The sequence below is a fragment of the Oreochromis niloticus genome, linkage group LG6, assembly GCF_001858045.2.
Source record: "Oreochromis niloticus isolate F11D_XX linkage group LG6, O_niloticus_UMD_NMBU, whole genome shotgun sequence".
Lineage (NCBI taxonomy): Eukaryota > Metazoa > Chordata > Actinopteri > Cichliformes > Cichlidae > Oreochromis > Oreochromis niloticus.
In genome coordinates this window covers 23,114,387-23,186,136 of record NC_031971.2, presented here as the reverse complement: position 1 = coordinate 23,186,136, position 71,750 = coordinate 23,114,387, and the positions used below count along the sequence as shown (strand labels likewise).

Genomic DNA, 71,750 nt, shown 5'->3' with positions numbered 1-71,750 from the left:
GAACACAACAAAGGTCAGAGGAAAACACAGGGCTTAAATACACAAGGGAGTAATGAGGGAATGGAAAACAGGAGGGAAACACAGCTGGGACTAATCTGACATAATGAAACAAGGGGGAAGCAAAACTCAAAACACTGAACACAGGACATGAGACTATCAAAGTAAAACTGGAAACACGAGACAGGCATTGAGGCGCAGATTTGACAAGGAAACCATGAGAAGCACAAACATGAAAACATGACTGAACGTGACACATGGAGCACAAGGGAGGCACAATGACAAAACCTAAGATCTAAAAATCATTAAAGAACACCAGAAACTAACTAAAGAATATTAATAATCAAAAAACACAAACATGGAGTCACCAGACTCTGGACCATGACAATAAGACTGGCAAGTTACAACTATTGTAATACCCTGGGATTTTATTTGTCTTTGAAAATGTGAAAAATTCCCAATGTTTTCTTCATTTTCTCTATTGATGTTTATATCCATCCTGAGCCCCGAACAAGACTTCTGTTAAACACAAGTCTTCATCCTGAGAAACAATATGACATTTGTTGTTTAGAATAATCACTGCTATTAATGGTAAATGGTAAATGGCCTGTATTTATACAGCGCTTTTCTGGTCCCTAAGGACCCCAAAGCGCTTTACATATCCAGTCATTCACCCATTCACACACACATTCACACACTGGTGATGGCAAGCTACGTTGTAGCCACAGCCACCCTGGGGCGCACTGACAGAGGTGAGGCTGCCGGACACTGGCGCCACCGGGCCCTCTGACCACCACCAGTATTAAGATAAGATAAGATAAGAAGAACTTTATTTATCCTGAGGGAAATTCTTTTGTCATACACATGCTCAATGCAGCAAGAGAGACAGAGGAGCAGAGGAGTAGGATATACAATATGTACAATAGAATACAAGTATACAGAAATATACAGTAGGATAGTGCAAAATATAATATCAAATAACTGTAACAAGTAACAATATAACTAATTGCTGAAAAATAAATAACTTAGCTTAGCTATCAGTGCAGGTCATTCTAAAAGTTACATAGTATTGTGCAAATGAATAAAAGCAGCATATGATAGGGAGATGAAACAAACATTCAATGAAAAACTGTTGGGTGATATTGCACGGTCTGAATGGAAACAGAATAGCTTTGTTATTAATCCTCAGGAAAATCACCTACAGGGTGAGGAAGAGTTGTACAGTCTTATTGCCACTGGCACAAAGGAATTCCTGTGGGGGTTAGTTCTGCATTTCGGGACAATGAGTCTTTTGCTGCGTGTGCTCCGATGGTCCATCATGGAGGCGTGCATGGGGTGAGAGGGGTTATCCATGATACAAAGAAGCTTTTTTAGCATTCTCCTTACAAGCATGTAGTTCATGGAATTTCAAAATAGTTTTTAATTTAATTATGAAAACTTAATCAATACTATTTAAAAATGATTTTAAAAGTGTTTTAAAATAGACATGTTCTTCTTGAGTAGCACATATCATTAAAAGAATGGGGATAGACATGATTCATCCATATGCGCTCATGTAAATCTAATGCTAATTAACAGACGAAGAAGAAAAAGTTCTTAATCTTACCTCATACTGTCTTGTTATTTTCTGATGAATTTTAAGTCCTTTTTCTGCATAGACAGATACATATCATCACACTGGAGCATCACATGACAACAGTAACTTTATACAAAGTTGTTAATTTAATGTTAGTTTACCTACATCTCTAAATGGCTGTATATGGTTTACTTAAAACAATATTTTATATAGCGTATATGAGGTTTAAAATACATTTACAATAATAATAATATATTGTACCTGTTTTTTCACACAGTTGATAAACAAATACAAAGGAGATAAAGGAAAGGAAAATAGAACATGCTGGAGTAAGCACCATCATCCTGGACACAACACTGGAAACACAGGAGTCAGAGCAAGGACTGGAGTCAGTGGAGTCTGTACAAAAAAGAAGAGTAAACTGTATCTTTAAAATTTTAAACTTATCAAAGTGTAAATCTGTAAAGAATAGTTCTTTAAACCATTTTTTCTGATCTTATATTAAACACTAAAATAAATTTGAGTTGCTATTTACTAAAGACTTGACTTTCTCGAGATAAAATTCTAAATATTCTTCTTGGGCATTCATTTATGTTATGTCTTTATTGCTACAGCCTGTGTCTTATGAAACCAGGCTCTATCATATGTTTAATTTTCTGTATTATAATCATTACACTGCTTCAGTCAATTAAAAAAGAAGTAAACACTGTAAAATGAATGAATCCAGAATTAAATTTTTGTTTAATTGCTCTACTGCCAGCATTGAACATCACTATATATGACAGATGATATATGACACAGGCTATATAATAGTTTCAATAGCAAAAAAAATTGTCTATGAAATATCATAACAAAGTAGAAAGTAAAGTACCCTGGGTTTTTGTACATTCTATAATAATTCACTGAAGAAAACTTCAAACTGTGAATTTTGGGTAAACTTTTCATATAACCTTGCAGGATAAGTGGTTTTTCAAAAGAAGTTGTACAGTATGAAGGTTCTCATTTTCACCTACATTCTGATACCAGGCTCATCTTTTAGCCATAAAGATGAGGGCTTTTTATAGATGTGGTTGATATTATAGAGACCCAGAATGTGCTGTAACAGCATCTAACTTGTTTTAAAAAAGTAAAATGAATAAATAAATAAATTTAATATTTAGTAACGGCCACATCATTGACTTGATTTCAGTTTAGAATGCAGTTTGCTTACAGACAAAAGCTTAAGACAGCTGCATTTAAGGCCTAGCAAAGCATTCTGAGGGACGAAAAGCTTTATAACACCATAAAGAAAACATTCGAAATTAGCATTTTATTTATGACTACATTTGTCCAAAAATAACAGTATAAAAACAGAATCTTTCTTGTTTCATTTCAAATCTATTCTTGTGGCATGCAAGTTATGCATCATAATCATTTATCTACTATCCATTAAACCATCAAACTGTCCATTATAAAATACATAATAATGTAGGATCATCTTTTTTTTTTTTTTTTACTGTGGTTAGTTTTTCAGAGGGCTAAAAAACCGTGCACAGATAACACAAGACTCACCAGAATCCTTATGAAGCACGATTTTCGTTGTGATATTACTATATGTGTGCACATGTTCTTGGATAATTTTTTCTTCTTCCTTAACCTTGAGCTGTTCAGTTCCACAGTAGTAAAGGCCCTCATCAGTCTCAGTGATGTTTGTGATCAGCAGGTCATAAGATTGAGAGAAATTGTTCTTTACCAGATGAAAATCAGGAAATGGATTCAGGAGATGGAAGTAAGCAGACTGATAATCTGAGTGTGGGACACGATATTTCAGATGAAGCCAGGTTTTTAATACCAGGGAAGGCTGCTTCTCATGAGAACAATTCCTGTACCACACTATGTAGACTCCAACTGATGATTTACAATCACAGTAGAGAGTGATGTTTTCTCCTGGTCTGACTCTCATCTCTATCACCGACAGTGTTGGGTAAGTTACTTTAAATTAGTAACTTAGTTACATTACTAGTTACTTCTCTAAAAAAGTAACTCAGTTACTTCAAGTTACTCGTTACTTTCAAAGTAACTAGTTACTAGGGAAAGTAACTTTGGTTTTACTCAGAATTCTCTTGTTAATGTGTTGCTTCCGTAACTGGATACCCAGCAAGATTGCCAGTCTTCTAGCTTGCTTACTTGCCACAAGTGCACTGTGCCACCTACCAACAGAAAGGAAAAAATAATGTGCACATTTCCACGAGAGAAATCCCACGCCTGGACCGTCGTTGACTGCCGCCATGATTCTAGCCTGCTTTTTACATCCAACACAAACACTGCAGTCGTGGTGCTTTTGATTGTACTCAGAACTTGGAAATTCTGCCTTCTGAATAGGAAGATGTAGGTAACACCAGACTGCAGATGAGCTGCATACAGAGCTGGACTGGGACAAAAAAATCGTCACGGGCATTTTGACTAGAGACCGGCCCACCATTATAGGAAAAATCATAAAGCCTTTGAATGAAAATAAACACTGTTGTGACAGTGATGTGCACTGTTCTGATGGTATATATGTATCAATCTATCAATTTTTAGTTGTAAGACTCAGATAATTATTTTTTTAAAAGCGAGACATTTTAAATGAGAATAATAAAGAAAAGTATTTCTTTGTGCCCCCCTTTCCCTGTTAATGCCCTACCTGGCCCCCTGGCAACACTTTGCTAGACCCGCCCCTGCACAGCTACCAGCTGTCAGCTACTTAGAAAAGGATCCTGGTGTTATTTGTCTCTCAGAAACAGTTCATAACTTCCCTTCAACTCATTCATGTCACCTAAAAGGTAAACCTGTTTCTCCATCACCTGTTCAGCTCTGATGATTCAGTAAGGACATCTCCTGGTTTCATCTTCATGTTTCCCTCTCACCAGATAACCAAACCGATATCATGACCAGCAGCTTTACAGCTGTGGCTCCAGCAAACATCAGCTGATACTAGAAATTAATATTAAATAAATTCTAACAACAGCTGATCAACCTTAAACGTGCTGCTGTTGTTTAGCGCGACATCTGCTGGTTTCCTCTTTCTGGCGCAAAGTGGGCGATAAATAAACAAGAGAGAAAAGCCGATCAGCTGATCATTGATCAGTTTCGTGATTGAAGTAGAAACGGGAGAGGAGAGAATGAGAGGAGAAGAGGCAGCTGTGCAGCTTCAGCTTTGTGTCTTTTTCATTGTAGCTGAAGTCCGGGACAAACTGTGTTCCTTTTCACCTCAGTACGAAACGCGTAATATTTTCTCTGAATACCAGACGATTCTGTTTTTTAGGGGACGGTTGGCAACTCTAATAATTAACCGTATGAACAAAATAAAGTTCAACATCAGTAACATAGCACCCACCCAGCTGTATAGAAACTCCGTCATGCTAGCTAGCACGCAGTACGAAAATGTCAGCATACCGAAAATAAACTCCACCTAAACTTGGTTTATATCTGACTCCGATAGACTGCAGGTCATAACTTCTTACCTGAAGTTCAGTTCACCTGACACTCGGACCGGCGGCCGCTTCGGGTCTCTCCTCTTGCCTCCCTTTTCCTTCATCCACCTGCTGGCCTCCACCACTTGCTAATGTTATTGAATCTGTGGAAGCTCCGCGATATCCACCACACGAAGTAACGAGTAACGAGCCTATCTAAATCCCAGTAACGAGTAACGCGTTCCTGGTTTTGGCATAATAACTAGTTACCGTGCTCGTTACCACAATAATAACATAGTTACTGTAACGCGTTACTTAATAACGCGTTAGTCCCAACACTGATCACCGATGCATTTCTCAGATCTTGACTGGAAGATAAAGCTCCTGGAAGACACAAACAAAAATTAAAGTATGTTCACATATGCACAATTTTCAAACATTCAGAATGGAAAAATGTTCATTATTAAAATGGGATCTTCAAAATATGTAGATGATTTACCTAAAAGAACAACCAGAAATGCATGCACCCCGTCCATGTCTAATGACGATAACCTGGAGTTAGAAGACAACAACACTTCCTATTAACAGATGTCATGACCTATGAACATTTTCCATTAAAGGAAATGTAAGTTGTGATTGGCCTGCTGAATGGAACATTTCTTCGTGGTTGTTTTCTATAGGTGCAACACCAAGTGATGTTATGATGGTAACAGTGAAAGATAATTTTCCAAAAATAAACAAAAAAACAAAGAAAGAAAGAAAGAAAGAAAAAGAACAAAACACACATGCTTCAAAATGAAATTAATAAGCCTTACACTTCATTAAAAGCTTTTATTAAAATCAATTTATACATGCATTTTAGATATTTATACATACCTATATTTTCTGGTCATGTACAAATATTATTTAACCATGTTATATAACAATGGAATCTGAAGAAGTTGCCCTCTATTGGGTTATAAATAAGGGAAATTGGTTCCATTTAGTTGTGATCTCAGTGTTAAAATTTGGCAGCAATAATGCCCCGTGCATAAACCTATAATTGATAATATCCATACGAGACAGGAATATCAGGGGACTATGGGCAGTGTAAATAACTTGGGTGAAGCCCAAACCAAAATACCCTTCAAAACACTGCAGTAATGCTGAGGTTTCTTGATGATGCTGAAAATCACGTGGTGTAGATTACATTGCTTTGAATAATACTACATGGATGATCAATCCTCTGTCATTCACGAGCACGAGACAGAGCCTGTATGATGATCAACCTTTAAAGACACAAGGAAAATGATTACAGTTTGTTTCAAATCTCATTTCTTGGAAAAATAAAAAAGGCAATCTTGAAAGTGCTGTCAAAAAAATTCTTCCTAATATTATTGGTGTCTGAATTGTACAGACTGTCAAAAAAAAAGAAAAAAAAAAAAAGAAGAAGTACAAACTCATGTACACATTATATGTTCATCACCAAATCCCTATTTTGCCATTTTCTATTACATTTGCTTATTCAAGTATAACTTCAGGTAAAACCAGTGGCTGCAGATCTGCTAACTTCTGGCTTGTGTATGCTTTAGTTTGATGTGTTTTCTGAGAATATATAAATGAAATATGAAATGAATATAAAAAATGAGAAAATGAAAATAAAAGAAATCACTCTTCACTTATTTACTGGTTTAACAGTCTGCAGTTAACTGAGGGGCTGTTTATCATTGTGGGTTTCCTGTGACTTTCACAGAACAGGGGTTGTTGTTAACGTTGGGTTTACTGTCAATTTTATATTGTTGTAACTTCTTATAGACTGTGTGGCTAGGTTGTCCCCAAAAGTGAAAGTGCTTTCACAAAAATACACTCTAATCCTATTAGTTTCTGAATTTCCTTGAACAAAAATGAATAAAACCACTGTTATTCATATTAACATGAGTAACAATTTTACTAAATTTGTTTATCTTTTAAATAAAGTTTGTAATTAAATGAGCTAATCAAATTAACCTGCGGATAAAACACATCTGTACATAGCAATAGGAAGAGGAAGTCATCGAATATCAAAGTCATCCAATAGCAAGTCATCTACTAATTTCTTCACAACTGGTGGTTGCCAGATCAGAATGGACTGGTCTCTAATCCTGTGTGACTGGGACCTTATTCACTTGATCCTACATTGTCACCATGATTGTCACACATCCAAAGTGGCAGACAAGTTAATGTCACATGGTTAGCCTTCAGATGTCTGCAAAATCTCAATGTAATTAAAAAGAAAAGTAACTCTCCTACTCACTGCCTTCAGGTGGGTGGTATGTGTGTGTTCCTCAACGTTGGGACCTGTATCAACTTTGAGGGTTCTGCACAGTATTTTAAGAAAAGTCACTGGTTACAGTAGTTTTGAATAAACACTTGGGATAATCCATGATTTGGGCAAATTATGGCAACAGTAGTGTTTTAATGATCTAGGGAAAAATTGCACAACACAAACTTGTGTCTGTACTGCTGGCTGCCTTATTACTATTATAACCTACAGTTGTTTACAAATGTGAAGCTCATATTAACTCACATTTTGTTTGTTTTCTATGCAATAGTGCAGGCTCCAGGCAGAGCTAGGAGTTAAACAGACTTAACATGGAAATTATGATTTCATTTTCTAACACAGGTTTACAGGTCCAGAGTGAAGCTACTCTGGAGGAGAAGCCCTGATATTGCCTGAGAAATTATCTAACTAACCTTTTCTGTTGTTATTCTCCTAGTTCAGATGAGTTGACTCATGGGAGAGACCATGTGTCAAAAGGAGGGATTCCAGGTTTAACATGAAACAATGTTTTCTATGTTTTCCATGATGATTTTTCCGTGGCCTTTTTACTGTGATTTGTGGGATTAACAGTTCATTTAGAGGTATTAAACCTCTACATGGGGAACAGACATGTTCAGGTAAGGTTTTGATGACCTATAAGTAACGTTCACTGAACTGAAAGGAAAATGTGGAAGTTGGTTGATATGTTTTCCAAATGGTTAAAAGTTTTTCCTTCTAGTAAGGAGATACAGGTGCAGTAGCCAGAGTATTGCTGGAAGAAATCATCCCAAGGGTGGAATCTCCTGAGAAATCTTAAGAGACTCAGTGAGAAGCAGGGACCATCCCCGGCATAGCTGACAGCCCAGGCAGCGGTTGAGGTCAAGGGTCATGCTGTTTGGGGCCCTGCTAGTCATCATGAGAAGATTCCAGAACCTCAGCAATAACCATAAAGCTGCACTGGAACGAGAGAGTGAGGGGTGAAAAGAGCGCCCTCCTCCAATAAGGGCGTGCCAAGCTCCAACTCAGCGACGTGCAGAGCAGACTGTGTGTCACCCAAGAGGGATCAGCAAATTAATGCAGATCACAACTCATCACAAACTCTTTTAGAGGCCTGAGCCTGAGTAAAAGTGACTGTAGTAATTATAGCATGCAAGTTTTACAGCAACTTGAGCACATTTTGTAGGAGAAGAGAGAGCAAATAAATCTGATTAATATCTGATCTTTGGTTGTTGTTTTTTTTGTTCAATAATCAGTGTGACCTGTGTATACATGCATAATCTTTATTAAAAGAGATAACATTGGTGTTTCTGTCATGTACTTACTGTTAGTGTCATGATCCTGGGTCCTTCTGACCCAGCGTTTTGTGTTTTCTTTTATTGTGATTTTGGTGCTGTTCTTCCTCTGTTTAGTGTTTATTCTGTTCTGCCATGTTTTCCTTTATTAAGTCCGCGTTTCTTAGTCTGTGTCCTTGCATGTGTAAGGTAAGGTCTGCGTCTTATGTGAGTGTGTTCTGTTTACGTTTCCCCTGCTTCGTCAGCTGTGATGTCTTCCAGGTGTGTTCCCCTCCTGTTTCCCATCCCCTGATTCCTGGTGTGTGTATTTATAGTGTGTGTTACCTCGTCCTCGTTGCTGGTTCGTCTTTGTTTACCTCGGTCTTCCTGCGTCTCTCCGTCTGTCTCTCTGTGTATTTCCCCGTACCTCCCTGCATCTTCGTTCAGGTTTGTTTTGTTAGCTCTGCCCAGTTTAGGTTTTCCAGTTTCATGTTCACCCGCCATTGCTGTTTGCATCCACTCCTGTTAATAAATACTCACCTGCACCAAAGCTGCCGCATTTTGGGTCCTTTCTACAAACTCCACACGTCTGCCACACTGGACGTGACAGTTAGATTTAATTGTACAAGGCTTGTTAGATGCTGCCTGAGAGCCCTGTATACCAAGGAACGAGTTCAGCATATCCAGGATATCTTTCTGTTATCTTAAATCACTGACCCTAACACTGGGACCAGGATAAATGGTCACACTCGTTATCAGCTCTCTAAGTTAACCCACTGTTAGGTTGAAATTGTTTAATGTTGCCATTATTGTACTTAAATTTGTAAGCCTTGCCTTAAACTGCATGATCAAAGACATTCTTTGTTTCTATTGTTCTCCACAGCCTGTTGAATGGTGAGGGGGGGGGGGGGTATAGTGTAACTGTAGGCACATCCTATGTGAGGGTTCTGCTTTCTTATTTAGTGAGGATGTTTTACTTCCTACTCTTTATCTCCTCACCTGTGTTTGTATATGGTAAACTGTTAGAGGAAGCTAAGCCATATACAGGGGTGAGGGGAGATGACACCTTTGTGATCACCAGGGAGTCATGCACACGGAGACGCACTCACGTGCACATACAAAAACACACACACACACACACACCCCCCCTTAGTTTTATGATGCACCATAGGGGGGTTTTACAATGGGTGTTTGTGAAACTGTGTCACAGAATAAAAGGCTGCAGGGGAGGCTGGTTCTTTGGAGTGGTCTGAGACCGAGGGCAGAGGGGCTGCTCTGAGATCCTCCCCTTGCTATAGCATGTGAAAACCGGTTGAGCTGTTCTGACTTGCTTTCTTCATGGGTGATAAGTCTGAACTAGCGGGCCTGCTGAAGTGCAGACCCAACACCCATGGTTTCCCAGCACAAGCACAAAGTGTTGGCAGTATCAAACTAATCTATGAGTTATCCGCGAATCTAATTCTTCATATCCATGTTCTTCCACAGAAAATGATGCTTAGTAGTAGAGACTCAGCAGCAGATTAGAATGAAGTATACATTTGGTAAATCACCAAATGAATACACAGATTCCCATGACAATGCAATACACTGTTTGTCTCAAAGTTGAATCTGTTCATCTGGACGTAGCGTTTTGTGGGAGAAACGTTTCATCACTCATCCAAGTGACTTCAGTCTCAGCTGACTGCTGAGACTGAAGCAGTCAGCTTCACTTGGATGAAGAAGTCACTTGGATGAGTGACGAAATGTTTCTCCCACAAAACGCTACGTCCAGATGAACAGATTCAACTTCTGGAGATTTACTTTCCTGGATGATTGAGAATGCATCAAGACGAAATACACCGTTTGCTCTTCATTCAGTGATTTAAGTACAGCAGGCTTCACACGTTGCTCATATAAAACATATTCCCCCATCATATCACCACTGAAAACATGCTGTAAATAAAAGACTGCGTGAAAACCTGGAGCTTCCTGCTGATTTATTATTGAAATGATCAAACCTGCTCCAACAGTTTGAGTTTTTATTCTCTCAGCTGCAAACTCTGCTTTTTAAAGGTTTGATGTTAAAATATGTTAAAATAATTCTTACATGCTTATACCAGAATAGCCATGAAGCAGGATCTTTGTTATGATGTTACTATATGTGCATGCATGCACAGGAGTCATTTTTGCCTCATCTTTAACCTCGGACCGTTCAGTTCCACAGAAGTAGAGGCCCTGATCAGAATCAGTGATCTTTGTGATTAGCAGGTCCTAAGACTGAGAGACATTGTTATTCGCCAAATGAAAATTAGGAATTGGATTCAGAAGGTGAGTGAAAACACAGTCATCATTTAAATGTTGGACATGAGTCCAATCAAGCCAGGTTTTCAGTAAAAGGGAAAGCTGCTCATGAGAATAATTTCTGTGCCACACTATATAGACTCCAGTCTTACTCAATCACTGCTTGTTTAGTCAAATCTTGACTTGAAGATAAAGCTCCTAGAACAAACACAAAAATGGATGTTTATATGTGGTCAGCTGTATAATTCAACCGGTGTATATTAATGTATTAGTTAATTGTGAAAATGCAAGCATATATCAATAAATATATAAAATATCAGAGAAATGAACAACTAGAAAAACCTGGAGCCCATCCATGTATAACAATGATATGGAGAAAATCAGTCTTACTGTGGTGTCGCGATTGAGGAATAACCAGGGACGGTAACTAAGATATTGACAATGCCACCTGGGGGAGGGCGTTACACCCCAGGAAAGATTTCTCTAGCCAATGTACGTGTTGCACTGGCTACCAAAGCCCACAGACTCGTTATTAACGGCAGAGGTGAGACAGATGAATTTTACAAATCAAAGTTTATTAAGAACTACTACTAAAAACATAAAATTATAAAATCAAAAAGACACCTAAGGTAGCAGGGTTGAGACGGCAAAATAGATAATTAAAACACTTTATTAACAAAACGATGATTAAAACGACCAGACTCCCTACCACGATGCTACCCTAAAAACCAATCACAGTATGATAAAAGAGCAACTAAACAAAATGGTGGAGACCGGCCACTTGAGGAGGCAACCTACAGGGAGGACTGCCCAAGGGTGCCACCAATTACTCACCCGTGTGATTTCACTGCAGACCTCACTCACACTAAACTCTAAATGGTGTAATCTACCTATGCACGGTGTGTACGCTCGCATGCATCGGGGAGGGGATTCCACCTCACGTGCCTAGCCCCTCAACAAGCGGCCGCACCTCCACCAAAGCAATAAAAGAAAGCATAAAACGTTAAACAAATTAGTAAAAGATCTACATAAAACAAATACACCCCAAATCACTGTTCGTTATAAAAGTATTGCGTAACAAACAAAACAGCATATGACAAGACAGCAGCAGTATAATGCAAACCTGCAACAAAAGAGGGAAACAGTTGTCAAAGTCCACCCTACTATGCCATGTTATGATGAACACAAAGGTCCCACTTACCACTCTCTAAAGGGCAATACTGAGTAGCTTTCCTTGAGAGATCTGCAGCGCTTAACTGCCTAATGCTCGCAGCCACCTTGGATGGACAAGACTGCCAAATGCCTCCTTCTGGTAGTGAAGCACAGCTGTTTCTTATAAGCCTGCTAATTGTCGGCTGGGAAGGTGTGGATGTTAGTGGTGCATTTGTGGACATCATGTAAAATCCTACCCCAGAATCTACTTCACTACATTACAAATGGCAGTTTGACTCATGCCCCACCCAGTTTTCCTTTAAAGGGAATGTGCATTGTGACTGGCCAGGTGAAAGGAACATTTTCTCTGTGGTTGTTTTGATTAGGTGCAGTGCTAAGCAATGTTTCAGAACTGACGATAAAGATAACTAGGACTAACCACAGTGCAAATTCAAATTCTGGCACCTCAGACTGCATCAAATACATTTTCAAGTGCATTTTTCTGCTTCGTTAAAAACCATTACAGACAGACAATATGTATTCTGCTCCATATACATCACAAGACAGTGAGACCTTCAACTTGTTTGATGTTTGCTCTGTTTTTCCCTCTTTTTATTTTAGTTCGCAGATATTGTGGTGGACCACTGGAGGGCTCCACTCACACCCAGTTCTCAGAAAATGTTATTGCTGTGTTTTGGAGGGAAAAGTATTCACTTGTGTGGTGATGAGTAAGAAACAAGGAGTGTTAATTGAGAGCTCTCGTGTCGTCTGTGTTTACCTCCACATTGGTGACCCCTGACTCGAACATGCTGCAGCCCGATGGATGCACCGGCTCCGCTCTGGATGCATCAGTGGCCGCCAGCGCTCTGCCTCCTGCTGTAGCTGCGTTTCCTGTGGTGCTTGAGCTGCCAGACTTTTGGCTCCGCGATCCCCCGTCGTGGTTCGTGCACGTGGAGGCTCAGTTCGCCCTTCGCAGCATCTCGGCTGACGACACAAAATATCACCATGTGGTGACCTCTCTCGACCTGCTAGCCACCCGTCGTGCGTTGACTCTCCTTCGGGACCCACCCGCCCAAGGGAAATATGCCGCCCTTAAGGAGCTGCTTCTTTGGCGCTATGCCCTCTCCGACGCAGAGCGAGCCGAAAAGCTCCTCTCCCTCTCAGGCCTGGGTGGCGGTATGGCTCTTGAACTGATGGAGAACATGCTATCCTTCCTCGGACCGGATGACGGGGGATTCCTCTTCACCCACATCTTCCTCCAACAGCTGCCGGCGGCCGTGAGAGCCGGCCTCGCCAACTCTCCGCTTCTGGGCGCAAAGGATTATTGCTCCCTGGCTGAGGAAGCGGATCGTATTCTCTTGGCTACCCGCACTTTCCACGATCACGACCTAGTTCCAGCCTCGCCGGCAGCACCTTCCACTGCCCTGAAGTATCCCATCCTCCGCTGACGGCAAAGATCGTGACACAGCGGCACCGTGGCACTGCGGACAGGACTGTTTCTACTATCAGTGTTTTGGCGCTGGAGCGCACCGCTGCTTGCTGCCTTGTGCTTTTTCGGCCCCGGGACATTGGCCCCGCCAGCGTGCAGTAGCGGCCGCGACTGCTAGCAACAAAGAAAAACTGCTCTTCATAGAAAACCTGCGCTCCGGGAGACGTTTCCTGGTCGACTCCAGCTCCCAGAAGAGCCTCCTTCCCCCGACCGGCGCCAACAGTTTAGCAGCGGGCTGCGGACCGCAGCTTACTGCAGCTAATGGCTCTCCCATTGCGACGTTTGGGGAAAGGTTAGTGACTGTTTGTTTTCATGGTCGGGATTTCCAGTGGAACTTTGTTGTTGCCGCTAGCTCTGTGCCTATTTTGGGCACCGATTTTCTTTGTGCCCACGGACTGCTGGTAGATGTTGCTAACAGACGCTTAATCGATGCCCTGTTCTTTTCTTCAATACCCTGTTTCACATGGGCCATCGAGCCCCTGAATTGGGCTAGTTTAGTGACTTCAGGGAATGTTTTTCAGCGTTTGACCTTAGAGTTCCCTTCACTGACTGTTCCTATTTTCTCGAACACGACAACGAAGCACGGGGCTGAACATTATATCCTGACAGTCGGTCCCCCGGTGTTCGTGCGCGCCGCCTCAACCCCGGGAAACTCTCCGGGAAGAGTTTGCTGCTATGGAGCGCCTCGGCATTGTACAGGGCTCGAATAGTGCTTGGGCCTCTCTGCTACACATGGTGCCCAAATCAGATGGTCGGTAGTGACTGTGTGGGGATTTTCGCAGTTAGAATAATGTCACGGAGAACGACCGTTACCCCATGTCAATAGAAAATTGACATGGGGTAACATGGGGACATGGGGTGACACCCATTTCTCCCCAGAGCTGCGCACCTGCTGCAGCCACTCTGTGCTGCTTTGAAGGGTAAAACAGCTAAGGACCCAGTTGATTGGCTCCCTCCCATCCAGGCTAACGCTGCCCTGCTGGCCCACCCGTTTCCGTCGGCGGAGATTGCGTTGACCACCGACGCGTCAGACATGGCGGTGGGCGCAGTGTTAGAACAGCGGGTCTCCAGTGTCTGGCAACCGCTCGCCTTTTTCAGTTGCACACTCAGGGACAGTGAGCGCAAATATAGTGTTTTTGACAGGGAGTTGCTGGCCCTGCACCTTGCGACGCAGCATTTTCGTTTTTTTCTCGAGGGGCGTAGCTTTACTGCGTATGTCGATCATAAACCCTTGACGTTTGCGATGTCAAAGGTCTCTGACCTGTGGAGCACGCGCCAGCAGTGCCAGTTGGGAGCCATTTCCGATTTTAGAACAAACGGGCCTTGTACTGGAGGACAGACCCGTGTGGAACGGCGGGCCTAGCCTGCTTTGCGATGTTTCCACCAGCCATCCACGTCCTGTAGTTCCCCTTTTGTGGCGTTGTCGCGTTTTCGACTCAGTACACTCCCTCTCTCATCCAGGCATCCGGGCCTCGGTCAAGCTGGTCAGCTCTAGGTTCGTTTGGCCGGGCCTTCGTAAATCGGTGAAAGACTGGGCAGTGGCTTGCATCCCATGCCAACACGCTAAGATCCATAGGGACACGCAGGCCCCTCAAACAGCAGTTTGCAGTTCCTCTTTTACATATAGAACAAGGAAAGGTCACTTTTCATGGGTACAGTTTCTGAATCACATAATATACCCATCGGATAATGTGTCACAGTTACAATTCAAAGTGATGTTGTCTCCTGATCCTAATGCCATGTCCACCACTGATCCCAAAAAATCAAATCAGGTCCTCAAAAACAAAGACAATAACATATGCACCAAGGTTTTCACATTATACCAAATTCTTGTAATTGCTGAGTTCGGGTAGACTATAAAATCGAATGAGTACAATCATTTAATGTTTAATAAATGTACCTGTTAAGTCCCCAAGCTAGTCTAGGGGTTAGAAGGGACTAACATAAAGGTAAATAGTGAAGGAGGAGCCAAGACAGTAAGTTAAAAGGTTTATTTCTTGCTAGACATTATAATTCAGTTCTAGTTCAGACTGAGGGTTAACTTCAGGGAGTGCAAAGGCCAACATAACAAAAAAAACATTGCTAATATGAAAATAAAAGGCACTTACAGGTCTACAGGCATTAAGTAGTGCTCTGCTGATTGGCAATTAGCTGGATTGTGTGAGCAGCATCCAATCAGGAGAGGGGAGGTGGAGCCTAAACAGAACACAGGGCATTAGTTCAAAGGAAAACCAACATCTTCCTGGGGGATGTAACAGTACCCAAAAAATATTACCTAAAAGAAGGACAAGAACAATGTGAAGTCTGTCCATGTTTGACGATGACCTGCAGTTAAGACAGTAAAAGTGGTCAGTCTCAGATGTCATGACTTGCGTTGACATTTCCATGAAAGGAAATGTGATTGTCTTGCTAAATGCAACATTTATTCTGTGTGCTTTTTATATTTGTGTAATTGTATAAGATGGTCTAGCTGTAAAGATACAAGGTTTTTTTTCAAGATGACCATTTTGTGATTATTATAATAAAAAAGTCTGCTTTTTATTTTACAGTAACCAAGCTTTTACCCTCATTTGTCTCAGTTTCAGTCTTGAATGTTATAGACTTGAAAATGTCATGTGTTTCATGCAATTTTTGAAAAATGCTTAATATTTCAATGACAGTTTCAATGAATTACAGAAGAATGGCTTAGCTTGGTTTTGTCTGGTAAGACGATTAGCTTGGAAACTACATTTGAATTTAGACAATTGTGACATATATATCTATATGTATGTTTCCACTAGAGGTCAGAAAAGTTTTACCTTTGTCCCCATTTTCCTCTCTCAATCACAAATAGTAAGATGTCAAATTTTTATGGAGGTTTTCTTGTGTGATATGAAGTACAGTATTTAGTCCTATATTTACTTTGACAAGCTATAAAAAGGTCTTGTAAATTTGAAAATTCCCTCCTTTTTTCCAGTTTACAGAATGGAGGGATGTGTTTATTAATTATACCAGGTAGTCCAACATCTCTGATTTGCTGGTATCTTTTTCAGAGAAGCTACAATATCCAGTGCTATGTGCAGTGTGGCTGTGACACTACTGGCAACATAACTGACCTATAAACTATACTGTAACTATTTTTAAACAGTGTGTAATTTGGGGGTATTTTAGCAGAAAAACCTGCGCCCTTGTATCATTCTTCGGCCTTGCAATTTTTAGTGTGAAGGTGAATGGTTGTTTCTGGTTTGCACCGCAAATTTATTCTTATGCCTTTGAAGAAAGGGCAGAAATAATCTTGAGTATTGCAAAATGGTGAATTCCTATTCAAAAGACACTATTCAAAAATATACAGAATATTCAAATGACCCTATAAAATGCGAGTATGTATACATCTCTGAATTATATTTTTGTCACCTAAGTTAACCCTTGTATAGTGTTCGTATTTTTGTTACTCAGCCAGTGTTCATGGGTCTGGTGGACCCGCTAGAGTTTTGGCTTTCCAATTAACACTATCAAACAATTTTATGTTAAATTACTCAACAGATGTTTACTTTATCCCAATTACGAGCCATGTGAACAGCAAACATGGTTAATTTTTTCCTTTTACCTTTGTTTGATCATATTTATGAATTAATGTGCTTCTCGTTTTTTGTCAATAAAATGTTATAAAAAATAAAATCAGTTCTAATCAAGTGTACATATCCTTATACCATATTTTGCAGGTTTTGATGGTATATACTGCCTAAAGAGGCAACGGCCTCTAAATGGCATGGGTCTCACAGACCCGAACACCATACAAGGGTTAAGATAATGAATGAAGTGTTGAGTCTGTAAAAAAAAAGAGAATCCATTTTATCGGACTCGAGTGCTAAATTAGATGAAAAGTTTGAGAAATCATAGATAAAATCTGGTAAACAGGTTAAGAGGAAACAAAAAAACCCATCAAACACTGAGATGATAAGGACCATTCTAGGAAAAGAAGGCCACATGTCAACTTTGCTTTAGATAAGATATATTCATTAGCAGTAAAAGTCCAAGAAATTTAATCACTTTCAGAATTAAACTATCTCCTATTACAACCTACATAAATGCTTCCAAAGCAGTGGGACCCCATCATGGCAAGCAAGGCAAGCAGTACTTGTCTAGTGAAATCTAAAAATAGACATCAATTAAAATGTACAAAAGTGAAAGCAATCTCTTTCCTTTTAGCTCAAACAGTGTTCTGTCAGAAAAAACCTCTCACCTATTTGCACCATGCTCTAAATTAGTGCTTCTGCTTGACAGCAAACCACTGAAATCTATTTGCGGTTAGCATTTTTGATGGGCGGTTCCATGTATTGTTAACAGTGGCTTGAGCTTTTCAAGCTGAGAGTGCAGCAGCTTTATCTGGTTTTGAATAAACCTTCTGGTCTTTGATGGGAAACTGATGGAAGACTAGAATGCTAGACAAGCTTCCATTAGCTCTGATTTCACTTCTCTGAGATTAGTAGTATTTGTGTGTTTATGGAAACAGAGGTAGTATTAGCAAGCCCCTCTGCATTTATCATAAACTGAAAAGTTTCTTTGTACTGTATGCTGTTCACTTGAAATAGAGACGTGAAGTAATCTGTGTTGTTGGGGGTGTGGATGGGTAGATGTCTTTTCTGATAATGCTGAGGAAAATTTATGTAGGCACCATTTACCAGCATGTCTACCACAATGATTTGCAGTGACATTCAGTTGTGGTATGCAGCTAGTGTGATACTAAACAACATGTCAAGGCATAATCTAAGTGGGGCATCAGAGTGCTACAACCTGTTAGCCAATAAATGTTTTTATTTAAATTTTTGACATTTTTATTAACAATTTCTAAACCTGAACGTAAGCTTCTATAAAATAGGTTTGGATTTAGGCGTTTTGGGTCCCTTATTGACAATATTCAAGAAAACAGAAACAATTTTTTTTTGAGCTTCAGTTTGTCAGCATTTTGCGCTTGGTAGTGCACGAAGGAATGTTTGTCGCTCTGGATTTCCTGTAAGCTTTACAGGTTATTAAAGGGTACACATCTCAGGATCAAGACTCATTTTAAACGCAAGTCTTCATCCTGAGAAGCATACCCTGCTGTATCGCCCATTTTAGACAGACAGTCCTGTATTAGTACATTTTGAATATTGCACCGGCAAATAGGTAGCAGCATAGAAGCATAAAAAGTCATGACTAAAAAAAACAGTAAAAAATAATTACAAGAAAACTCGCAGTATTAAGGGTAGACAAAACGTCATATAGAATAGAATAGTATAGAATAGAATAGAATAGAATAGAATAATATAATAGAATAATCCTTTAATTGTCCCACAAGGGGAAATTTGGTTGTAACAGCAGCCAAAAAGACACATATACAAACAAACAGTACACAGGACACAGAACAGAAACATACACAATTTTTCTAAAATATTTACATTAAGGACAATGGTTACTATATACAGTACAGTACAGTTATTAAATTAAATTAAAATAACTACAAGTAAGAGGCAAACCAGGTTGTAGTGTGAATCGATTGATTAACTTATTGCAGTTACAGTGCTGATGTAAACATCTATGATTGTTGGGAGCAGTTCCGATTGTACAGTCTGACAGCTGCAGGGAGGAAGGACCTGCGGAAACACTCCTTCATGCATCTAGGATGCAGCAATCTCTCACTGAAGGAGCTCTGCAGTTCAGCAACATTTACATGCATGGGGTGGGAGACTCTGTCCATCAGAGATGTTATTTTGGCCAGAGTCCTTCTGTCTCCCACCACCTGCACTGGGTCCAGGGTGCATCCCAGAACAGAGCTGGCCTTCCTGATGAGTTTATCCAACCTCTTCCTCTCAGCTGCCGATAAACCGCTGCTCCAACATACCACACTGTAAAAAATGACAGATGCCACCACAGAGTGTAATGGTTTACATTGTTTAGGACGAGAGACTGGTCACAAAGACTCTAGCAACCAAAAAAGGTAAAAAATATGTATTCTGTCACGAGTTGGCGAGTGGTTTCTGGCAACTGCTAGCATGAAGTTGTGCCGATATGGTGCTGTAATAAAAAAAAACCTTGTGATTGCTCTAGTAGTTTGACACTGCAGTTTGCACCGCAAATTTGTGACAGTTTTTGAAGCTGGGATTGGGGATATGGGCCAAAAAATATTGTGCCAAAAATTAGCTTAACTTTTTGATCATCTTCAAAAAGTGAAGTGTCTACTTCAGAAAAGATGTCCACTCAGCTTCCTCCAGTATCTTGCCAAAGAAAGATCAATCAGTTCATCCAGATATTCAAGTATTTGCTGGCATTATGTGGAGTAAAAACTGACCTGTAATGGAGTCTAAAACAAAACTCCAAGTCGTGCAAAAATCACAGGAAAAAAATGCAGATTTGACACATTGGAGACAGGATAATGAAAACAAGGAAAATAAACTAAATGAACAGAAACAGATTGCAAAACTAATTGAATTCCAACTGCAAGATTGGAAATCCACAAGTCAAAAACACTGGGTTAAAAACCGCTGGACCAGAAGATAACTAAAGATTCAAATAAATCAAGAAAAAAGCTTAAACATAAAGTGATTCCTTTTCAAAAGGAAATTAAGGAAATGTTTGATACTGTGACATTTGGATTTTCAATGTCCCATCATATTTTTGTAACCTTGTTACAATGAGAAACACTTCTCTTGCTCTAACACTGACCTTTGATGCATGGTGGCAAATCCTACAAATCCTACACATCTGAGACTGAAGGGCTTCAAAAATAAAAAAAACGTCTTCAAAAGCCTCGCCTCCTTGAATGCCACAGAACTGACCATTTGGACTTTGCAAGAGAGCACCAAATATGGGACATTGAAAGGTGGAAGAAAGTTTTACTCTCTGATAAGAAAACATTTAACCTTGATGGCCATGATGGTTTCTAACTTTATTGGCATGACAAGCAGATCCCACCTGAGATGTTTTCTACGTGCCACAGTGGAGGCGGGGCCATAATGGTCTGGGGTGCTTTTTCCTTCAGTGGAACACTGGAGCTTCAGGAGGTGCAGGGGTGTCAAGCGGCCGCTGGCTATGTCCAGATGTTGCAGAGACAATTCCTCATGACTGAGGGCCTTCGTCTGTGTGGTAACGACTGGGTTTTTCAACAGGACAACGCTACATTACTCAATGCCTGCAGAACAAAGCAGTTCTTCCAAGAGAATAACATCAGTCTCTTGGAGCATCCTGCATGTTACCCTGATCTAAATCCAATTGAAAACCTTTGGGGATGGATGGCAAGGGAAGTTTACAAAAATGGGCAACAGTTCCAGACATAGATGCCCTTCGTGTGGCCGTCTTTACCACTTGGAGAAATGTTCCCACTCAACTCGGGAAAATGCAGGGGGTTGGGAAGCGCATCTGTAACTGGAAGGTCGCAGGTTCGATCCCCAGGCTCTCTGTCCTGGTCGTTGTGTCCTCGGGCAAGACACTTTACCCTACCGCCTACTGGTGTTGGCGCGATATGACAGCCTCGCTTGCAGTCTCCCCCAGGGCAGCTGTGGCTACAACTGTAGCTTGCCTCCACCAGTGTGTGAATGTGAGAGTGAATGAATAGTGGAATTGTAAATAAATTATAGGTTTATGTATCAAATGGAAAGATATTTAATAATGCCATGAGCCATACATTAGTACTTAGGTACCGAAGACGTAAACCCTAGAGATGGGAAAATCCTAATGAAGTAAGTGAGTGTCTACTTCCATTGTGTTATATACAGTTATAGGGGCTGCATGAAGTGGTTTAAACAGTCATGTAACAACCAAGATCCCTGGTTTGAGACCTAAAGGAGAAAGCAGGCAACTTCAGTATCACTGGCGCCAGTATTTACTTTCTCTTTATCCCAGTGTTGGTCATGTTGTCTCTTTTCTTTGTGTATTTGCTTCTTTGATGAAGGGGACCCCTTCTCAAATGAAAAAACACAGACGTGATGAAGCAAGCAGAAATTGAAATTTGTCTCCACACAAATGCCTATGAGTGGTCCTGTCTTCTGTTTTTGGCATACAACACATGAGACCAGTCTCTAGCCACATACATAAAATGTGATTAGGCAGAAAGGTGATTTTCATCACAGGCACTATTCACGATGGCAGGGCAACATAGGAGCTTTTACAAGCACTCATGTATTTTCATATGTATTTTTAATGGATTAATGATGATACATCAGTCTGTCGGAATTTACAAGAACAATATTTTTTGCATTAAATAACTTCAAAAAATGTCTGGCTATATACCTTTAAATATCATCGAAAACAAGCATCTCACTGAAGAAGAAATGGACAATTTTAATTATTACTAATCTTGGTAGGTAGAGGAAAAATGGAAAAACAAAAAACTTAATCACTTCTGATTCATAATGCACTTTTGAATGTAAAATCTAGACCCCAGAGGTCTTGACAGTAGAATAGGTGCAGAAGTCAGAACTATAGGTTATCTTCTTCTTTGATCTCTGTGTTGCTTGACGTGTTTGCACTGTAGCATAAAGCACATCTTCATCCTGTGAATGAATTTGTTGTTTGTAATTATGAATATGATTGGTTTTCTATAAATGATTCATTTTGTTAGAATTAATTATGACAAGTGCTGAAAAAATATGGATTGAATATTAATGTAATTTACCTGAGTTCTTCTTGTTTGCCCACTGATTTCTGGTCTTTGTTGATCGACTTCTGGCCACAGAAATTAATACATAATTAAAAAATAAAATCCACCATTATACTGACTTAGATGTAGTAACCTCATTGTCTGGAATTTTCTTATGTTAGTAAAAATGTTTTTAAATTTTGCACAAATTGTTAAGTTTAGAAATTGAGCTGATGACAAAACTTTGTAATATACTAATTTGATGATAAGAGGATTGATTGAAAAAAGTACCATATTTAGCAATTACCTGTTTTCTGGCAGAGGTAATGAACAAGAAGAGATACAAGAAGAGAGGAGAGAGCTGCAAAAGTTGGACACAGGATGAAGAGCAGTTTCCAACACATGCCGCAATCTTGTGGAGATGTTTGATCAGTTAAAGTTGAAGAATGTGGATCACTGGAGTCTAAATTGTTCACAAACATGTTTCAGTTAGGTCTGTGTATATATTTTTTATCATTCTGATGTTTGAGATATTGACTCTCAGTCATCAGAAAACTAGAAAAAACTCATTTGAAAAGAAGACATGCATGGCAATCAAAATATTTGTTTGGTTTAAAAATAGTTAATCTTGCTTTTCATTAATAATGGTTTGACACTTCATATTAAATATGTGAGCAATGCACAGCAATGCATAATGTTATTGATAGAATATTTAAACTGCAATTCATATAAAATGCATTTTGACAATTTTGACCTAAAAAGTGTCAAATAATTGTGTAATCATGTAATGGTTTAGGAATATTTCCTTTCTAAAATTGTTTTTGACAATGAACCTGAGTCTAAGTTACAGTTACATTTTTTAAATATTGATACTAATGTTTAATGTTGAAAAAATCACATGAGCACTTACTGATTTTAATCCTTGTCGCCACACTGCCATAACTCTGAACAAATTCAAGGTTAATATCCTTTTTATCCTTTAGCTGTTTCTGCTCAGTTCCACAGTAATAGAGGCCCTCATCAGAATCAGAAATATTCACAATCAGCAGGTCATACGATCCAGAGGACTGGTTGTTTACAAAGTGGAAGCGAGGTAGAGAATTCACTAAAGTTGCTCGGTTACAGATGGGTTTCCATGAATCCTTTGTTTGTTTTAAGACAAGAGGAGGCTGATTTTCATGGGTACAATTTCTGTACCACACAATATATTCCTCAGATGGTGTGGTACGGTCACAATACAGAGTTATGTTTTCTCCAGATCTCACTGTCAGATCCACCACTGATCCAGAAATCCAATCACCTCCTGAAATACAAACACAATGTTAAATTTTGCCAATCTTTCACATTGTACTACATAATTGTAATTATCGAGTACAGAAGTTAATGTAGGTGATGTCAAATAAAATCAGTAGAATAGGTAAATGTTACATAAAATAAATGTTTCATAAAAGGCTCCTTCCAAAATATTACCTAAAAAAAGGACAAAAATGATGTGAAGTCTGTCCATGTTTGACGACGACTTGCAGTTAAACGATATCAAAAATGGTCTCACTCTCAAGTGTCGCCTTCAGAGACTTTTCCATTTAAGGAAATGTAAGTTCTGATTGGCTTGTTGAGTGGAACCTTTTATTCTGTGGCTGTTTTCTGTTTGTGTGATGTTATGTCAATGAAAACAACACAGGAACACATATGCACTGCATGCATAGATCCATAGTAAAATCAGGAAGCATGAATGAAATTATGTAATAGACTTGAAGTGTGCAAAATATGTTTTAGTTAGTGTTTGGAACAGATTAGAAACGAGATTTGGATTTAGAAAACATGTAATGCTAATGTCACATTCAAAGCAGTCACAAAAGTTTTACCCAGATCCATCCCTCCATTTTTACCTCCATAGAGGTCATTTGAGCAGCAGTCCAGTAGCACATGTCCATATAAGTGAGGTAAGGAATGTTTATTCACCAGCATTCAATCAAGAAAAAAAGTAAGCAAAACGTGTGCCATTTTTCACTGATGCTAGTCACAATGATCTTTATAAAGGCCATGCATAACACAAAATTGGAATTTAAACAACACAACTTTAAAGCAGAAAATCAGGACAAAATTTGAAGAATTTAAAGAATTAATTTAGTCTCTGCATTAAAACAGACCCATGCAGCCTTTATATTGTTGCAGATGGTTCACTGATCAGCATGTCAGTATCTTGCTCAATTCTTCCTACACTTGTGAACAAGACCCTGAACTATGGGTAAAATGGACTGAACCAAACAGGCTTTAGCTGGAATACATAAAAGATGTGAATTCTCATATTGCGTGACAGAGACAAAGAGAGCCAGGGTTAAATAGAGACTTGATTTCAACATAACCAATTTAGTTTGGAGAGAGATTTTCTTAGATTCAAACTGCAAAGTGAGATTTTTAGTGGATATTCAGAATTTCTGACTTGGAAGGTAGCTCAGTCAAGGTTTTTGGTGGAAGTCGAATGGATGCTTGTTCTTTCCCTTGATTCTAAGAAGAGCAGCTTGTGTGGATCCCCAAAGCTGTCAACACTGCGGGAAAAGATTTCTCACCTTCAACATCAAGGAAAAGCAGAGGTTGGTAGCCCAGTGAAGACTTGAATGGGAAGAAGTCATTAGTAGTGGAATTCAGGAATTTGATTCGACAGCTGAGAGCTCCAGGTTGACTGGTTAATGCATCCACTCCCTGGTTAGCTCTCTCCACTTGCCGGTTGATCTGGGTATGGAAGCCAAAAGAGAGACTAGTCTGAGCTCCCAGTGCTCCACACAGCTCCTTCCACGCAAGTGAGGTTAACTGAGGTTCACGGGAAGAAACAATGTCCAGTGGGCAACCACATAGTCAGAAGAAAGGTTTTTTTTAATGTTTATTTATAAGATTTTAAGTTCAAAGTTACATAACGTCACACCAGTCAAAGGACATAAGATTCAAAAACAATAACATTTAAGCACAGAAAAAAGAAAAAGAAAAACCAGAAACCAAACACACAACAACAACAACAAAAAAACCCAAACAGAAAAACAGGAAAGAAAAGGAAAAAAAAAATACACCAGTTAGCCAGTACAAATCAAAAGTTCAAAAGAAACACCAATGTCCAAAGAGGATAATCTTCTGTGTGAGGTTAGACAGGGCAACAGAGAGTTCACCAAGTCCAAAAGATGTGGGAAACAGGTCCAGGAAGGAATCAGGGTCCGGCAGAAGTTCAGTTTCACATAAACACAAAGTGCAGTCAAAAAGGGTTAAAGTTTATGTTGAATTCCCATTAATATGATTGAGAAAAGGGCCCCAGATTTTGACAAACTTAAAATGGGTGTCAGCCAAACGATAACGGACCTCTTCAATATACAAACAAGCAATCATCTCACGTAGCCAAACTCTGAACAATGGAGGAGATGGTGATTTCCAGGCTCTAAGAATAAGTCTTTTAGCTACAATCATGCCAAACATTAAGGCATTCTGAAGAGGACGTCTGAGTGCCAATGAGGTTAGGGAGCAGCCTAGCACTGCAAGTACACCATCCGGCTCTAATTTTAAGTCATAAATCCTGTTATATATATTAAATATCTCTAGAACAAAGAGCAGTGGAGATAAACAGCAACCCTGCCTAGTCCCCCGGTGAAGTAGAAACGGGTGTGATCTATCAAAATTTGTCAGTACCGATGATCTTGGCCGTGCATAAAGCATACGTACCAAAGTTGTGAAATTACTACCAAAGCCAAATTTCTCAAGTGTAGCAAACAGGTATTTCCACTCAATTTGATCAAAAGCTTGTTGTGCATCTAATGAAATAACAGCTGAATTTGGAGGATTTGTTCCATACAGTACATTCAATAGACGACGGGTATTAGAGAAAGCAAATCTATCTGGGATAAACCCAGTTTGATCGTGTTGAATTAAAGTGCCCAAAAATTTATTAAGGCGTGAAGACAAGACTTTTGCAATGATTTTTTGATCACAGTTTAATAAACTAAGTGGGTGATATGAAGTCACATTGGTGGGGTCTCTGTCCTTCTTAGGGAGAAGACAAACGTGGGCCTCATATATGCTATCAGGGAAAGAGCCCCGTGCAATGGAGCAGTTCACCATTCTGAGTAAAAGTGGAGCGATTATATCAATGTGGGCTTTATAAAATTCTATATTGAACCCATCCGGTCCGCAGGCTTTACCGCTAGGGAAAGAAAGGATAGCAGCTTTGACTTCTGTGATGCTGAAGTCAGCTTCAAGCGCTTGGGTGGCAGAATCTGTGAGGGTTGGAATACTCAGAGAGTTAAGAAAGCAAAAAAGCTCAGAGTCAGTGGCGTTCGATTTAGAAGAGTACACTGTGCTGAAAAACTCAACAAATCTGTCATTAATCAGCTTAGGATCAGTAATTAATTCACCGGTAGAGGAGGCAATTTTGTGTATGGTGCGATGGGCTTGCACATCTTTTAATTGTCTGGCAAGTAATTTATGGGGTTTATCTCCCAACTCAAAGTGTCTTTGTTTCAATTTAATAATATCGCTTCCGACTTGGAAGCGATATTGGAAATATGATTGTATTCAAGTTTTAGTTTTAGAATAGCATTAGATATGTCCTCAGTATCAGATTGGCGAAGTGCCTCCTCTAATGTTGATAATTCAGACTCAATTTGGGACAGACGATTTAATCTAGTTCTTTTCGAAAATGTTTGAAAGGAGATGATCTTGCCACGCAATACTGCCTTAAATGATTCCCAAAGAGTAGAATCAGAGACCTCACCGTTGTCGTTGTGTTTTAAGAAATCTGAAATCTCAGTGGAAACATAAGTGGAGAAAGTTTTGTCTGACAGAAGGGTAGAATTGAATTTCCAATTGAAAATTCGAGGCTGTAAATTAAAATTTATTTTCATGGTAAGTGGAGCATGTTCAGAAATCAAGATTTGATGATAAGCAGAGCTAATAATACTGGGTAATAGCCTAGAATCTGTAACAAAGTAATCTATTCTGGTAAAGCTACGATGTACAGGTGAAAAAAAGGAATATTGCCTGTCATCTGGATGCTGAAGCCTCCAAACGTCTACCATGTTGTGTGATTCTACCAGATTGTTCAAAACTGCCATGGATCTAGTAGTGGGGGCTATTTTTGTAGATGATCTATCCAAAACAGGATCAAAATAGCAGTTAAAATCGCCACCAATTATTATATTAGACATATTATATTCAGAAATTAGGTCAAATATTTTGGAAAAGAAGTCAGGACAGTCAAAATTAGGGGCATAGATATTTAGCAAAACCAGTGGAAAAGAGTTAATCGACCCAGAGACCAACACAAATCTCCCACCCGGATCAGTAACGACGGATCCAAATATAAATGGAGTGGTTTTCCGTATGAGTATAGCAACACCTCTGGCCTTAGATGTGAAAGTGGACTGGTAGACCTGCGACACCCAGTTTGCTCTTAAACGTCTCTGTTCATTGGAGTGAATATGAGTTTCCTGAAGAAAAATGATATCAGATGATAAATGCTTGCAGACGATAAAGGACATGTTCCTAAACCAGTAACATTGTTACCCCGCATCTAAACGAGAGGTGGTATGACATATGGACTGGTGAAAAAGAATACACACGACTGGCATAAAAAACGGTTAAAACAAAAAGAAACCCCCCAAAAAGAAAAAGGCCGCAAAAAAGAACAAGAACCACTGCAGCCCATCCCAGCGTGCATTAAGGGGACTGCCGGGAAGAGGAGCACAAAAAAACAAAGAAGAAAAAGAGAAAAAAACATCCTGCGGATACGGCAGCTCCGCACCAGACTCCATTAATCAAAACAATAATTACACCCATAAATCGACTGATTGGATAAAAAAAAGACGCCAACATATAACATGACTTGTGTATAACCAAAGTTAAATATAAACGTTCTCAGTACTTCACGATAGAGAAAAGTTATAAGACATCGTAGCAAAAGAAAAAAAAAATGATAGAAAACTATCACCACCGAAGCATTCAAAAAATGATTGAACAAATCGCGACTCTCACTATAGGAAGAGAAGAGTGAGAATGTTCAACAATACAGCCACATCAACAGCATGAACAAATATATTACCAGGTCATGATTACAGTGAGTCCACAAACCGTTCAATGATTGTCGAGATGACTGTGTTACCTGAGGAGCATCAAAGACCAGTGACAAAATCTGGAAAACTGGAGCTGAGACAACGTGTTTCTTGAGAGAGTCAAATGTTTCCTGAGCAGTGGAGTTCCACTGAACATCTATTGTGGGTGGCTGAAATTCCAGATGAAACAGAAATAAAAAATTTTCAAAACCAAGTGTGGACACTGACCATACATACAACTCAGACCACACAGTGTTCTTGTTATGGGTTTCTTTTTCTTTTATTCCGTTTGCACACTGTTTTCGTTTTGGCACCAATGTTCTGTTGGACTCTCGTATCCCATCACAGCTCCCAGCGTCACTAAAAAGGGAAAAACCTAATTACTACAAATGAGCTGCAGCTGCTCCATCAGCATCCCTGGCATTGCCCCTTGAGCCTGTTGCACCACCTCTCCCCCTCCTAAAGATCACACACCACCACAGACACCAATCAATACTGGGGTTAAAAGTACTAAGACAGGGATGACCAAAGACCAAGGTAGTGTGAGATGCTTCAAACACAAATAAACTGATCTGCTTGATATGCTTGCCAGATGGTGACAGTGATAAAAGTTGTGTTTTCTCCAGCGCTTGGAGAGAATTTGTGAAGTTCTTGAGAGAGAACTTAGCTGGAACCATAAGTCTGTGTAGGGAACAATCACGGTTTCTTTTGAACACGATTTGCTGTTAGGCTCCACCTTTTGGATTAACCAGGTGTCATGGATTGCTGTATGCAGGAGACGAGGACCCAAACGCAGGTCTCTTAGACTACGTTCACACTGCAGGTCTTAAGATAAGATAAGATAAGATAAGATAACCTTTATTAGTCCCATGCGTGTGAAATTTGTTAATACTTAATGCCCAATTCCAATTTTTTGATCAAATCCGATTTTTTTCTCTGTTTGTTCACACTACAGATAAAATGTGACAGCAAACACGATAGTGTGAACCCTCAAAGCGGCCTGCATGTGCAAAAGAAGACATCAAACACAACGCGTTCTGTTTAGACCCAGACCAAACAATATTGTTTGACTGATGGCCCTTAATATAAAGACTTGTTTCGGACTTTAAGTTCCCAATTTTGCTTTAAGTTATAAAGTTATTTTGTTATTTATATATGGCCTAATAATTATCCTTATTGCTGTTTTAGAGAGGAGCGGTGCTTCAAAGGATAGTTGCAGATTTCTGTCAGAATCTGCAGATTATACAGTACAAATAAAATGTTCACGTTTCTCCAACGTTGTCTTCCCAACAGTTTCACTAACATCTACACGGGATGGCCAGGAAGCGTTTACGATGTCTTCTCGGGTGCTTCTCCAGTGCTGATAATTGGCGTCTGTCTTGTGTCAGTGACGTAAAAGACGGATTTAATGTGACATGACCGTTCAAACAGCAGTCGCTTTCTATAACATCAGATATGTATCGGATTCAGTACCACATACGAAAGTGACCCAGGTCGGATTTGAAAATATCGGATTTGTGCTGTTCAAACTGTCATACCATGATCGGATATGGGTCGCATAGGGTCAAAAAAATCAGATTTGATGCGCTTTCGCCTGCAGTGTGAACGTAGCCAAAGAGGCAAACATGAAGTCAAAACACCTTTAATGCTGAACTCTTAAGTAACAAAGCCAAAGATACAAAAATAAACTTTCGCAGGCAGGCAGAAAGAACACACAGCAGGAGCGGGTGAACCAACGCTAACGACGGGACACTGACACAGAGAAACACAGGCCTTAAATACACACTGGGATAACGAGGGCACGAGACACAGAAGGAGAGCACAGCTGGGACTAATCAAAGCTGACGAGACAAGGGGAAGCAAAACCAGACACACTACACACAGGACAGAGACTATCAAAGTAAAACAGGAAAAACAAAAACAGGTATGCACAGACACGAGCTTGACACAAGACCTAAAACATAGCAAAAGGGAGGGAACACACAGGCAGACAGAGGAAGCAAAGAACCAAAACCCTAAGAACTCAAAGTCTAAACCCAAATACATAATCAGAATAAACCAGAACATGATATCATAATAATGATAAACACAAAACGCTGGGTCAAATGACCCAGGACCCTGACAACAGGCAAGAATCAATAAAATGTTCTTTCTTTCCACAATATAATGAGAGATGGGTTCGGCCGAGCTGCATAGACTGGATATCACGTTCCTCAAGCTCATTTCTACCAAGTTCTTCTGGGGCATTTTGTCAAAAAGAAAACAAAAAACCACTATGCAAAAGTTAGTTATGTTTCCTCCTGTGCTCCCAAATGTGGTCATTCATCCCAATACACATTAATTGATCCATCTTGTGAGCCCAGGAGATTCTTTGCAGCAAGTTTACTTTTTAATTCATTACATAAGCCATGTAGAAAAGCTCCACAGAGGGCCTTCTGTTCCCACCAAATGTTCCTCAGCCAACATCCAAAAATCAACACAAACCCTCCCCTTCTTATCTAACTCACTTGAGAAGGCTTCAGGTGTGGGCAAGGCCCTTTCTGGCATTTCTTCGTCCTGTGGTGATCACCAGGGAATCTGTGCAGGAACAACAAGGTAAAAAATTCACAACAGGTAAGCAGAACAAAACAACGACGAACAGAACCACCTTCACTAACAGTTGTCAGTTCAACAATCCAGCAAAGACTAAATGCAAACCACTAGCTTAAGTAGTGGCAGGAGAGGGAGAGGAGATAAAAATAGGTGAACTAGTTTACTTCATCCGCCTCAGTCCTGCCCCTGAAACAGAAGGACAAGGTTAAGTACAGTAATTTTTGCCATCTTACTATACCAAAATAAACAACAGTCCATCATTATTTCAAGACATTAATCTTGGTAGATGTAGAAAATTCTCCAAATAAAAACTGACTTTGATGAGAACAATACCACTGAAGGGCTAAGTCTCACCTCTGCTGTCAAAAAGAAGTTCATTACAGTTAGGAGTCTCAGAATTTACACCTCCTGTCATTAGAAGTTATATCAGTGCTTCGAGTATCCTAAGTGGAAATGTTCACTTTTTTATAGGGTCTTCGCTGTGGGGAGTAGATTTCATCACAGTGGATGTCTTTCTAAAAGTGCTGTAACTAAGTTTAAGAATATAATTCACCCACTGTTATCATTTCCAATGCCCTGTGCCAGCATAGAGCAGAGCAGTTACCTGAACGCTACTCCAACAGAGATCGATTATCTTGTTAATAATTTTACCTCCTCACTACATTTGACTCTGGATACTGTAGCTCCTGTAAAAAGAGAGCCTCAGATCAGAAGTACTTGATTCCCTAGTATAACTCTCAAAAACCTAGCTTAAAGCTGGTAACTCGTAAGCTGGAGAGGAAATGGCGTAAAACAAATTTAGAAGATCATCATTTAGCCTGGAGAAATAGTTTGCTGCTTTATAAGATGGCCCTCTGGAAAGCTAGAACATCTTACTATTGATCACTGATTGAATAAAATAACCAACCTTCCTCCAAATCATCAACGCCTTTCAGACCTCATTTGTACAAGACTGCTCAAGGAAGTCCTGCCATTGATTAAAGCTTCAATCTTAAATATGATCAACCAATATTCTATGTACCACAGGCCTTCAAGCTGGTAATAGTTAAACCTTTACTTAAAAAGCCATCTCTTGACCCTATTGGTCTTAGCTAATTACAGGCCAATCTCCAACCTTCCTTTCATATCAGAAATTCTTGAAAGAGTAGTTGTCAAACAGCTAACAGATCATCTGCAGAGGAATGGCTTATTTGAAGAGTTTCAGTCAGGTTTCATAGCTCATCACAGCACAGAAACAGCTTTAGTGAAGGTTACAAATGATCTTATGGCCTCTGACAGAGGACTCATGTCTGTGTTAGACCTCAGTGGAGCATTCGATACTGTCGACCATAATATTCTATTAGAGCGATTAGAGCATGCTGTAGGTATTCCAGGTACTGCACTGTGGTGATTTGTATTATATCTATCTAATAGACTCCAATTTGTTCATGTAAATGAACAATCCTCTTCACACACTACGGTTAATTATGGAGTTCCACAGGGTTTAGTGCTAGGACCAATTCTGTTTACATTATACACGCTTCCTTTTGGCAGTATCATCAGAAGGCATAGTATACATTTTCACTGCTATGCAGAGGATACCCAACTTTATCCATCCATGAAGCCAGATAACTCACACCAATTAGTTAAATTGCAGGAATGTCTTAAAGACATAAAGACCTGGATGACCTCTAATTTTCTGCTTCTAAATTAAGATAAAACTGAGGTTACTGTACTGAAAATCTTCGAAAACTGGTATCCAGATTCCTACTCTGGATGGCATTACCTTGGCCTCCAGTAACACTGTGATTAACCTTGGAGTCATTTTTGACCAGGATATGCCCTTCAATGCACATATTAGACAAATATGTAGGACTGCTTTCTTCCATTTGCGCAATATCTCTAAAATTAGAAATATATAGTAACATATCACCCCATTAGAGCACTTCGCTCTTGCACTGCAGGTTTACTTGTTGTTTCTAGAGTATTTAAAAGTAGAATGGGAGGGAGAGCCTTCAGTTTTCAGGCCCCTCTTCTGTGGAACCAGCTTCCAGTTTGAATTCAGGAGACAGACACTATCTCTACTTTTAAGATTAGGCTTAAAACTTTCATTTTTGCTAAAGCATATAGTTAGGGCTGGATCAGGTGACCCTGTACACTTACTTAGTTACACTGCAATAGGCGTAGGCTCCTGGGGGATTCCCATGATGCACTGAGTATTTCTTCTTCAGTCACCTTTCTCACTCAACATGTGTTAGTAGACCTCTCTGCATTGAGTCATACTTGTTATTAATCTCTGGCTCTCTTCCACAGCATGTCTTTTATCCTGTCTTCCTTTTCTCACCGCAACTGGTTGTGGCAGATGGCTGCCCCTCCCTGAGCCTGTTTCTGCCGGAGGTTTCTTCCTGTTAAAAGGGAGTTTTTCCTTCCCACTGTCGCCAAAGTGCTTGCTCATAGGAGGTCATATGATTGTTGGGTTTTTCTCTGTAATTGATATTGAAAGGTCTACCTTACAATATAAAGCGCCTTGAGGCAGCTGATGTTGTGATTTGGCACTGTACGAATAAAATTGAATTGAATTGAATTTGTGAATTGTTCCTTCTTGCTTTAAACCTGCACAGAAAACAATATTGAAAGAGACCAATACAAATAAAACAAGTTAGAAAAATAAAAATAATAAAGAGACCAGGGGAATTTTATATATTTGAGTTTGGTATGTCCACATTTAAATTTTTTGGTTTTGGCCTTTATGCAGAGAAGGTGGACAAATATCTGTATCTGTGTTCCCACTGTGAAACAGGAAACATAAGTCAGTATGAGTGGGGGTGGGGTAACTTTGCATTTGGTGCTACTGAGAATGGCACAGGAAAACAATGTTTTGCTGTGTGAACTTGATCGGACAATAAACAGCACGTCTGAGGAATGCATCACAATGCTAGATCAGATGATTTTGCCTCCACCCAAATGCGATGATTTGGGATGAAGTCAAGCAGAAAATTAAGAAAAAGTAGCCAGTGTCATTTCACAGTTTTGTTGTGTTAACTACACTATAGTACACTTTTACTACAGTGGACAGAGGGCTCCTTAGTTCTAACATTTCTAACTTACATGTGGATTAATTTTATTATTGCACTAGCCAATAAATATTATACCTTAAGTTTTCCTTAAAAACTGTTGATAGGAAACTTCTATGAAACAGTTTATTAATCAAGAAAATGAAAGCTTTAGTCTTTCAGATTCCTTCTCTCTGTGTGTTGAGGTCTGCAGTTGCATGAAGAACTGTTTGTCACTGTGGTTTTCTTGTAAGAGATACTGGGCCAAATGTTGTGGGTTTCACTGTCATATTGCTCGGTAACTTCTTTCTGTGAGCTACTTCTACTGAATACATTTGACTTAAACTAAAGTAAACAACTTCAATTAAGCAAAATGCAAGTATTAAAAAGCAAGTATTTTCTAAGCACGGCACATTTTTAAAAGTTTTTAAATGCACTGAACTTTTAGCTTTTTTTGATAAAACTTAAAAACAATATAAAATAATGATAGTAAAACATAACACATAAGAGCACCCTCAAAAAAAAAAAGGTTTTCTATTCTCTGGAGTTATGAGATCACTATGTTTAGTTGTTAAAAGCCTTTGAGTTTAAGTTACTTATGTTCCAGTTTTTTGTTATTGCTTGCTTTCATATCTGTTCTCTTTTTTGTGTTTAGTCTGTGTTTTGTCTCCCCAGTCTTTCATGTAATTTCATGCCTGTTTTCCCTCTGTCCACATGTCAAGCTCACTTGTCCTTGTATGAGTCTCAGTGTGCATGTCACTTCCTGTTTTATTTTTGTGGCGGGGCGTGGTCTGCAGGGCCGTGCAGGGCAGGCAGGCACACTTGCACAGCATCGGCAATCATGCCCCGCCCTACTTAAATATGGGACTGGGTCCTGAGTGGTCTTGGTGTTGGTGATGTGCATAGAATCATAAAAATGTACAGAACACAACTGGGTCTGCCATGCATTTTTACAGTGGTGCCGAAACCCAGGAGGGGAGACATGGCAGACCCAGGATTGGGCCAGCAGAGGGAGGAGCTGGCGAGAATGGTGGCTAAGCTAGCGGCCACAGAAGCGGGAGCAGGCGCCGGTGACACACTGTCGGCAGGAAGAACTGCAGGACGAGACCAAGCGCCACCTAAGATGAATGGCGGAGATGGCAATGCTGCTCCAGGCCTGGGCAACCCCGCCGCCGCCATCCCCACCAGAATGTGCAGCCGTAGGTGAAGGACGAGGTGCGCAGGAGTCTGCACCTGCCGGAGAAGGAGGAGCACCCGGGCGAAGGGCTGCTGCAGCCGGGAGCGGTGGAGGAGCCGCTCAAGCTGGAGGCAGTGGACGAGGCGCACGGGGTCCACAACGACCGGAGGAAGAGGAGCCGCTCCGGGAAGGGATGTTCCAGCCGGGAGTGGTGGAGGAGCCGCTCCAGCCGGGAGTGGGGGAGGGGTGGTTGAGCAGCTGTGCGAGGAGACGGAGGTCCCTGGGCCAGGCATCCTGCACAGCCAGAGCTGGAGGAGGAGGAGGGGGATGGCCCCGCTAAGCCGGAGGTCGGCGGGCTGGCCAGTCCAGCCTCGCCGCCATCAGTCGATTTGCACGAATGACGTCTGCCCAGCCACCGGCTCCAGTTTGCAAGATGGGAGGGGAGTAGGTTCGGCCGGATGGCTCCCCGGCTTCAATCAGGCGATGGGGGTGTGGGCAGGCGGGCACACCTGTACGGCATCGGCAGTCATGGGAAAATATGGGACTGGGTCCTGAGTGGTGTTGGTGGTGTTGGTGTTGGTGATGTGCATAGAATAATAAAAATGTACAGAACACAACTGGGTCTGCCGTGCATATTTACAATTTTATTTTGACAGTCCCTCTTCTCATGGGTGTTATGTTCAGTTTTACTTCCCCTGTTTCGTTAGTGATATTTGCTCCAGCTTAGTTTTCACCTGTTGTCCAACCTCTTGTATGTATTTAAGTCCTCCGTTTCCCTGTGTTCCATGTTACGTTGTCGTTGTTTCTCCTTAAGTGTGTGCTCCTGTGCAGTCAATTATCAATTTCAATTTAGTCTGAGTTTTCTGTGATTGTATATTTTGTTTCAGTTTCCATGTCTTTGTCTGTAATTTGTGTCTGCGAAATGCCAGCTACACATCAACACTTGACAGATGTAGGAACAACACCCGTTCTAAGGGGGTGCTAATTGAAGATGGAGAGTATTCATCATTTCTGTGCCTTAATCTGTACATCAGTAAATACAGAAGCGTTTTTTCTACTAGACCTCAGTGATGTATGAATATAAGAGGTTAAGAGAGCTATTTTTTAATGGTTGAGCTAAGTCTGACAAACTCAGCCCCATATTAATTCCCTTACGATGCTTATTTTTCACATTTCTCTGATTTGTCTAGACCAGCTAATGTTGTATGAATACACCTTGTGAAACACCATGTTGTACATGTAAATGTGAATAAATATTTGGACTAGGTTCTAATCTTTCAGTTTATGAAGTGTAGCAAGTCTTGGGCTACACTGATACTACTGAAACACTGTTTTGACGTTGTGCAGACATCTTTACTACTATCTCCAATAGTTGATTCTGTTGATCTTTTCAGTGGGAGAAACATTTCGTCACTCATCCAGGTGACTTCTTTAGTCTCAGCTGACTGCAGGTTTCCCCAGTCTTATAACCAGTACATGTGCATAATGAATGAAATCAGCCCACTGAAGGAAAAATGGACTGGGAGGTCAGTTCCTTCATCATGATTATGCAAATTCTCATGACCATTGATCAACAACCACTGATCAGAGACCACTGATCAATGGCCATGAGTACCATTCACAGAGAGTTTGGGAATGGCTACAATCACAGCATTGTAAGATGGTGAAAGATGTACCCTTAGGCCCCCTCCTCTATTCTCAACCCGCAGCATCTTCTTTGCATTTGGTGCTACTGAGAATGGCACAGGAAAACAATGTTTTGCTGTGTCTGTGAAGATTCTCAGTCATCCAGGTCATCGTAGTCGAAGGAGTTTGCAAAGAAAAAAGCGTCTGGACTTCTTTAAGTTGCTTGAAGACGTTTCACCTCTCATCCGAGAAGCTTCTTCAGTTCTAAGGTCAAATGGCCGAGAGTCCCAGATTTAAACCCAGTGGGAGTATCCCCCCAAGGAGGGACAAAGGACCCCCTGGTGATCCTCTAATCACATGCGCCAAGGTGTGAAAGCGGGTGTGGGACCTAATCAGCCAGGGTTTCGGGTGAGCCCATTGTGAAACCTGGCCCCACCTTGTCATGTGAATTCCTGAGGTCAGATGGCCCAGGATGTGAGTGGGCGTTAAGGCGTCTGGGGAGGGAACTCAAAACTGGATTATAAATGGCAGACAGTTGGTGTCGTAAACCACCGCCTCTGTTCAAAGATGGTCGCTCACTGTCGCTTTGCTGTGTGAACTTGATCGGACAATAAACAGCACATCTGAGGAATGCATCACAATGCTAGATCAGATGATTTTGCCTCCACCCAAATGCGAGGCAAAATCGCATTTGGGTAGAGTTGTCCGAGAGATGTTTGTTTCTGTGGTTTTCCTGTGAGCATGCTGTTCACTACATGGTCTATATAATGGTTGCGGTTTGTGAATTTTTATCTTGTGACATCTTTGAGCTGCACAGGGCACAGCCATGATGCATTTATACAGCCGTATTTTGCATATTACTGTGACGGGCGGAAGAAGAAGTAGTTCCTACCAATCATTTAGATGATCCCGATAATATTGATACTTCCCACTGTGTTACTGTTAAAAACTACAAATTTACCCAAAATTGCTAAAATATCTACATCTTAATATGAGAATAGATTCTAGAACATAAATATCTGGTATCTGACGAAACTGATTTTTCAGTATCGATCTGCACACCACCAGCATTCACAACACCATAACATGAGGTGGTTGAAAGTGGTCAGGGTGCCGAGCTAGTGGAATGGAAGGTTGAGAAAATGGTACAAACTGTATGGAGTGGAGAAGGCCTTCTTTTCTTTAGTGGTCCTTTGAAAGCATAACTAAAAGTGCCTTGAGGCAACTGTTTTGTGATTTGGCGCTATATAAATAAAATTGAATTGAACTGAATTGAATTAAATAACTGCTGCCTCCAGGCTTGCTGGGCAGTGGTAGCAGACCCACTCTGTCGTCCTTGCTCCCCTTCCACAAACTACTCTAAGCAGTAGTTCCCCCTTTCAATAGCCCTGGCTGAAGCCACCTGGCCACCATGTCCCTGAATATTTGGCCATAGGCAAAGGTATGATCCTTCCTTCTTGTCAATAATGCCAGTACCAACACTGGCATTAGTAATGGATCGAAATGAGTGCAATAGGATTGATACTTCAGTTTTTTCTCACTTCTAAGTTCAGTAAGTTGATCTCCATGATCAGAAAGTAGAAGATGTCTGTACAAACATCACTCCCCTCATGCAGGCACACTTTGCTCCGCCCCCTCCTCAATGCTCTGCTGTATTTAGAGGTTCTGCTGTCACCTGACTCAATAGCACTGAGCAGAGTGATTCAGGCTGCAGTGAGTAATAAAAGACAAATGAGTAGAGGTACACTGCAAACAGCATCTTACAAAGAAATTCTCTACTTTGAAACACCACCAACTCATATACAGACATAAAAAAACACAAAAAGAAAAAGCTTTAGCCTGGAACAAACAGCAAAAGAAACAAAGAGAGGAGGAAGGAAATCCCTCAGAGAGACCTAGACCACCAGCACAGAGACAGAGATCACTGTCGCAGTCCTTTCAAATAGGCAAAGAATAACCACATATCGCTTATATACGGTAAGAGCAATGTTTCAGTCATGAAGTATTGTTTGCTGGTTTTTCAGCTTGTTAGTGGCCATCATAGTTGTTACTTCAGCAGAATAATTACCTATAGACTATTTTCAGGTATTCAAATTCACCCTACTTAACCATATAAAATAAATTCCTTTTTTGAACTGAAAAAATATGCGTCAAACATGCACTATGAATAAATTATATCTGAATTTAATATTGTTTTTGTATTGATTCTATTTTATTTATATAGAATATTTAAAAACACAGAAAAAAAGCTGACCCAAAGTACTTTAAAGACAGGCACATTTACAGTCAAGGTCTCCAAAAAACCTAATTTTGAAGTACATGAAAAGCTGAAAGGTCTGTTTTATTGTGTTAAAAAAATGTTACGAAAAATATGTAATGGTGATTTAGAGCCCATCCATCCATCCATCCATTCGCTTCCGCTTATCCTTTTCAGGGTCGCGGGGGGCGCTGGAGCCTATCCCAGCTGTCATAGGGCGAGAGGCGGGGTACACCCTGGACAGGTCGCCAGTCTGCCGCAGGGCCAACACACAGGGACAGACAATCATTCACACTCACACCTAGTGACAATTTCGATTATCCAATTAACCTATCCCCACAAGCTGCATGTCTTTGGACGGTGGGAGGAAGCCGGAGTGCCCGGAGGGAACCCACGCAAACACGGGGAGAACATGCAAACTCCACACAGAAAGACCCCGGCCTGATGTTGGAATTGAACTCAGGACCTTCTTGCTGTGCGGCAACAGTGCTAACCACCGTGCCACCGTGCTGCCCCTTTGGACGGTGGGAGGAAGCTGGAGTGCCCGGAGGGAACCCACGCAAACACGGGGAGAACATGCAAACTCCACACAGAAAGACCCTGGCCTGATGGTGGAATTGAACTCAGGACCTTCTTGCTGTGCGGCAACAGTGCTAACCACCGTGCCACCGTGCTGCCCGATTTAGAGCCCATTATCCCATATTTGCAAACTGATGAGGATTAATCTCATAAGTCATGACAAAACACTCTTAAGAAAAACCCAATCCCAGGTAAGCCAAAGAAAATGGATGGAGATGAATGGATGGAGACTGAGCCATCTATTGCACGTGGGTAGGCATGCAAGAGTAACTGGTCAACCCAGTATAACGGCAAAACATCTAACAGACACACCAGTTTGTTCATGTTGGCCTAAAATAAAATATTTCCCTCTGCTGTTATTGCAGCTTAATGCAACTTATTGCAGCTTCTGCACGCATGTACATTTCACATTTTTGAGAGGCAAAGCATCAAATGGACACGGTGGACCGGCGTGTCTGTTACAGGCTTTGCCGTGATATTGGGCTGAACTGGTTCACATGATAATAGTTCCTGTATCATACTAAAGAGAATTTTCTAGTTTAATTTTTTACACTTAGTCAAGAGTTGTACTGTCTTCTGGTCTGACTGTCACTTTCAGCACTAATCCACTGATTAAGTAGATTTAACAAAATTAACATAATAATTGTATCCTTAATTAACCTGCTCATTATCTAAAGGTGAAAGTTCCTGCTAATATTCAACAAAGACTTATTCAAATGACCACTTGGAGTCACTTCACATAAAAAAGTATAACTGTATGTCTTCATAAATTGTTTGCCCTAAAGACCCATCAGTCTGTTCTTTAGGGGAGGACAGTGGCTCAACTGTGGCCTGTGTGTTCACAGCTATGCATTTGCACACATACAGGTGTGATCTGCTCAGCAACCACTGCTGAGCTGTTGTTCTAAAACAATCCGCTCCCACACATGTGTGGCTCAGTGTTGGCAACATTTTAATGAGAACCAATCTGCCTGTCAGTTTGAAGTGTGACTCGGTGTGACACATTAAACTGTTATAGCTGCATGACTCAGTAGAGTTATTAAAGAGATGTTCAGAAACCTGTTCATTTTCCAAATGAATGTGTGAACAGGCAAGTATCTTGTGAAGAAAGTTTACATGAAAAAAAAATGTCAGCTCCGAGTCAAAAAAAAATTCTGTGCTTACTTTTTTTCTTTCATTTTCACTCAGTCAATAAGTCAGTGGATGTTTACTTAGGGCTAGTGTGATAAAGACAGTGATGTGATTTTGGGTGCATACCAAGTGTACAAAACGAGCTAAAAAAAAGCTAAAAACAAAAAAAGATTTAATACAGCGATACAGATATCTACTCTGCAAAGTCCCCCAGAAAAGGTCTTAAGGTCAACAGTGTGCAGCGTGAAGTCTGAATGTTGCATTCAGTTGTCCGAGAGATGTTTGTTTCTGTGGTTTTCCTGTGAGCATGCTGTTCACTACATGGTCTACATAATGGTTGCGGTTTGTGAATTTTTATCTTGTGACATCTTTGAGATGCACAGGCACAGTTTAAAGTTGAAGTGGAAATTCAAAGTGCAGTTCTCTGAAATCAATAATGACTGCTGCTATAACTTCCAAAATACTAACCCTCTAGAGTTTGCCTCCTGACTACCTAAAAGTAAACAAAAACATAGCAAATACCAATTTAATTATAAATATTCAAAAATTCACACAATATAACTAAGAAAAACACAAATAAATGTGGATTTTTAGGTCACTCTCTTCTAAGTCGCTGTATATGCAACCTATCTATCACTCACTTGGCCGATAGTCTGATTTCTCAGACCTTTAATCTAGTTTGGTGCTCAGTTCAAATAAAATAATTATAGTAGGTGATTTAAATACCATATACACGTTGAAAATAAAAGCCTTGACACTGGACATTGTGGCACCTCTGAAAAAGAAAACCAATCAGAGAAGCTTGTTGCTTTCTCACAAAGGCACACCTTAAAGCAGATAACTTATAAGCTAGAGAGAAAATGGTGTTGCACTAATGCTGAAGATCTTCATTTGGCCTGGAATATAGTTTACTACTTAAAAAAACAAACAAACAAACAACAACAACCCCAAAAGGTTGATTCTGTTCATCTGGACGTGGCGTTTTCAGTGGGAGAAACATTTCGTCACTCATCCAAGTGACTTCTTCAGTCTCAGCTGACTGCAGGTTTCCCCAGCATTATAAACTGTCATGGTCCCCGTGTCTTGCCGGCTGACCCTGTGCTAGGCGACGTTTTGTTTTTGTTTTTGCGTGTGCGCTCTCTCTCTCTCCTCTGCTGGGGCGGTGCTCATTACAGGCTCTCGCCTCTGGCCCACGCACCTGTGTTCAATCTTCACACCTGCCATTGGTCTTCAGTAATCCTGAGCTCTATTTAAGATGGCGGTTCTACACTACTCGTCGCTGGATTGTTGAGTAATCCGCGTCAGTCACTCATTGTTAGAAATCTAAACCTGTGCATTGTTTCTGAACCTGTTTCTAATTGAACCTTCTGTGTATATAGATTTACCCTGGACCTGCCCTTGTAACTCTGAGAGTCCCGCGAGTGAGGAGTGGCATGAGTGTGAGTGGCTGCAAAGGAAAGCGGAGAGGAATTCCGAGAAGAGAGGAGTGTGTGTGTGGACCCCCTTCCTGTGCCTGAGTCCATTTAAGAACTCTGACATAAACAGTACATCGTACTTGGCTCTAAATTAGTTTTCAAAACGTTTATTGCTTAAAAATGCTCAAAACAGTGTCAGGGATATATCATTTTGCAGAGTTAACACATTACAGTCTACATTTTAAATATTTAAATCAGTTTACAGCTCACTGATAAAAGTCAAATCTAATTACTATTTACTATTCAGATGGAAAATAAATGAAAAAAGAAGTGTCATTATTTCATTTTAAACTTTTGAATGAGATATTGTTGGATTTAGGCCCCAGAGGTAATGATGGCAGAACAGGTGCAAGTCTGAACTATAGCTTTGCTCTCCGTGTATCCTGGTGGATTTCCACTGTACCAAAATGTATCTTCATCCTGTGAAGGGACATTTGTTCTTCACAATCATGATCATTTTGACTTCCTGTAAGTCTTTATCGGGACTGTAAGTCTTTTCTGTATGTCTATCCTTTTGATCCCGGTTGTTTTCTACGTTGCCTAATTATATTTACCACTTACCCCTACCCTCTGGGTTGTAACAGTTAGGGTGAGTCATAATTTTAATAGTGCTTCCCACTGTGCTGCATCCTCAGCTTATCATCTTGTTTTGTACCTGAATCCCTAATAGGACCAGTGGATGCATTTCTTTGTTAAATTGATTTACATTTTTCTGTATAATCAGTAAAGTTGCTTGTAACAGTTCTTGTACTCGACATTTTCGACTGTTCGATTTGTTTTTAATGTATTCAACATTTTAGCATTTACAGATGTTTTAAAATTAAAATGGTGATCCTGACTATTACTAATTGTAAAAATCCACATGTGGAAAACAATTTCAGCTGAGTGCTTTGATTCTTTGATTCCTGTTGATTTATTGGTCATACAGGTTTTCTGTTTTCAAAAAATAAAGAGCAAAACAACATATATAGAGATCTTACTGACAGATACAATATATCTAAGGCTGAGTCACAGTTATTTTGTGAAACTGGCTTGAGATCCAGCAGGCCTTGCCAGTAATCTTTTTTTGTATAATATTAGTCTGTGAGGATGTGTATGATCAATAAATAATGAAGGCACAAATGTTTACTAGTTGTTGTATATGTAGTTTAAGGTTGATCTAACCTCATGATGCTCATCATCCAGTTCATCACCACAGTAAATGGTGGTCAATGTCTCACCACAGCAGAGACATTGAGCTGTTAGCTGTTAGCATGCGTCCGTACTACCTGCCCCAGGAATTCTTGCATGTTATCGCGTTAACAGCGTATGTCCCCCCCTCAGCCAACGCGGATGCAGCCTGTGACTCTCTCCACTCTGTGGTCAGCAGACTGCAAACACAATCTCCGAGAGCCCTTCTCATAATATCAGGGGACTTTAATCATGCCTCACTGAACTCCACACTGCCCACCTTCATCCAGTATGTGACCTGCCCAACCAGAGACAATAAAACACTGGACTTACTGTATGCCAATGCTGAAGAGGCATACAGTTCATCACCTCTCCCTCCCCTGGGCAGATCTGATCACAACCTGGTGCACCTTGTCCCTGTGTATGAGCCCTTAGTGCGCAGGGAGCCACCAGCCACCCGCACAGTACAGAGATGGTCGGAGGAGAGCGAGGAGGCTCTTAAGGATTGTTTTGAGTCGACTGTGTGGGAGGTGATCTGTGACGACCACGGAGAGGACATCGACAGCCTTACTACATGCATTACTGACTATATTAATTTCTGTGTGGATAACACCGTACCTACCAGAACTCTACGGTGTTTCTCCAACAACAAACCTTGGATTACCCCAGAAATTAAAGCTGTCCTCAAGCAGAAGAGGAGGGCCTTCAAATCCAGAGACAAGGAGGAGTTGAAAAGGGTGCAGAGAGAGCTGAGGGGGCTGATAAGGAATGGGAAGGACAGCTACAGGCAGAAGATGGAGAACCAGCTTCAGCAAAATAACGTTGGTGAAGTCTGGAGAGGCCTCAGAACCATCTCTGGCCACAAATATCAGAACTCTCTGCCTGGGAGGGATGTGAGGTGGGCAGATTAACTGAATCATTTCTTTAATAGCCATGAGGCAGTCTCCAACATCGGCTGCAGACTCACCCACCCCCACTGTTGCTGTTCCACCTCTGACACCTCAGACACTTCACACCTCCTCTACTCACCCTGCTCACTCCTCCCCACCCCCAACAACAGCATCCAATACACAATCAACACAAGGCTCCAGCCTGTCTCTCTCAACCACCCAGGTTAGGAGGGAACTGAGGAGGATTAATGGCAAGAAGGCAGCGGGCCCAGATGGCATCAGCTCGAGGGTCGTCAGGTCCTGCGCGGACCAACTGTGTGGGGTGATCGAGCACCTCTTCAACCTGAGCCTGAGGCTGGGAAGAGTCCCACAGCTCTGGAAAACCTCCTGTGTTGTTCCAGTGCCAAAGACTTCATGCCCCAAGGACCTCAACAGCTACAGGCCAGTGGCTCTGACATCCCACCTGATGAAGACCCTGGAGCGGCTGGTCCTGGCTCAGCTTCGGCGCCTGGTGAGCTCATCACTGGACCCACTTCAGTTTGCCTACCAGCCTGGCATTGGAGCGGATGATGCCGTCATTCACCTCCTACATCGCTCCCTCTCTCACCTGGAGACCGCTGGGAGCACTGTGAGAATCATGTTCTTTGATTTCTCCAGTGCCTTCAACACTATTCTTCCCTCGGTTCTGAAGGAAAAGCTGGAGAACTCTGGAGTGGACCATCACCTCACTACCTGGATTTTGGACTACCTCACTGACCGACCACAGTATGTGAGGACTCAGGGCTGTGTGTCGGACAGGGTTGTCTGCAGTACGGGGGCCCCACAGGGAACGGTTCTGGCTCCGTTCCTCTTCACCATCTACACTGCAGACTTCTCCCACAACTCCACCCAGTGCTTCCTGCAGAAGTTCTCTGATGACTCTGCAATAGTCGGCCTCATCACTGATGGGGACGACAAGGAGTACAGAGGACTGACTCAAGACTTTGTGGTCTGGTGCCAGCTGAACTACCTCCAGATCAATGCCAGTAAAACCAAGGAGCTGATGGTAGACTTCCGCAGGCGCAAGCATCCTCCACTGCAACCACTGAACATCCAAGGTATGGACATCGAGGCTGTGGACAGCTACAGGTACCTTGGTGTTCATCTGAACAACAAACTGGACTGGACTCATAAGTCAGATGCCCTCTACAGGAAAGGGCAGAGCAGGGAGGGAAGGGACTGAACAGGCTGACTCGAAGGGCCAGCTCTGTTCTGGGATGCCCTCTGGACCCAGTGGAGGTGGTGAGTGACAGGAGAATGGCGGCTAAGCTGTCATCCCTGTTGGACAACATCTCCCACCCCATGCAGGAGACTCTGACAGCACTGAGCAGCTCCTTCAGTGGGAGACTGCGGCACCCACGGTGTGGGACGGAGAGATTTCACAGGTCTTTCCTCCCCACTGCTGTCAGACTCCACAATAAAGACTTTTGCAGCTGATCAAACCCACAAACCCACACATGTGCAATAAGACTGCTATATGTGCAATTCTTCTTCTGACGAAGTTGTATTCCTGTATTTTCCTACTCAGTTGTATATAGTATTTGTATTTCCATTTTATTCTATTGTATATATTATTCTATTCTATTTTTTTCTATTGTATATAGTATTTTATTTTATTTTATTGTATTTTATTGCTTTCCAGTTTTCTCTAATTTCTGCTACATAACTTTGCACTTTGCTGTAACAAAACAAATTTCCCACCTGTGGGACTAATAAAGGTCATCTTATCTTATCTTATCTTATCTTAAATTCTTGTAGCCAATATAATTCTCCACTGGCTACAAGAGCACTCTCACATACTATTGATGCCATAGTCATAGTGAAATACCTTAATTTTTTTAAGTACTTACTGATAAGAATCTTACTTGTGACATCTCCATATCTGTGCACAAATGTGATATTGCTGGGAGTTGCTTCATTCACTAACTGGATCAGTTCAGTTCTACAGTAATAGAGGCCTTCGTCTGAATAAGGAATCTCAACATGGAAGTAATATAGAGAATTCACTGAAATTGTTTGGTCGCTGGGGTGTTTAACTTAGTTTTCTTCTATTTCTAGGTCACATGAAGGTTAATTTTCATGGGCACAATTTCTGAACCTCACAGTAAATTCTTTTTAAAGTCACAATGCAGAGTGATGTTTTCTCCTAATCTCACCATCAAATCCACCACTGATCCAGAAATCTAAACAACTCCTGAATGTGGCCAATGTTCAAAATCATACCAAATGGTTGTAATTGATGAATACAGGAACTGATCTGTATTTTTAAATAGAATCAAAAGAATAGTTTAATGTTTAAAATATTAACAAAATATTAAGTAAAGGAAGAACAAGGACAAAGTAAAGTTTGTCCATGCTTGATGATGACCAACAGTTATAAGAGACTAAAACTGGTCCGATGTCATGAACGTTTCCAGACATCGGACCAGTCTGGGCAGACATTTCCATTAAAGGAAATTTAAGTTGTGATCGGCTCGTTGAAGGATACTGGTGATTATGCGATGGTCTACATGTAAAGAATAAAGCTTTCCAAAGATTTTGATTTACAAAATTTATAACTACACACATCATTTTGACTAAATGATGGAAAGGATGGAAAAAAAAGTTTTATGCAGATCCATCCATGCAACCATGAATCCAGGCACTTAAAGATTTGGAGCAATAAAAAGCTATAGCAGACCAATACAGTGTGACAAAAACTAGAATGTCTAGATCTTGAATGTGTGAGTCACCCTTTTCTGCCTGAAAATCATAGTCTCAAACATAGGATGGAAACTTTCATTCTTGCTGCTTGGCAATAGGCAGCAATGCTGCAGTGCTATGTGGAAATCAGTGATTTGGTATTTTTATAAGTGACCACAATCTGCATTGTTCAGCTAACCAGTCACATGTGGTTTCAAGGTTTCTGTATGTGCAAAAAATACATTGTGTATCCACCTATCCAGTAGAATTGAAAGTGGAATTTTGAAATGTGAACGAAACTGTCTTCTTTAAAGATTCTTCAAAGTAGGTATTTTCTTTGATGAATAAAAGGCATACAACAGGAAAATGTTGGGCGTAAAATGATTTCTAAAAAGACAAAAACTGTCCAGCAACACAAAAATAAAGAACAGTCCACCATTATTTCAATACTGCAGTCTCAGTCAGTCTTTCCAGATGAAAATGACTCCAGTGAATATGACTCTGCGGCAGAAAGGGCAAGTCTGTTTGTGTGTGTGGGTGTGGGGTGGGTAGGTGGCTTTGCTGATGATACGGCTGACAATTTATTTACACAAAGTTAACCAGAACAGCTTCCACAATTCTTTGCTGGGGCGCTTTGTTGTGTACTGTGATATTAAAAACTGAGGTTTTCCTGTTTGCCTTGGGCCAAATGTTGTGAGTTGCATTGTCCAGTAACTTCTTATAGGGATCTGTTTCTATCAAACACCTCTGGTAATACTTATTGCATTGAAGGATACATAACTAGAGCTTGACTACAGAAAAACAGGAAAGAAAAACAGGAAATTACCCGAGTACAACTGCCATGTCCAATGACAAGCAGGCTTCAACATAAGAAGAGAACTTTACTTAAACACAGTCAAATTGAGTCTCTTTATTTATAAACAAGCACATTTAAAAACAACATCGCTTTACAGTTTAAAACATAATAAAAGATGACAGTAAAAAAAAGTAAAACAGAACTTCAAAGTATTAAAAAACAAGTAAATAAACAATGTCAGAAATCATTTCAGCATTCAGAGAGATGAAAAGATACTAATGCAATTCCTTTAAAACAGAAAACAAGAAATTTCAAACTCAACTGTAAAACTAACCAAGAGGCAAATGTGGTCTTGGATTCAAAGTCAGTTTTGCATTATTAAGACAAATCTGATAAGATAAATCGTGAAGCCTGTATTATTTGCCTTGCCTTCTTAATTTTTGCACTCCTCTAATTTGTTTAGGCCCGCAAATATTGTATGATTAGAGGCTGACCATAGCCAGGTTTTATTTGCATTGACAAAACATAAATGGAAACATAACTTTCACCCTTAACCCAGACTTCAGGCTCTATGCACGCTCACATAAAAGGGGGTATTTGAGGAATGGTTTGACTATTGTTGCTCGAAAAATGGACAGACTGAATGCCATCTACTTTAGATGGGACATTATAAGAGAAATAGGCGATAGAAATCTACAAAGAAAAACTACAACAGCAAATACAACACTAGGGAAATTATGCATGCTGCAGAAAACTGTCACTTAGCCAAGGTAATGCATTAATTTACCACTCAACAGACTGAGTGCTGATTATCATTTCACCGGTTCTCATTAAACCATTAAACTTTTGACTACATCAAATTAGATATAATAAAGTAATATGGACATACTAATGAAGCGCATTCAGGTCAGACATTACCCCAAAATGAGGAAAATGTTAAATTCATGTTAGTTTTTGACAAATCAAAAAGTTACATTTACTGATTGAATAATCTGTCTACAAATAGACTGAAAGATTTCTAATGTGCTGCATTAGTCAATATTACAAAAACAGTTGCAATCAGTCAGTTACACAATCATTAATTTACTGTATCGCCATTTCAATTCATGTACGTTTTTCTCTCACAATGCTCTATTTAGGCTTAACACACTTCCTTAGTCGGTAATCTTCCTTCACAGTACAACTTTATTTGAACTAACTAGGCAAACTTCATTCTCTTTTTATGCCACTATTAATTCAACACAGTTTACTTCTGGAAATATCTGCTGTGAGGAATCTATTAAGCAGTACAACAATATCAAGTCATCAAAGGTCTTCAGCCAAAGCGACTGAAAACAAGATAAAATCACGGGTTTGTGAATAGCATGTCAAAGTTGGTTTGAAAAGCTGATAAAACAAGAAGGTCCAAATCTATCATTTGCTTTTCATCTTAAATGTGGTAGAAAACTACCTTGTTATCATATTTTTAAATGTGAATATTCTTATATCTGGGAAGTATTGATGGAGGAATATGTGCTAAAGTCTGAACTTTGAATTTTCTTCTTTTTTGGTCTCTGTGATGCTTGACGAATTTCCAGAGCAGCATAACACACATCTTCATCCTGAGATTTCAAGATTGTTGTTATTATAGTATTAGAGTTTGTAAGTAAACAGCAAGCCAAAAAAAACGCGAAACAAAACAAAACACTGCAACCTAAACTGAAAATTGTAACTGCAACACCAAGATAGTCTGTTACTTATTGATTACCTGTTTTATGTGACTTTGGCTTTCAGTTGTCTTCATGTCATCTTGAGATTTATTATTTTCTACAGAAAACAGAGGAAAGGACAATTTTACACCAAATCAGATTCCAAAGATGGAACATAACAAATGCAGGAATACAATAAATTGAAGACGGAAGTACAAAGTTCAAAGTTGTTCATATGGAAGAGATGGAAGTTAAAAATATAGCAGGTACCTATTTTTTGGCGAAGCTGGTAAAACAGTACAGAGGAGAAGAGAGAGAAGAGAGCAACAATAAAAGGACACAGAGTGAAAAGCAGCTTCCAGCACAGGCTACAGTCCTCCTGAGGTTTGCGGATGTCATGACAAGTCACAGTGGAGTCTGTCTCAAACACAAATTGCAATAATTAGTTTGTGTAATTAATTTGTATGCATTTTCATGGTTCATGTTTAAAAAATACTGATTTTTTCCCCATGTGTTAATTGCAATAATATTTTTAACAAATAGGTAGATACATAAATATAGATTTCAAATTACTAAAAGAAAAAAAATAGGTCGAATGACCTATATAGTACACGACCACTGGCAATTCAAATCAACTCATTTTGTGGATAACTGTAAGCTCTTTATTTTAATTGCCTTAACTGCTTTAATTGAATCATAAACTAAAATTGGCTATTTATCAGGAGCAATTTACAGTGTTAATACTAGAGCTAGAATATTCTTTGAACACCCAAAATGAAATTATGGAAGCTGTTCTTATTCTGAGCATTCTGAATTTCACTCAACTTAAGGTTTTTTTTTTTTTACACAGAAATGAGATTCAAACACTTACTCATCAGAATCCTGGTTGTGATGTTGCTGTATTTGTAAATATATTTCTGAGAAAATGTTGTGTCAACCTCCTTCTGTTCAGTTCCACAGTAGTAGAGACCCTCATCAGAATCAGTAGTGTTCATGATCAACAGGTCATAGGAGTCAGAAGACTGGTTTTCCACTAAATGCAAACGAGGGAATGGATTGAGAATATTTACTTTGTCCTCAAGGTATGATGGATCATATTTGTAGTTTGTCCTTAGAATGAGTGAAGGCTGGTTCTCATGAGAACAGTTCCTAAACCAAGCTATGAATTTGCCGCTTGATCTTTGGCAGTCGCAGTGAAGAGTGATGTTATCGCCCGGGCTGACTCTTACCACTAACTCTGGTCCAGACAGCTTACCATGACTACAGAAAACAACTCCTGAAAGACAAACACAAAATCAGATTAAAAACTAAACTATTTCATCGAAACTGAAATTACAATATAGTTCAAACACTCAGAAACGAAATATGGATTATTACAGAAAAAGAAAAATATGAAGTGCAAATGCAATCTTTCAAATTTAACTAAATAATATACCTAAGAGAGCAGTGAGAAGAAAAAGCATCCTGCCCATGTTTGTTGATGACCTGTAGATGTAAGAGAATCAAGCAAGGCTTACTGCCGGCTGTCATGAGAGGAGGAGACTTTTCCATTAAAGGAAATGTAAGTTGTGACTGGTTAGTTGAGTGTAACCTATTCTTTTGTGGTCATGTGTCACTTTCTTTTTGTATTGATGTAAAGAAAAGATAAAGTTTCTTCCAACTGAAGCTGAACAACATTTAAACCGTGACATTTTAAATTTAAACAAAATAAGTCAAAATGATCAGAAAATTGAATCTGACTTATTAACGATACTGATGTATCTGAAAAACTCATGTGTTGTCAATCTATAATGTCAAACATCTCAAGGTAACATTGCTCTTAGTTTTTGGGGGGCGTTCTGTCACAATGGGTCATCGGAGTCTAATCACCAAATAAATTGATTAATTTCTCTGTCTAAATAAATCATGCTAAATTCTTACAAATGATCTCTCCTTATTGAAATGAAGCTTATGTGTAAGTTCAGTAATGAAGATCTGTAATCACTGATTTGACTGCTTTCCTGGGTGTTCGGCTCCTGTGTAAAACTGTGTAATTTTAAAACTGTAAATACTGTATTTTCTGTGTATTAATTATCTCACTCTTATTGCCTGTTCTTATTGTCCTTATCTTCAACGTTATGCTGCTCTGTTGTATGTTAATTGTGCCTTGGGGATAAACAAAGTCTTCTGATTCTGATTTTCAATTATTTCAGTTTCAGGCAATGTCATCCCAATCATGCTTAACTTGTTTCCTGCTGTCTTCCCTAGGACATGGTTTGAGGGATGGGGAGTTAAAAAAATTCTCATGCTGATAATTTTACCTGTCAGCTGTGCACTGCTGCATCCATTATCTCCATTAAGCATCAAGACTTACATTTTGTTTTGCAGTCAGATTGTGTTTGGTTTTAAAAGCACCCCAGCTTTTTTCCATTAGCCTCAGAGGCTCATCATTGGTTAAATCTCTCCCGTACTTCCCCTATTGGCTGATTCTCTGGTTATTGATTCTTCACTATTTAATACAAGTTTTCTCACTCCAAATTACAATCCTTAATGTGTCTCATAAGTATTCTCCTCTTTGATGAGAAATACATTTGTGAAGGCACGTGTTAAGTTTCTGGGCATTCTAGGAATTCTAAATAATTAAATGTAGAGCAACTTTGCACCTCATCCATTAAACATGAGCTGCCTCCCGTGCTTGGCTGGCCTATGCTGGCCTTCCAGCCTGAACATAGGTTCTCACACTTGGCTCTTTTCAGTTGGAACCACAGTTACCAAGAACAGCACTGGTAACACATTATACCTTAATGGATTGAAATCTTGTCGCATCCACAAGGTCCCCCTGCTCAAGAAGTCATATATACAGGACAATAATGTTCACTGGACACCAAGAAGACTTGGTGTTGTCGCCACATTGCTAAGGGTATATGATGACTTCACTGCATCGAGATGCCAGTGGCCATGTAAAAATTAAAAAGTAAAATCATGGATGAGAACCTCCTTCCCTCATCCAGAACACTAAAGATCAGTTGTTGATAGGTTTTCAACAGTGACCCAAAACATAATGCCAATACAACAAAAGAGTAACTAAAGGTGCACACTAAGATCATGGAGTGGCCCAGCTACTCTGCAGACTTTAGTCCTATAGAAAATCTGTGGAGGGAGCTGAAATTTCAAGGTACTAAGTGGCAGAAAATAATAATTTAAATAGTTTAGTTGTCTAAAGGATTTAAATTACTTCCCCCACAGTAGAAAAACATGATGAATACAGACAACCAGTACACAGTATGTCAAACACTATGAAATTTACAACAGAGTTTTACAGGGATGGGGCAATATAGAATATAGTTTCTGCCGTGTTCCTGGATCTGCAACTCTGCTTTTAGAGTTTCACATTTTAATTTTGCTTAATATTCTGTTTTTAACTTAGTCTGTTTAACTTAGTCTGAGAGTTTCATATTCTTTCTTTCATTCATGTTTGAATTTACATTCATTTAATTTGAGCTTAGATTGTGGTTTCTTTGACATTTTGTAACGATTGTTATGAATTGCTATTAAGGCCCCCGAGTTTCAGTTTTCCCTACCCTGATATCCCCAGTTTAGTTACCTCCTGTTTTATTTTGTTAGTCTCATGTCTGGTGTGTGTGTTGCATTAAGTTTTGCTTCCCCTGTGTTGTTTTCCTTCAATAGATTTACATGTGTTCGCTAGTCTTATAAGGGATCACATGTGTCTTTAATAGGGCTGGGTATCGTCACTGATTTCTAGAATCGATTTAATTCAGATTCACAAGGTCTCGATTTGATTTGATCTGCGATTCGATTCAATCTCTGAATCGATTTGAGTCCATTTTGACTCAGTGAGTCAGAAATAATATAATTCTGATCATTTATCAGTACGGACTCTTCTGAGACTTCAGAGGTGTAAGCATCACAGCAGAGGCCTTTGTGTCAAAGTAATTGGGGATAAACATGAAGGAGATTTTCCTGGCCTGGGTTTTTAGCAGATAACTTTAAAAATATTCTGCAGTAGATCAAAAACTGAAGAAAACCATGAATCAGCATATGAACTAGTGATGGTAAATTCGATTCTTTTTACTGAATCGAGTTTTAATGAGTCACTCACCAAAGTGAATCGGGTTTCTTGAGTCATTTGAGTCACTGAGTCAGTTGACCAGAGAGTGCAAAAATTTATATTTTCACTCAAACTTAATTTGTTTCTCTTTTAATGTAAATCCTACTGCTAAGATGAATGATTGTAAAAGAAAACAACAATTTTTTTAGAGCAAAAAAGAGCAAAAAAAATTCTAAAGGGAACATTTATTTATTTTTATTTTATTTTATTGGTATTTTCCTTAAATGTGTCAAATATATATTTTCTCACCTAAATCTCCACTGAGCTGTGAGCCAGGGGACGGTAAAGCGCCTTAACATTGGTTGCCAACCAAGAAGAAGAAGAAGCTGTGAGCCAGGAGGGAGGGGGTGAGTGAGTCAGTGATTCGTTCAACTCGTTTGAGCTGTGAGCTAGGAGGGAGGGGGTTAGTGAGTCCTGAGTGATTCGCTTATGCCAGGGGTGCCCAATCCTAGTCCTCGAGAGCTACTTTCCTGCAGCTTTTAGATTCATCCTTGTTCCAACACACCTGAATCAAATGAATGTCTTGTTATCAGGCCTTTGCCAAACTTGATGACATGCTGAAGAGGTCATCAAACCATTTGATTCAGCTGTGTTGGAGTAGGGATGCATCTAAAAGCTGCAGGACAGTAGCTCTCGAGGACTAGGATTGGGCACCTCTGGCTTATGCTATGATTCAGCACAGCAAGGGAGGGGGTGAGTAACTCAAATGTGCTGTTAGCATGCTAGCTGAGCGATGCTACTGTGAACCCAAATTCATGGGCTGCATCCTCCTGAGGACCCGGCCTTCGCGGTCTACGTGGGCCGAGTCCTCAGAAGGTCGGGTAGGCCGGAAGTAAACGGCAGTGAAATTGGATGGTCTAGCCTTCTGATTAACGTCACCGCTGTCTCGGTGGAGTTTAATAAACTCGGCCGTCTGCTTCTTGCTATGTAAAATATAACAGGACACTGGCGTAAATTCTCGACCGTCTCACACTTCTGTTTAATCAGTTTTCTGTTTGACGTTTAGTCAGCTGTATAAAAACCAAGGAGGAACCCACTCGGGGGATTAATAAAGTTTTATTTTATCTAATCTAATCTAATAACTTTAATCTCAGCCAAACCGATTTACTCACGAACAAACAAAACACTGAAAAAGCCCAACAATAACATTTTTAGGTTGTCTCAGGTACTTATATACTACGTTTAACCCGAGTAGCGAAAGTCCGCGGTGATCTGAAAATGAGTTGTGCCGTTCTCAGCGGCTTCAGTGACCCTTGAGCTCCCGGCTCGCTATCGAGCTGGTGGGTAGCAGGCGTCTCCGAAAACGTCGAAGCACTTTTCCAAATATGCGATATCTTGATAAACCGAGCAGATATTTGAAGTTTACACAGCTACTTTCTCGCCTGAAAATATGTTAAAAGTTTATTTTGTGACCCAGAAAAATTAATAAGAGTAATTTTAAAACGTAGTACCGGCCGCCATTGCCGGAAACTAGAGTTTGGCTGGGCCGCGCTATGAATTCTGGGATATGGTGGGCCAAGAAGGATACGCCCGACCCATCCTCAAATTCGGGGAAAAGGAGGACGCATTTGTCGGCTGCATTCGGAGCAGTCTACGAATTTGGACAGCCTTCGGCGCGTCGCTGTGACGTAATCGGTCTACAAATGCGGCCTCAGGAGGATGCAGCCCATGAATTTGGACACGACCAATGTCTTGATGTGAGCTTCTACTCAGAGTTTTTTCTTCCAGTTCAGAGCAGAAATGTTTTTGTTAAGAAACTGGCTGTTGTTTTTTTCCCCACAATTTTAATTATAAGCTAGATATATTTCTACTAATGGAATTAGCTTGCTAACAGCAACAGTGATGAGTCAGTGAGTCAGTTGCGCTTGTGAATCATGATTCACGAGTCAGTAAAGTGATTCTCGAGTATTGAACGATTCGTTAACGAATCGAACATCACTAATATGAACATTATCTGATGCTGCTGAAGTGAAGCAGAGCAAAGTTACAGAAGGTTTATTAGACACACAGCTAACGACATTTCTTTGGTATTGAACATCAGAAATGAGATTTTTTTCACTTTTTTTGTGAAAAAAACAAAACGAAACAACAGCTGACAGCACTGCACACAATGGTAGACTGGTGCGTAATAAGCAAGCAAATAATGCAGAAAACAGAGATTTGAGACGGGAAACTGTTCTTGATGAGTGAGAGAGCTGTGCAAGAAGTGTGATTTTTTTTTTTGTTTTGCCTGTCCCGTTCGGTACTTTAGCAATCAGAATTGTTGTCTGAAGGCGAGGAAAGATGCCCAATTGATTTAATTTTTTCAAGTGGAGATAATATGCCAATGCCATATTGTTCCACTTGATTAATCTATATTATCATTGTTTATTTATTTTATTTTATTTCAACTTATTACAAATTGGACAGACAATTATACAGAAAGGGAGAAAGAGAAAGAATGAAAGGGAGAAAGAAAACAGAGGGGAAGGGGGGACAGTAAAAGAAGATACTGAAAAAATCTGTTTGATCACCTGTTAAAACAAGAAAAAAGAAAACAAACAACAAGAGAACAACACGATATAGAGAAGACGCGGGCACGAAGGATACCCGGGTCCGGACATCCATAGGCTCCCCAGAGTGGGAAAACCCAAGGAGGACCACCAGAGAGGCAACCGCGCCATCCTCCCGGAAAAAGACCTAAAGAGATGTGGGGAAGATGTGGGGTCACCCAGGAACCGCGGTGCAGAAGCAATGGTCCCAGAGGCCCGAGGGCACCCCCCAGTAGGTGCCCAACCCGGCCACGGGCGCCAGGACCCACCAAGCAGTTGCCGGGAGTGAGTCGGGCACATACCTGAGCCCCTAGCCCCGAACACTGAGAACCACCAAGGGCATTGGCCACCGGCAGGTAGTGTGGTGGGTGGAACTAGGCCTCTACATCTGGGGGGGCCTAAGATGTTCCCAGAGAGGCGGAGGTGGGGACTCGACCTGACACATAGACATAGACAAACTGGCACACACAGTCACAAGCATACGTTCCAAACCTCATAAACACAAATACAAATACGCACTTGCCCAACGTGGAGACAAACAGTCGTGTTGATGCGTGCTGTTCTAAAGTGCATTTGGAAGAGGGAGGGCCATGGGGAGGGAAGGAATGGGGTGGGGCGAGAACCTTTGGGAGGGCCCTGGGGCCAGCTCCCCCGCTGACCCCAGTAGGTACCCCCGCTCCCCGGAATCCACCAAGGCCAGGGGGCTCAGGCCCATCCAGACCGGGGCCCACAGCAGCAGTATCGCCAAGCCCCGCAGAGCCCGGGGTGGCCCACCCAACCCCACCGGAGAGGAAACTACACCCACCCCATCATCCAATCATCTACCACGCGACATAAGACAATAGAAACTAGAGATGGACCGATCCGATATTACGTATCGGTCCGATACTGACCTAAATTACTGGATCGGATATCGGAGAGAAATTAAAAATGTAATCCGATCCATTAAATATCATGAAAGCACCTCACAAAACTTGCAACATGGCGTAACTCAGCTCATAACCTTAGCACGTTGGAGCAGTATGCGTCACGTGATAGAGCGGCTGTGGCATGCGAGACCTGTCGGCGGTCTGCTTGGAGCCTTGCTACCAAACCGGCATTTCATCTCCGAGAAAGTTATCCCAGAGAGAAGTAAAGCAAGTGTGTGAGTTCATCTCTGAATGTTTGTAAAGAATTCCCACGTTAAGCTTAACAACAGATATATGGAGCGACTGCCTCTCTCTCCCTCCCTCTCCTGTTGCTACTTCAATCATGAAACTGAGCAATGATCAGCTGATCTCCAAAAGTTGAATCTGTTCATCTGGACGTAGCGTTTTGTGGGAGAAACGTTTCGTCACTCATCCAAGTGACTTCTTCAGTCTCAGCTGACTGCAGGTTTCCCCAAACCTTATAAACAGTACATTTGCATAATGACTGAAACCAGCCCACTAAAGGAACAATGGGCTGTGAGGTCAGTTCCTTAATCATAATTAAGCAAATTTCCATGACCATTGATCAACAATCACTGACTGATCAATGACTGATCAATGGTCATGGGAATTTGCATAATTCCCATGACCATAATTTTATACACAACATCTGTATAAAAATCACAGTCATCAACTCAAATACTTGGTTCTAATTGAACAGAAATTTCTATGAACTTGCAAGAACTGTGTAGAACATGAATCAGTCTGTGTCAGATCCTGAATCTGAAATTTCCACTGAAGTCAAGGGTAAGGGGTGAGTGGAACCAAGATCGAGGCCATTTGCTTTTTGAAGTTTGCAAAGACTGCTAAATTTTGACAATGGTAGTTCCCTCTTTGCAACATAGTACGCTTTTGAAAGATTTTTCAGGACTTCTGCTTGTGCTTGGTTTATTTTTAGTATGTTTTTTTGCAATTGCTGTTTGTTCTGGGAAAGATATTGCAGACTGGGCAATAATGCATTTCTTGCATTTCTCATGGGTTCTGATGGGGTCTTTCTTAAAATTACTGGTCCCAGTTACAAAGGCGCTTGTCGACTCAAATGAAATGAAACTCACAACACACCTGGCAGAACATCATGTTATTTAGCTCGTCATATTCCAGCCACAGAAATTCTTTTGTCCATGAAACCACAAAAGCTGAGCTTTCTTTTTGCCTCATAGTCTGATTTGTCATAACTTTTCCGTTTTGTGGTAGGCTTTTATTTGGCTGCCCCTTCTTCACCCTGACCTGTCTTATTTGGCTCAGCAGAACTAAAATACCGGCGTAAATCCTGCTGCTTTTACACACGTACTTACATAACGATCAGCGATTCTCTGCGCAATCAACCTCTCACATGTTTAAGCTTGCTGTGGGAGATTTCACTTGTCAGGTTTGAATAGTAAGCTAATGAATGATAAGAAGATGTCAGAGGAACTGGTGCGCAATTAATCGTCACTCACCAATCAGTACTGCCGCTCTCTACACACCGTTCGCGCGATCGCAAAGTGAAAGTGAAAGCAAAAAACAAGCACAAATTCAAACGCGATTTCAATATGTCATATATTGGCAGTGGCTCATCGATGCCAATGACATAATTACTCAGCTACATTTTCGAAAGAATGCAAAAGCATTGACATATATTTTCCCTTCCTATGATAGCCCGACGGGCAGGGCTGAGATAGATTTTGGTAGCCCGACTGGAAAAATCGCTAGCCCCGGGACGTCGGGCTAGCGATTTTGCGAGCCCTGAAGTCGATTACACTGATTAAGCATCATGAGGCAGAGGGTGGGGGGTGGTTCCCTATTTTTTTTGCTGGGAGTTGGCAACCCTATTAGTTAGGTTGTTTAATGTTTCCGCTAAGTCCTCTTTAAAATACCAGAATAGGGAGGATGGAGTAGGTTTAAGTTTATTAGATTGATCAGTATTGCTGAACTATGAAATATTTTGGGTGCAGTGTATTTTTTGCATACAGGTATAACAATAGCTTTAGTGTTTTGGTTTTTTAAAAACTTGAGTATGAACTTATACAAAATGCAGCAAGATATTTAAAAAACAGTTTTATTGATTAAAAAATACACTATATCGGATTCATATCGGTATCGGCAGATATCCAAATTTATGATATCGGTATCGCAGATAAAAAAGTGGTATCGTCCCATCTCTAATAGAAACCCAGGTAGAGTTCCTTTCCAACTCTCCTGTGCCGCTCCCCCACCTGCAGGGTGAACTCCTCTGGAGCAGAGACCTCCTGCAAGGAAGTGTGATTTTTATTGTGGTGGAAGCAAAACAGCAAAAGTAAGAGGGAATTCATGACGATGTTTATGTGAAGCGAAATGTGAAGCATAGTTTTGATCTTCTTTTGCTTTTGGTCCAGTAAATTTTGGTTGGACAGAGACAAAACATGCAGCTTCAGAATCTGTGAGCTATCAGTTTTCTCACCCGACGGCACATACACAGACATGCTGTCGGTGCTGAAAGCCGACATCTCGCAGATTCTGATGCGTTGGGTCTGCACTTTGGGTTTACGTCTTTGTGTGGAACCCCTTTACCTGCTCTCTTTTGCTGTTTTAGCTGTTTGGTGGTTGTTGAAACAGTTTTGTGAGGTTTAACCTGAGATTCTGGCGTTTCAAGCTAAAGTCAATTTGAATCAGAAAATCAATTACTGAAAACGACCCTTAGTATTTAAACCATTAGTTTTGCTCACTTCTTTTCTTAATTATCTTTTTTTGTCAGCTGTCTGCAGTTGTTGCATCACCTAACTAAAGGTTAGTTTTTGTTAATTAAGATTGATTTTCGAGAATGCTTTTATGTCCAATCTCTCCTTAAACATAACAGATTTGATGCTATTGAGCTTACAAAGCACATATGTTGAAATCACTCCTCCAATGTGTGATTCAAAACAAACCTTCCATTGCTAATTGAGATTTTAGTACATTTCACTCCAGTTTTAACCAGTGACTCACCCATTGCTTCGAGGAATGATTGACAGAACAAACCTGATGACACTCCAAACTCACAGAAAGCTTGAAAGTAATCATGATCAGTAACAGCAGGAGTCAGAGCAGCAACCACAGCGCAGGACTCAATCGACAGTTTGTGGGAAATTAGTGAAAAACAGCAATGTAACTGCAAATGACACTGTAGAGGTTGAAAGATACCACACGGGTTCCTTTGTACCAAGTACACATGATCCATTAGATCAGGGGTCTCCAACTCCAGTCCTCGAGAGCTACTGTAATGCAGGTTTTAGATACATCCTTGTTTCAAAACACCTGAACAAAATGAATGGTTTGTTACCAGGCCTTTTCCAAACTTGATGGCATGCTGAAGAGGTAATACAACTATTTGATTCAGCTGTGTTGGAGTAGGGATACATCTAAAAGCTGCAGGACAACAGCTCTCAAGGACTGTTGAAGACCCCTGCACTAGATTATTGACTAAAAAAATGTGTTGTATAACTACACCTTTATAGCTTCATAAAAATACAACAAATGTTTTTATATGACAAACAGACATATTATTTTCTCTTACTCATCTTCATTTCCTATAAGTGTAATTGCATAAAGTGCTTATTTTAACCATTTAACATGCTAGTAACAAAAAGAATAATGTGTATGTTTATAGTGGTCTGTGCCTTACAATGATTGAAAAATTAAACAATATGGAATTATAGCCATTTTCCACAATAATGTAATTTTAAAACTAGAAATACTCAATTTTTAAATTTTGTTGAGAGATTCCTCCCTTTAAATGCCTTGTCTTTACTGCAGCTGTCATGTGTTTCATTCTTAAACAAACAAAATACATGTTCTTTTTGGCTGAATCTGAGCAAAAAGTGTATTACTCACAGTGTCTATTATTCTGAAATAGGTTATAAAAAGGGTACAGGATGACTTGGTTGGATTGGCTTTAACAAATGCCCATTTCTTGCAGGACCGTGTAAAAGTCCAGAGACACCTCTCATTTCTTCATATTGTGCAAACATGCACAGTGAAGATATTTGTAGCTCATTTTAGGATTTATAAATGTGTTAGATAGAATGTAGAGTATTGTAGAGACACTGACACTGCCCTGGATGTAATAAAGGCCTAAACATGTCATAAAGTTAGGAGTAGACTTTTAGGAGACCCTCCCCCACCTTGGGCTGAGAGAGTAGAACAAAGGGAAGCCATAGCTTAGTGGAAATCCCCCAAGGGATACCTGGGTGGGGGTCTCAGTGCTTGTGTCCTGATAATCCTGTTTTGTAGAGGAGTTTGGTGTAGCTTGGGTGAGGTGAGATGGCCCTCTTTATGACTTGCAGGAAGTCACATACATAGAGACACATACACACATATACACATGCACACACACAGGTACGCACACACGCAGGCACTCACGTGCTCGTACATACAACAGGGTTTTAGGTTTACGACACACCATGTGGGTTTTATGATGGGGGGTCGCTTCTATAAAACTGTTTGTAACAGACAAAATATAGTTCCTTGTAAGTTGACATTTGCGGAGGAATTGCCGGGCCATGTACATCTCCCTTCTAGAAGATGCATAAGTGAGTGAATATGAATACAGGATTTGTGAGGTAACTACTGACTTCTGGTGTCGTCTTTGGAGGCCTGAGGAATAAAAAGAACTGGGGTGAAACTGCTTAACGTGACAACAGAAATACAGTTTATTAGGCAAAAACAGAATTTATATTTGCTATGACCATCTTTATTCTTCAACATAGCCTGAAATCTCTTAGGCAAGCTTTGTCGTAGTTTCTTTTGGTAGTCTTTCTTGAAGTAGTCTACTGATTTCTTTAAGTGGTCTTTAGGAGTAGCCAGAATTTTTAACAACATTCTATAGCACTTGTGTGGATGTTGGCTATCTTTTGTTTTCTTCACCATATTTTAAGATGGTTGTAGATACTCAGTGTTGTACCTTTCTTCTGACCTCCTCCTATTGACATCCATCAGAACCAAAAACATTACATTTGGATTTATAACTTCATAAGATCAGTGGCAGGAAATCTGTGTTGTGGTAGTTCTTGTTAAGGCAAGTGGATAAGCGTCGCTGATTTCTAGAATTGATTCTATTCCCATTCACAAGGTCCCCATTCAATTCAAACCACGATTCGATTCAATTCAATTTTGACTCAGTGAGTCAGAAATATTGTAATTCTGATCATTTATCAGTACAGACACTTATGAGACTTCATCAGAGGTGCAAGCATCACAGCAGATGCATTTGTGTCAAAGTAACTGAGGATAAAACACAGAAAAACATGAAGGAGAATTTTCCTGGCATGGCTTTTTATACCAGATAACCTTAAAAATATTCTGCAGTAGAAAAAAAACGTAAGAAAACCATGAATCAACATATGAACATTATCTGATGCTGCTGAAGTGAAGCAGAGGAAGGTCACAGAGGTTTTATTACAGACACAGCTAAGTGTTTTGCAATTTGCCATAATTTTGGTATTGAACAGCAGAAATGAGGCTTTCTTGTCGGAAGTTATTTAAAAAAAAACAGCTGCCGGACTTCCAGCAAAAAAGTGAATTTATTTACAATGATAAATGTGCAACAGTGAAACACTTCCATTGCCACTTCTTTCTTCTTAGTCTCAACAGCAATATTTACAAACACCAACTTGATTTCTACACACGCTCACTCCTCCGATTCCTGGGCATGAACAACGATAAGACCCTGTTACATTTACACAAGAAAGAAACCTGAAAAGACACACTGTTGGACACAACGATCCAGCATCGAATGAAGCTCAGGTGCACTATAAAGTAGTGCAGAGATGTTGAGGTCATCAACCACAGGTACAAGTAATCATAGGTGTGGCTGGCTTGTGAGCGGGAAAGCTTCTCTGAATAAAAACTGCAATAATAATTTCGATAATTTTTATTATTCGTTTCTATTGATGGTCTAAAATTCTACCACATACGAGCTGTTTTCTGTTGCATTCAGATTTTGTTACTGGGAAGATGAGTGCCGCACACTGTTGTGTTCGGGTCAAATCTGACCGATTTACAAATTTAAAAAACTCATAAATATTGTGTTTTACATCTGATTGCCTCGAGGCCTTATGACGTCCTCCACACTATGCATTTGAACATATAAGAGTGATGAGCACTAGGGATGCACCGATCCCGATACTGGTATCGGGTATCGGGGCCGATACTGTAAAATGTGTGCGTACTCGTACTCGTAAAAGTCAACCGATACCATGAACCGATACTAATGTAGCCCGGATGGGAATTTGGTAGTAGATACTCATAATTCCCATGGACTTGAACGCCACATAAGGTGTTCACAGTTCACAGAAGAGAACGGCATGGAGAGATGCACGAGGTTAGCTGAACCAAAGTGAGAGACTCGGCTAGTTTTACTGAGGTTAACTTGCACAAAAGAGTGTGTGACTAGAAAGCTAACCGTGTGAGAGCTTCGCAACAGAGTGTGGGTGAAGTGACTTTTTGTTTCAATACAATACAACTTTATTTATATAGCACACCAGCGGTATACCAAAGTACTTTACAATAGAAACAGGGAAATTAAGACATGATTAAATAAAAGACCATTAACAAAGTACCACAAAGTCAGCAGGTTGAAGGCACTAATTATACAGGAATAAAAGGGAATATAAGAACAAACTTACTAAGAACAGATATAACTAAAAGATAAAGTACATAGATAAAAATGGAGCCCAATATAAAATAGGGACACTAACTAGACGGAAAAACTAGGTTAAATAAGTGAGTTTTTAAATGAGATTTAAAAGATAGAATGGAGTCTGACAAACAGACAGCGATTGGAAGATTGTTCCACAGGTTAGGTGCAACCAGGGCAAAAGTACAGTCGCCCCTAGATTTAAGTCTAGATCTAGGCTGAACTAAGAATAATTGGGCTAAAGACCTGAGGGCTCGCCCAGGGACATATGGACTAAAGAAATCGGCAAGATAGCTAAGGGCTAAATTATTTATAATTTTAAAGGTGAGCAACAATATTTTAAATTCGATACGATATTTGATGGGTAACCAGTGCAAATCAGCAAGAACGGGGGTGATAGAGGCATGCTTTCTAGTACCAGTCAGAAGGCAAGCCGCAGCATTTTGGGCAAGCTGAAGTCTATGAAGGAGAGCAGAGTGAAGACCAAAGTAGAGAGAATTACAGTAATCCAATCTAGAGGTCACAAAAGCATGAATGAGCTTTTCAAGATCATCACTGATATATCATAATCAATTTTTATTAAATGTACAGTTGGTGCACATTGTAAGGTTTTAAATCAACAATTAAAAATGTTTGTTCATATATTAAACATTGTATTTAATAAATTAAATAAAAGTCATAAACAGCTTAATAATGATGATGATAGACAACTCATGTGGTTGTTAGTATTTAAGTTGTACCTAATTGTGTTTTTAAATTTATCAATTTTGACTTTGACATGGACTACTGTGTATCCAAGATAACTTCATGTATATAAAATGTATCAGCACAAGCTCTCATGGTTTCTGAAAGAAAATTACATGTATTCTTTTGAAACAAAGTGTACAGGCTCTCTCCATCTAGAATCAGTCTGATGCATACGTCCCCGCTGAACCCAGTACACAGCTTGTGCTAAATACAAGTCTTCATCCTGAGAAACAATTTGTCATTTAGAATCATTATTTCTTCTGTAAGTAATTACTTAATGAATGACTACAAAGACTTGGCATTTTAAAACACTGAGTGGCATGTTTGAGTGGAATGTATCGCTATCGTTAAACAAACATAGATACAAGTGATGTGTCCTAAATGAAATGTAGATTAGTAAAACAATTTTCCTAGTCTTACCCGATTCTGTCTTCTTTGACGTCTGTTATCTGGCCTTTTCTGTTGATGACCTTTTTCTGCATAAACAAATAAAGACCATCACCTTTGAGCATTTAATTGTTGCTAATTTAGTTTGCTAACTAATACACTGTATATCCTTAGCTTGTATATAGTGGACTTGTATATACTGAAATAGTGTACCTGTTTTCTGACAGAGTTGATAAATCAAAATAAAGGAGACAAAGGAAGCCAAAATAGAGAATGTGGGAGTAAACACCATCATCCAAAACACAACACTGGAACCAGTGGAACCAGGGCAAGGGCTGGAATCAGTGGAGTCTGTGCAAAACAAAATGTTATCTATGGACAAATGTTTTAGAGAAGATAAATGCAGTCTATTTTAACAAAGGTGGCATTAACAAATCCCCACTATTTACAACTACATGCTCCCAGTTCATGATAGATGAAGTTTATGTTAAAAACTCAAAGTTTGAAAGCCAAAACAAGAAAAATACGATTAGGCCTGCTTATGTCACCAAAGACAATATGTTCTTACATGCAGGGGATAACTGCTCATGATGACTAAAGCAAAGTTAATGCATAAAATTTACTGATTTCTTCTATAACTTAACACATACTGTAGAGGGACAACATGTATAAATAAACAAATAAAGAAAAATACTAGGCAAGTTAAGATTACTTACTCAGCAGAATCCTGGTTGTGATGTTGCCGTATTTGTAAATATATTTCTGAGGAAATGTTGTGTCAACCTCCTTCTGTTCAGTTCCACAGTAGTAGAGACCCTCATCAGAATCAGTAGTGTTCATGATCAACAGGTCATAGGAGTCAGAAGACTGGTTTTCCACTAAATGCAAACGAGGGAATGGATTGAGAATATTTACTTTGTCCTCAAGGTATGATGGGTCATATTTGTAGTTTGTCCTTAGAATGAGTGAAGGCTGGTTCTCATGAGAACAGTTCCTAAACCAAGCTATGAATTTGCCGCTTGATCTTTGGCAGTCACAGTGAAGAGTGATGTTATCACCCGGGCTGACTCTTACCACTAACTCTGGTCCAGACAGCTTACCATGACTACAGAAAACAACTCCTGAAAGACAAACACAAAATCAGATCAAAAACTATTTCATTGGAAGTGACTTTAAAATATAGTTCAAACAATATAGTTCAAACAGTATGAAACTAAATATGGATTATTACATAAACAGAAAAATATGAAGTGCCAATGCAATCTTTCAAATTTAACTAAATACTATACCTAAGAGAGGAGTGAGAAGAAAAAGCATCCTGCCCATGTTTCTTGATCACCTGTAGATGTAAGAGAATCAAGCAAGGCTCACTGCCAGCTGTCATGAGAGGAGGAGATTTTTCCATTAAAGGAAATGTAAGTTGTGACTGGTTAGTTGAGTGTAACATATTCTTTTGTGGTCATGTGTCACTTTCTTTTTGTATTGATGTAAAGAAAAGAGAAAGTTTCTTCAAACTGCAGCTGACCAACATTTAAACCGTGACACTTTAAATTTAAACAAAATAAGTCAAAATTGTCAGAAAATTGAATCTGACTTATTAACGATACTGATGTATCTGAAAAACTCATGTGTTGTCAATCTATAATGTCAAACATCTCAAGGTAACATTGCTCTTAGTTTTTGGGGGGCGTTCTGTCACAATGGGTCATCGGAGTCTAATCAGCAAACTAGAAAGCGAAAATTTCGGAAGAAATTTTAAGTGTGCCTATGCCGCTGCTAATCAGTGTAGTTTGCCATTCATACGGCTACAGAGAGCAAAACTCAGCAGAGCAGCCATTCTCCACCATGAACTATGGTAAAAACAAACACCACTCACGCTTCACAGATGACAGCTTACAGTTTTGTGTAAAGATGAAGTTACTTCGTACAGCCCCGATTTGCAGACGCTGTGCACACAGGTTCATGAGCAGAAGTCCCATTGTACCACGTCAGACCCAACAATGTTTGCATGAACACGCTTTGAAGCATTACGTTATGGACCACTTTTCACACATGGTTGGTGTACCCACACAGCCGGCTGTAGCTTTTCAACTCACAGCCCGACACACACCCAAAAAACAGCCGAGAGAGCACAGACTTTACGCCCGTGGGTCCACCTCCCCTGCAGCGGGACTGCAGACCACGCCCCGCCACACACATCAAACACGTAAAATAAATATTTATGCACTTTTGCATTCACTTTTTGTTTTTTGTTATTTTTACACAGTGTTCTGAATGATTAACAATGGTCTACAGCCAATCTTGTGTATTGTTATACAAACTTTGGTTGTAAGATTCAGATAACTATTTAATAAAAGATAAATATTTTATATGAGAGTAAGAAAGAAAAGTATATCTTTGTGTCCACCTTTCTCTGTTAATGCCCTACCTGGCCCCCTGGCAAAACCTTTGCTAGATCCGCCCCTGCACAGTTACCAGCTGTCAGCTACACAAAAAAGGAGCTTGGTGTTTATTTGTCTCTCAGAAACAGCTCATAACTTCCCTTCAACTCATTCATGTCACCTAAAAGGTAAACCTGTTTCTCCATCACCAGTTCAGCTCTGATGATTCAGTAAGGACCTCTCCTGGTTTGGACCAGCCCTTTTTTCAGCTGTGGCTCCAGCAAACATCATCTGATACTAGAAATTAAAATCAAATGAATTCTAACAACAGCTGATCAAGCTTAAATGTGCTGCTGTTGTTTAGCACGATAAACAAACAAGAGAGAAAAGCCGATCATTGATCAGTTTCATGACTGAAGTTTCAACAGGCGAGAGAATGACAGGGGAGGCTGTCATAAAGTTCAACATCGGTAACTTAGCAGGCACACTGCTGTATAGAAACTCCGTTGTGCTAGCTAGCACGCAGTACGAGTCATTGTAAGTGATTGAAAAAGTCAGCACAACGAAAATAAACTACACCTAAACTCGGTTTATATCTGACCCAAATAGAGTGCAGTTCATAACTTCTTACCTGAAATTCAGTTCACCTCACGCTCCTGCCTTCGCTTTCCCTGATCCACGATTGAGCTCCGCGTTAGCCACCACCGGTCGATCGGCGGCCGCCTCGCCGCCTCGTATGTCTCTTTCCCCGCATGTCCTTTCTGTCATACACCGGTGGATAGCTGCCCTCTGTTGTAGCTCCGCGTTAGCCACCACCAAACAACTCAGTTATTTTTTCCACATCGACCAGCATCATCGGCCCATATAAACGAAAAATAAGTTCAGCTGAGACACAGACTGTTGGCGAGTGATCGGGTGAAACGAGTGTCAGCCGCCTCACTGTAAGCCCGGGTGCTTTTTCACAAGGGTCGCTAGCGGCGCTAGCTAGCTAGCTGGCTATCAGCAACACGTAAGAGAACTGTTACTAATATGGGATGTCTTGATAAAACGAGCAGATATTTGAAGTTTACATACCTACATTCTCGCCTGAAAATATCTTAAAAGTTTATTTTGTGACCTAGAAACACGAATAAAAGCATTATAGAATCCAAGTGGTGTCTGCCATTGTTTCACTGGTAGAGGCGTGCTATGAATTGTGGGATATGGAGTTTTCTACCAAGCATACACCCTTTCGGCCGTATTACTCCCGGTATACCACTAGAGAGAGCCAACACACCACAAATGAAGTCTGTTTCTATGGCGTCAAAAGATGAATTGGCCAAAATTTGCACTAAAATCAAAATATTTAAAAAACTATAAAAGTCATGAACACCAAAAGTCATAGCATACTAGTCCAGCTCCAGCCGCAGAAAATGATATAACATATGTAACCCTTGTCTCAAAACTGTGGGGCAGATAAGCGCGGGAAAATTTTCACTAAAATATTAATATTTAAAAAACTATAAAAGTCATAAACACCAAACGTCATAGCACACCATTCCAGATCCAGCCGCACAAAATGATATAACATATGTGAACCTTGTCTGCAGGGTGAGTTACGCTGCAAAATTTCAGGCGGAAACTGAGGAATAATAATAAGTAGGATAAATCTGACGAATAGTAATAAGTGTGCCTCTTGGCATAGGCACACTTAATAATAAATCCGACGAATAATAATAAGTGTGCCTCTTGGCATAGGCACACTTAATAAATGGATTAATTTGTCTAAATAAATCATGTTAAATCTCCTTATATGATCTCTCCTTATTGAAATGAAGCTTATGCATAAGTTCAGTAATGAAGATCTGTAATCACTCATTTGACTGCTTTCCTGTTAATTTTCGTGCTAGCTGCCTTTTCAGTTATTTCGATTTCACACAATGTCATCCCAAAAATTCAACAATCGGCAAATAAAATCATGCTTAACTTGTTTCCTGCTGTCTTCCCTAGGATATGGTTTGAGGGATGGGGAGTTAAAAAAATTCTCATGCTGACAATTTTACCTGTCAGCTGTGCACTGCTGCATCCATTATCTCCATTAAGCATCAAGACTTACATTTTGTTTTGCAGTCAGATTGTGTTTGGTTTTAAAGGAAACCCCAGCTGTTTTCCATTAGTCTCAGAGGCTCACCGTTGGTTAAATCTCTCCCGTACTTCCCCTATTGGCTCATTCTCTGGTTATTAATTCTTCACTATTTAATACAGGTTTTCTCACTCCAAATTACAATCCTTAATGTGTCTCATAGGTATTCTCCTCTTTGATGAGAAATACATTTGTGAAGCCACATGTTAAGTTTCTGGGCATTCTAGGAATTCTAAATAATTAAATGTAGAGCAACTTTGCACCTCATCCATTAAACATGAGCTGCCTCGCATGCTTGGTTGCCCTATGCTGGCCTTCCAGCCTGAACATAGGTTCTCACACTTGACTCTTTCCTGGCCTACATATAAATGTGTGGGTAGGGCACAACCCCCCAATTATTTTGGATAACTAGCACTAAGCTGAGAACTAGTACTAAGAAAATGCCATTTTGCCCATGCCAGCCTCTGGGACCATTTACTGCCCTTTTCATCATTGTTGTGCCGATCCCTCTCAAAGAGACATTGTCGTGGTATGGAAGGAGACTGCCTTGTTTCAGATTGTTAGTGATGGATGATGAGCAGGTAGACACAGGGCAGATGTTGAGTAATTCAGAGATTGTCCCAAAAGTAAGGCCAGCTTACATGAGAACAGGGAGAAATGAAGTTAGCATGAAAAACTAGGAGTGAATGAGGAATCAAGGTTTTGCCTGATAAGCGGAAGCGAATGGATGGATGGATTGAAATCTTGTCGCATCTGCAAGGTCCTGCTCAAGAAGGCATATATACAGGAGACTGGGTGTTGTTGCCACATTGCTAAGGGTATAGGATGACTTCATGGAGTGGCACAGATACTCTGCAGACTTTAGAATATAGTTTCTGCCGTGGTTCTGGATGTGCAACTCTGCTTTTAGAGTTTCACATTTTAGTTTTGTTTAATATTCTGTTCTTAACTTAGTCTGTTTGTGGTTCTTCTTAGAGTTTCATATTCTTTTTTTCATTGATGTTTGAATTGACATTAATTTAATTTCAGCTTAGATTGTGATTTCTTTCACATTTTGTAACTATTGTTATTGGTCTCGATTCGATTTGATCCGTGATTCAACATATGAACATTACCTGATGCTGCTGAAGTGAAGTAGAGCAAAGTTACAGAAGGTTTATTAGAGATACAGCTAAGGACATTTCTTTGGTATTGAACATCAGAAATGAGACTTTTTTCACTTTTTTTGTGAAAAAAACAAAACAAAACAACAGCTGACAGCACTGCACACAATGGTAGACTGGTGCGTAATAAGCAAGCAAATAATGCAGAAAACAGAGATGTGAGACGGGAAACTGTTCTTGATGTACACTGACAGTGAGAGAGCTGTGCAGGAAGTGTGATTTTTTTCTTCTTTTTTACCTGTCCCGTTCGGTACTTTAGCAATCGGAATTGTTGTCTGAAGGTGAGGAAAGATGCCCAATTGATTTATTTTTTCAAGTGGAGAAAATATGCCAATGCCAGATTGTTCCACTTTATAAATCTATATTATCATTGTTTATTTATTTTATTTTATTTCAACTTATTACAAATTGGACAGACCATCATACAGAAAGGGAGAAAGAAAGAAAGAAAGAAAGAAAGATTTTTTTGATTTTTAACAACACATTTATTCCCAATAAATAAACATTAAGACATCACAAGTTTTGTCACCAAGGGAAAAAAACAAATAAACAAAAAACAAAACTGTCACATGAACATAGGTCTGAAGAACAAATGGCCATCTATAACAGAACACACCACATTCTTAAAACACAACTGAGAAGAAAAATCTGTCAAATTATTCATCAATCAGTAAAACTGAAACTCGGCTTTAACTCTATATTTAACCAGCAAAATGAAAGTAGTATCAACCCTTTTCTCTGAAATATTATCAATCTTATCTTTTCTACTTTCATATATAGAAAATTTTGCTTCACCCACCACAAAGTTTAGCATCTTCCATTTTGAAGCCTCTTGTTTTTTATAGCCAGCTCCAAACTGAAATGCCAGTGGAGACCAACCCGCTCCACATTATTCAAAGACATGCTCTAACATAACAAACAGTGATTCATGGCGTTTACATTCAAGAAACATGTGAAAAACTGTTTCTGTTCCCTGACAAAATAGACACAATTCACTAGCATCTTTTTAAATCTTGGACAAAACTATTAGCAGCAATGGCCCCGTGCAAAATCCTCCAGGTCACCTGACCTCTTATTCAAAGGGGGTTTATAAAAGACCCTCCATATAGGTTTTTTACCATTCTCAACTTTCAACTTTTCTCTCCATACAGTATCTGTTCTTCCACTCAATTGCCTTTTATTTAACCCTTGAACAGACAGGCTATATAACAGTTTTCCACTCAACATGTGAAAATCATAGTTTTTTTTGTTCACGATGTTACGACCCGGCTCAAAAGCCGCAACATAAAAAAGGAGACGAATACCACAGTGTAGGTAGGTAGGTGAGAAGAGGTTTTATCTTAAAACGGAATAGCAGTTTGGCTAAAATGGCTGGTGCCACCAAAGCAAAGACAAGTGAGCTCTCCAGGAAGCTTGCCT

The 71,750-nt window shown here is 40.1% G+C and overlaps 3 protein-coding genes and 1 long non-coding RNA gene across 13 annotated transcripts in view; 1 reads left to right on the top strand and 3 right to left on the bottom strand.

Annotated features, from left to right (window-relative positions):
• LOC109202591 (uncharacterized) overlaps window positions 1–5,837 on the bottom strand; it is a 6,308-nt gene extending 471 nt beyond the window's left edge. The window contains exons 1-6 of one of the 2 annotated variants that reach the window (XR_002062526.2): window positions 5,507–5,837; window positions 5,357–5,391; window positions 3,125–3,527; window positions 1,835–1,972; window positions 1,200–1,647; window positions 1–538 (exon numbers count right to left, since the gene is read on the bottom strand). The exon at window positions 1–538 is cut by the window's left edge and continues 471 nt beyond it. Coding sequence is in view for 1 of the 2 variants with exons in the window: in XM_019360359.2 (XP_019215904.2) it covers window positions 476–538; window positions 1,604–1,647; window positions 1,835–1,972; window positions 3,125–3,527; window positions 5,357–5,391; window positions 5,507–5,543 (720 nt within the window). In the remaining variant the exon portion in view is untranslated. The remainder of the gene's footprint in view (window positions 539–1,199; window positions 1,648–1,834; window positions 1,973–3,124; window positions 3,528–5,356; window positions 5,392–5,506) is intronic. The other variant, XM_019360359.2, reaches the window with a different exon arrangement.
• Window positions 5,838–21,643: 15,806 nt separating this feature from the next.
• Window positions 21,644–23,592, bottom strand: LOC109202660 (uncharacterized). Its single transcript, XM_025907735.1, has 5 exons — window positions 23,541–23,592; window positions 22,981–23,373; window positions 22,378–22,533; window positions 22,107–22,156; window positions 21,644–21,984 (listed from the first exon to the last, which is right to left on the bottom strand). The coding sequence occupies exons 1-5, from the start codon at window positions 23,575–23,577 to the stop codon at window positions 21,865–21,867; spliced, it is 756 nt and encodes a 251-aa protein (XP_025763520.1). The 5' UTR covers window positions 23,578–23,592; the 3' UTR covers window positions 21,644–21,864.
• Window positions 23,593–38,260: 14,668 nt separating this feature from the next.
• LOC109202427 (uncharacterized) lies at window positions 38,261–43,176 on the top strand. Of its 2 annotated transcripts, none has more exons than XR_003220297.1 (2): window positions 38,261–38,563; window positions 41,933–43,176. It is a non-coding gene; the product is annotated as an uncharacterized LOC109202427 (long non-coding RNA). The 2 variants fall into 2 exon arrangements; XR_002062346.2 differs by lacking the exon at window positions 38,261–38,563 and adding an exon at window positions 39,400–41,853.
• Window positions 43,177–47,765: 4,589 nt separating this feature from the next.
• On the bottom strand, window positions 47,766–66,602 carry LOC109202426 (uncharacterized). 8 transcript variants are annotated; one of them, XM_025908398.1, is made up of 7 exons: window positions 66,563–66,602; window positions 65,955–66,004; window positions 65,766–65,786; window positions 65,382–65,543; window positions 49,564–49,710; window positions 49,353–49,411; window positions 47,766–49,206 (listed from the first exon to the last, which is right to left on the bottom strand). In XM_025908398.1, the coding sequence occupies exons 2-7, from the start codon at window positions 65,989–65,991 to the stop codon at window positions 49,087–49,089; spliced, it is 546 nt and encodes a 181-aa protein (XP_025764183.1). In that variant the 5' UTR covers window positions 65,992–66,004; window positions 66,563–66,602; the 3' UTR covers window positions 47,766–49,086. The 8 variants fall into 8 exon arrangements, 6 of the variants coding, with proteins under 6 accessions (XP_025764183.1, XP_025764179.1, XP_025764178.1 ...); XR_003220645.1 differs by lacking the exons at window positions 65,382–65,543; window positions 65,766–65,786; window positions 65,955–66,004; window positions 66,563–66,602 and adding exons at window positions 50,165–50,326; window positions 50,523–50,569; window positions 50,729–50,855; XM_025908394.1 differs by lacking the exons at window positions 65,382–65,543; window positions 65,766–65,786; window positions 65,955–66,004; window positions 66,563–66,602 and adding exons at window positions 50,165–50,569; window positions 50,729–50,816; window positions 51,594–51,682 and having other exon boundaries at window positions 47,767–49,206.
• Between the last annotated feature and the right edge of the window lie 5,148 nt (window positions 66,603–71,750).

Excerpts from the sequence above, each read along its gene's own strand:
- LOC109202660 (XM_025907735.1), bottom strand. The coding sequence starts at position 23,577 with ATGGACAGACTTCACATCATTTTTGTCCTTTTTTTAG. Across the intron at positions 23,374-23,540 it reads CATTTTTGTCCTTTTTTTAG|GAGGTGATTGGATTTCTGGA; the intron begins GTAATATTTTGG and ends TTTGTATTTCAG. Across the intron at positions 22,534-22,980 it reads GGCGACAAGGATTAAAATCA|ACTCCAGTGATCCACATTCT; the intron begins GTAAGTGCTCAT and ends TGAACAATTTAG.
- LOC109202426 (XM_025908394.1), bottom strand. The coding sequence starts at position 50,765 with ATGGGCAGGATGCTTTTTCTTCTCACTGCTCTCTTAG. Across the intron at positions 50,570-50,728 it reads TCTTCTCACTGCTCTCTTAG|GAGTTGTTTTCTGTAGTCAT; the intron begins GTATATTATTTA and ends TTTGTCTTTCAG. Across the intron at positions 49,711-50,164 it reads CACAACCAGGATTCTGATGA|ACTCCACTGTGACTTGTCAT; the intron begins GTAAGTGTTTGA and ends TGTTTGAGACAG.